The 72,089-nt window shown below is 42.3% G+C and overlaps 1 protein-coding gene across 1 annotated transcript; it reads right to left on the bottom strand.

The window, feature by feature from the left end:
• Positions 1 to 14,901: 14,901 nt before the first annotated feature.
• EGLN3 (egl-9 family hypoxia inducible factor 3) lies at positions 14,902 to 44,581 on the bottom strand. The gene is made up of 5 exons (XM_005898561.3): positions 43,914 to 44,581; positions 21,749 to 21,868; positions 19,744 to 19,880; positions 17,525 to 17,598; positions 14,902 to 16,590 (listed from the first exon to the last, which is right to left on the bottom strand). The coding sequence occupies exons 1-5, from the start codon at positions 44,268 to 44,270 to the stop codon at positions 16,559 to 16,561; spliced, it is 720 nt and encodes a 239-aa protein (XP_005898623.1). The 5' UTR covers positions 44,271 to 44,581; the 3' UTR covers positions 14,902 to 16,558.
• Between the last annotated feature and the right edge of the window lie 27,508 nt (positions 44,582 to 72,089).

Consider the following 72,089-nt stretch of genomic DNA (forward strand, 5'->3'; position numbering starts at 1 on the left):
TAAATTCATATTTAACTGAACTGAAACATGTATAAAAGAATAAATAAATCCCCTGTGAGCTGATATAGGGTGATTTTCAGGATATAATTCTTAAATGAAAAAGCAAGATGCAAAAATTATATGTCACTTTTTGTATGAGAAGGAAAAAAGGAATATACATACTTATTTTTGCAAAATTAATCAAAAAGAACTAAAATCAATGGCTTACGGGGTGGCAAGCCTGGTATCTGCGGGATGGAAGGGATAGAGAAGGGAATGAGACTTAAGCAGACTTTTAATAGAATTTTGCCTTGAACCATGTCTATTTTTTATACATTCAAAAAATAGATTGAAACAAGAATGGGGAAAACTTTAACACTGAATTCAGACACAAACAAAACCATATATCACATTAATATATAATTACCCAGAAGAAGAAAAAAAAAAATTCTGAACGCAGTACACTAACAGTACACCCTCAAAGGAAAAGTTCAGTCTTAGGACAAAAACAAATCTTAAACTAGCCAAAGTAAGTTTTCTGTTGATGAAGTAATTATGAAATATTTTTAGTTTCCTGCAGGACTGAACAAACATACTGTTGGAAACCCAAGTTCTCATTGAGGGAGCAAAGAGGTACAAATAGCCAATGTAGGCAGAACAGAAAACACCCCCATGGAGTTAGGATGAAGTTGGAGGCACTGTCAGTAGAAACTGGAGACTTCTTAGCTCTTTCCACAGGAAGGGCCTGGAAGCAATCGCATCTCTGCAGCAAGGAGCACACCTAGCTGTCGGATCTTCGTTTTGAATACTATTCCCCACTACAGAGGAACAGCAGGCTGGCTCAGAGAAATGCCTGCTCTCAGGAAAGTGAAAAGGAAGCCCGGAAACTTTTCTGGTACCAAAGAACTTACAAGTGCTCAAAACTGATGGAATCCAGGGTCTTAAAGGAGGTCACTATGATCAAATCTGGGAGAATCTAAACTTCAAAACCATTAGTGACAGGACTAGATTATACCTCTGAATAAACAAAATAATTCATAAATCCACTGATTCTAAAATTGCCTTTAAAATTTTAGATGGGGCAAAGAGGAGTGAAAGGGAAGTTTTCCATAGAGTAGGTGCCAACGAACAGGTGTAGGAAGAATGACAGAAATAGAAAAACCATTATTTTACATGAGTAGAATCACCAATGAATGATAAAATATGGGGTAAGAGATAGTTGGGGGGCAGAATGTGGAGAAATTGACAGACATCCACCTTAACCTACTTAGCATCAGTAATAATGGGACGAACTGCACTGTGCACCCCCTCCCACATCACACTTAGGGGAACACCGCAGGGAACACCTCTGACAAAAATGTTTACCTGGCCCTGATCATGAACATCGAGTCAGACAAACGCAAATATACAGAGGGATGTCCTGCAAAATAAGTGAGGTAGACCCTTTAAAAAGGAGAAAAGAGAGAGGAAAAGGGAAAAGGAAAAAAAGAGAGAGGAAAAGAAAAAAGAAAAACAACAAGAGCAAAAGGCTGGGGAACTGGTCTACCTATAGAGGAAACTAAACGTGGTTCTTGATCCTTAATTCGGTCCTGGATGGGAGAAAAACATCTGAAGACTTTATTGGGACAACTGGGCTTATCTGAATGCTGCTGCTGCTAAGTCGCTTCAGTCGTGTCCGACTCTGTGCAACCCATAGACGGTAGCCCACCAGGCTTCCGGTCCCTGGGATTCTCTCTCCAGGCAAGAACACTGGAGTGGGTTGCCATTTCCTTCTCCAGGGGATCTTCCCAAACCAGGACTGTATATTAAATGATAATATTGTATAAATGTTAAAGTTTTAGAGGATAATTATCTTATGGTAGGACAATGTCCATATTCTTAAGAGATAAAGGCTCAGTTCTCATCCACTTCAAAGAAACACATATGTGTCTGTATAAGAATATGAACATTGTCCTACCATAAGATAATTATCCTCTAAAACTTTAACATTTATACTCTTGATGAAAGTGAAAGAGGAGAGTGAAAAAGTTGGCTTAAAGCTCAACATTCAGAAAACTAAGATCATGGCATCTGGTCCCATCACTTCATGGGAAATAGATGGGGAAACAGTGGAAACACTGTCAGACTTTATTTTGGGGGGCTCCAAAATCACTGCAGATGGTGACTGCAGCCATGACTCCTTGGAAGGAAAGTTATGACCAACCTAGACAGGATATTAAAAAGCAGAGACATGACTTTGCCAACAAAGGTTCATCTAGTCAAGGCCATGGTTTTTCCAGTGGTCATGTATGGATGCGAGAGTTGGACCGTGAAGAAAGCTGAGCCCCGAAGAATTGGTGCTTTTGAACTGTGGGTGTCGGAGAAGACTCTTGAGAGTTCCTTGGACTGCAAGGAGATCCAACCAGTCCATCCCAAAGGAGATCAGTCCTGGGTGTTCTTTGGAAAGACTGATGCTAAAGCTGAAACTCCAATACTTTGGCCACCTCATACGAAGAGTTGACTCATTGGAAAAGACTCTGATGCTGGGAGGGATTGGGGGCAGGAGGAGAAGGGGACGACAGGATGAGATGGTTGGATGGTATTACCAACTTGACGGACTTGAGTTTGAGTGAACTTCAGGAGTTGGTGATGGACAGGGAGGCCTGGTGTGCTGCAGTTCATGGGGTCGCAAAGAGTCAGACACGACTGGGCGACGGAACTGAATATATATAAATAAATACACATAAAAATTATATACATATTCATTTGTATTACACATATTCACAGAGTGCAGCAAAGTGTTAATAACTGGTGAATCAAATTGATGTTTATTACTCTTGTGAATGTTCTGCTGACTTAAAGTTTTGAAAAATAAAAGATTGGGGAAATTTTAAGTAAGGTTTATTCATTGAAAAGACAAATATTGGTATACTAGGTAAAGGGAGAAAATCCAGATAGATATGCAGTGCATAAAAGCTACCTTTAAACCAAAGGATATTAAAAGATTGAAAATAAAGAAGATTAAAAAAAGAAAGCTCAGATGGCTCCATCAGACATGACCAATTTTAAACATGAAGCATTAGCAGAAAGAAGAGTTGTCTCAATAATTTTTCAAAAAGTTCAATTTACAAAGATGAGATTAAAAAATACTCAAAATGTTTATGTGAAATAAGAGGGCTTCAATATATAAACCAAAACTGATACAACTACAAGAAGATATAGAAAAATCTATATTCATAGTGAAAGATTTTAACCTATATCTCTGTTATTGATAGACCAAGCAGCCAAAATAACATTCAAATGAGAGGAGGAAGAAATTGAGATATTCAAGGACCCAAAGTTTAGCAGCCACAAACATCTCCTAAAATACTAAAGGATAACTCTTACTAAAGAAAAAAAAAAAGAATCCAAAAGAGAGACAGAGTACAAAAAAACAATGGCAATCAAGAAAGCAATTAAAAAACAAAACAGAAAAAAATCTCTAAAAGGTCTTTATTACAGGGAAAAATAATAATCCTAGAAATAATACCTGAGATTAGGAAGGAGGGGGTGAAAGCAGGCAAACATTATTTTGTACAAGAGGAAGTGACAGATTCTGGCTAGAGCATAGAATATTTAGATACACATCAAAAATTTAAGGTTATCTAGTAGAAAAACAGTTTGTTTCTGAACCACTAGAGTAAAAAACAAGAACAAAAGCAAACACGCAGGAAATTGATCAAAAACAGGAAAGGAACAAACAAGAAAACAAGAAGCATGGTAAAACATAACATGTCAATCCAACACGTGACAGTAACAGATGGCTTGTGTGAGGGGAAGCAAAGCTACGAGCTATTTACAAGAGACACTCCTAGAACAACAGCAAAAAAAAAAAATGGACATAAAAGGATGGAAAAAACATCAGAAAATGCTAACTAAAAGAAGATGGGTAGGATAATATTAATCTCTGACAAAATAGTGTACAATCACTAAGAGAAAACAATGAGGGATGTTCTTATTTTTTAAAAATTACAATCCACAGAAATCCCAAGAGTCACAGTTGTCCATTATCCCCAGAATTTCAAAATACATAAAGCAAAAAATCCTTGTAAAATATTAGAGGAAAATCCATAACCACATTACGTTTAACACCCTTAAAATCCACTCCTAGATATTCTGCAGGTTTCTCCTGATAGATTAGCAAAGTCTTACAGTCTTTTTAGTGTGTAAGTTCGGTCTTCCCAGATGTTAGTATATCCTGTCCCTGGAACAAGCAGAGAATTGACCCTAGTTACAGGCTAATAGTGGGCTTCCCAGGAGGTGTTAGTGGTAAAGAATCCGCCTGCCAATACAGGAGATGCAGGTTCAATTGCTGGGTCGGGAAGATCTCCTGGAGGAGAGCATGGCAATCCTCTCCAATATTCTTGCCTGGAGAATCTCATGGACAGAGGAGCCTGGCAGGCCGCAGTCCATAGGTTCGCAAAAAGTCGGACACGACTGAAGCAACTTGGCAGGCCCAGGCTAATAGTAACAAGGGCTGGTTGTGGTGGGTCTTGAGAAGGAGCATCCTCTTTCAAGACATCTGCCCCAGATGAGGTGAGCATGGAGTTTTTCAGCAAAGGAAAGCTCTTTTCTTCAGATATCAGAGGGCAAGATACTTCTACTGGCAAAGGAATTGGAGTGACTTGCAGTTTCAAGAGTGTTAGTTTTACCAGAATATAACCAGCTGTTCCTATTCCAAGTTCCAGAATCCCATTCTTTCCCAGTCAATGCCCTAATCTGTAACATAAGATACTTGGCATCACTGTGAGTTTAGCAATCATAATTCAACCACCCACACAATTAAATTTTGTATAATCTTTCAGTGATATCAGCCCTCTGGCAACAAGAAATAATTCTTGTAAGGGCTTAATAGAAGCTCTTGACATTCTGTAGTCAGGCCATGACTTAAGAGTTGAAGGAGCTGAGCCTGTCATTTTCTCTCTGTAAACACTCTAGTACCCTCAGCGCAATCCACCCCAAGTCACAATCCTCATCGTGATCATGACTGCCATTAACAGTCCAGCAGTTGTTTGAGATTCCAAGGCATTTGCTTCCATTGACATTGCATCACAGTTAACCACCGATGAGAGCTTAATTAACTGCGATGCCACTAAATTACCAGCATCCCATTTCCCATGGGCAAGGAGCTGAGCACTGCACTCAAGCCCAGACAAATCCCCAAATACCATTTGTGTGTATGGCTGGAGAGGCGAGTGAAAGCGAGTGAAGTCGCTCAGTCGTGTCTGACTCTTTGTGACCCCATGGACAGTAGCCTACCAGGCTCTGCGATCCATGGGATTTTCCAGGCAAGAATACTGGAGTGGGCTGCCATTTCCTTCTCCAGGGGATCTTCCCAACCCAGGGATCGAACCCGTGTCTCCTGCATTGCAGACAGACGCTTTACCGTCTGAACTACTAGGGAAACCCCTAGTGAAGAGGGGATGGGGACATCTGTCTACTGGGACGGCTCCCGGTATCAATTCTATCATAGTCAGACTCCAGGCAGAGACAGAAACTACATGGGAATTTGAACATTTGAAACCATATATAGAGGCTTAACACGAAGAACTATTTACAGGGAGTACACACTAAAAAAGAAAGAATACCCTAGGGCTGAGGAAGAATAGCCAAGCATAGAACAAACTTTCCCAGGCTGAAATTCAGATCTCCTTCCAGAGGACAAGACTGCAGCCCACTGGGTGGCAGAGAAGCTCGAGATGACCGGGAGCAGAGCTGGTCCACGGTGGGTGAGCTGAGGCTGGTGGTCAGGTATCGCAGGCAGAGCACATGGGCCAGGCGCTGGCAATGCCACTGGCTGAGTGTCCTCCACTTAACGCTGGCCACCATGGGGCACCCTGCAAACTGGCAGGCAACCCTTTCCTCCAGCACCTCTACTGACAAATTTAGCATTGTTCCAGACGGCAAGGAGTCTGGCTCCATCATCAAGGCAATGAAGGGCAGGATGGAACACAGCAGTTAATAAGTCACTGTCTAACTTACTCACTGTCCACCGCACCCCCTTTCCCTTCAGCCAGTGCCACAGCTGCAGGGGCCCTTTACCTGGCCCTGAACCCTCATTCTCAATGGGGCTGAGTCCCGGTCGTGCTGCCTGGGATCTGCTGCAGGAGTTGTCTGTCCATCTTCATTATGGGCACAGGAAACCAAGGACACAGCCCAGGGGAAGGCCCAGACATCCGCCATGCACCTGCCTCTGAAACCTCCTCCTGCGGCGTTGACCCTAACCCTCCCTTGAGAGTGTGTCAACCACTCGAGTCCACTCTGGGTTGTGCTGTGGTTCATTTTTGTGGCCCATTTCCCTGGTAGTTACTCCTGAAGGAGTGCCTCCTGGTGGCTCTCTCAACATCCAAATTCAACAGAAATTTCCCTGTGCCTCCTGAAGGAAGCATTTGTCCTCTGGGCACAGAAACCTCTCTGACAGGAAGAGCCCAGCTCCACAGGGACATAAAGCACTGTAGAAGTAAGTTAGAAGGAGTGGAGGTGGGGGTACAGAGGAGGAAACTGAGGCACACGGAGAGTGGATAACTTACTGAGGTTGTACAGGTAGAAACAGCCGAGCTGGGACTCCACACCAGGCCTGACTCCCAGGTCCATGCAGTTTTCACACCATATTGCCCCCGGCTGTCTGCCAGGCTACGGGGAAACACTGGGGATGAATACACGGGCAGACCCCAACCCACCGGTGCTCTCGGCTCCTGAGTCACCTTCAACTCACAGACACACAAGGCCCATGGTTAAGCTGGGGCACTTACAGTACTTGCTGCCCATTTGTGCTGTTTTATCACCCAAAAAGCAGACCCATTTCCCCAAGAATGTCAAAACCAAGAGGCTCACCTTAGGAGCTAGACTCTCCTCTGATCTCAGAGCAGTGTGTTTCCGAGAATGGAAACACTACAGCAAGGACCAGAAATGGGTCCTGACCTTGGGCAGTTAGACGACCACACTTCCTATCCTGTGGGTAGCAGACACTACTGAGTCTGACTCTGTGGTGATGATGGTTTTGCAGGGGGGAAAAAGGCAGAACTGGTGACGAGTGGGGAGAAATCTGAGCTTCTCAGAAAGGATCCGCTGACCTTTCAGGACGCCTCCAAGCCCGAGTTCAGCTGTTTGTTCAGAAAAGGAGCAACAGCTGTGAAGGACTCAGGGCTTACAGGTGGTTAGGGGTTATTCATGCCACTCCTTCTAGAGATGGTGGGTGTGGCTAACACAGCCTCCGAAGACCTGTTGATGATGCCCTCCCGGCAGTGCAAGCTAATGGGAGCAGGAGAAACACGTGGCTGGGACCCACGGTAAAGGCGAAGTGGTTTGTTTGTTTAAGAAGCAGGATCTAATAGGAAAAGAAATGATCGTGCTGTGGCTCTTCTCCTTGAGACTGAAATTTCATTATAATATGACTTTCCTTTGTCTAGGTCACCTCCAAGACCAGGCTCCTTTGTGAGTTTAGAGACATGATCTGATTGTCCAGCTCTATGTGCTAGGGCAGGGTCAGCCCTTACTCATCCCTGCTTCCCTCTTACTGATGAGTCAAGTGAGCTGGGAACTTGGCTCACCTCTGGGAACGTGGTAAAATGAGAAGTACCTTCAGCTGCCCATGCTGCTTCTACACGCCTCCTCCAAGCTCCTGGAGCCTGGCCTCGCCTCTTTCTCCTGTGGTTTCCCCCAACTGATCTTAGTTCTTCCAGCCCCTGCTTTCAGAGCCCGATGAATCTGATTCACAAGTCGGGGCACATGGAAGAGGCCAGTCAACAGCCTACCACAATTGGTATATTTTTTAAAGAGCAGAGCTTTCACCTTTTAGTGTCAATTGGAATTACTTCATTTGTCTTTCACAGAACCCAAAAGGGCCCATATGACTGCTATGTGATCTGGAGGGGCCTGCCCTGTCCACATGCCCTTCTGAGAAGAACAGCTGGAAGCAGCCTGTAGGAACCGAAGGATTCCACCCTGGCTCCCCCAACCATCAGCAATGCTAGTAAACGCCTGCCCCCAGAGCAATCAATCCAGATTGCTGGTCTGGCCCCTCAAGATGAGCTTTGCAAATCATATTCCCTCCTTGGGAACTGGAAAACTGAAAGCAGCTGGAAGGTTCCATAGGTGGGAAGTCATATAGCAGGAAAGCTGTATAGCTAGGGCATCAAGGAGCTCTTTAGCTGAGAGAAAGAGCAGGAGAGAGAGTTTCCTCACTCCTGGCTGCTCCCAAGGCTTCTACGCTAGTCCAGTGAGCCTGCACCATTCGTGACCTGCTCTTGGACACCCATGACATCTCCTCTGGAACTCAGACCCCACCAGAGCGCTACCTGGAGGATGAGCATGTGGGCCCTCAATCAGCAGCAGACCTTGGAACAAAATCCCAGCCTCCAGACCAAAACTGACAGATCTATCCTCAAAAGCACGGGTGGGCCTGAAAATTCTTGCCAGTTATGTGGCTGAGGCCCCACTCGTCAAAAGGGAGGTCTGCCCCATCAGACGCCAGCAGGCATGGGCTGGTTACCAGCTTAGGTCAGGGCAGTTGTGGCAGTTGGAGGAAGGCCATGGAGAATGGCTTCACGCCCTTCCCTAAGTGAAATGATGCCTTCAAAGCTCACTATAAATTATTAGGCTGGCATAGTTTTAAAATTGCTCCCATCCAGACTTGGCTCTGCAAGCCTCACTCCCTGCTCGATGGGCCCGAGAAAAGTTGGGTGTGGCCCTTCAGAAAGACAAGGGAATCGCCCCTGGTCTGGCACGCAAACCAAGTCCGTAGGTGGAGCTAAAGTAGTCTCTTCAAATTTGGGTTGCTCTGCATCAACTTGAGTTAGCATGAGTCAGGATGTAGCCAGCAGAGAAGGAAGAAAATCTCTCTCTGAAGCTCTTGGGGGAGATTCTGTAGGTCCCTGTAAATAAAGAAATACGGTGCTGGTGGCTACCTCCTGACTTGGGCTAATTCACGTTCTCTCCATGGTGGTTCAGAAGGTAGAGTCTGCTTGTAATGCAGGAGACTGGAATTCAAGCCCTAGGTCAGGAAGATTCCCCTGGAGAAGGGAATGGCAACCCACTCCAGTACTCTTGGCTGGAGAATTCCATGGACAGAAGAGCCTGGCAAGCTACAGTCCATGGGGTCTCAAAGAGTAGGATTCAACTTAGCAACTCACACATACAGTGTGGTAGCTGTGGTACTACAGCCTCCAGTAGAGGAAGAGAACCGCTCCCTCCTTCAGCATTCAGGCTCTCTCAGTGATATCCAAACATTTTCCCACACCTTCAGGCAACTTTTGTAAAAATAAGTACCCCCTACATATTTGAAAGTTGATATCTGGTTTTCATCTTAAGCTTAAATCATTGCAAAGAGTAAAACTTCCAGTAAATATTGACATTTTAAGTTAAAACTGTTCCACTACTCTCTTCAATGTAACAATAAAACTAGACTGTGAAATAGCATGACTGGAAGGTGAGGTGGGGGAACACTAGGAGTGGGGATCCTCTTTAGGGAGCCAGGATCTGAATGACCCATCATTATCCAGGCAGATCGGTAGGAGCAGACCACTCTAGGCAGAAGGAACAAGTGCAAAGGCCCTGCGGCAGAGGCAGACTTGACTTGTTTGACAAACAGAAAAGTCCTGGTGTCGTGAGAGATAGGCTACGAGGGGAGATGGGGCTGGACCGTGGAGAACTCTGGATGCTGTCGTGTTGATCTCTTTGTTTTACCCCTCCACACTCTCTAGGTTATGCCCCTCTTTTGAGCCACAGAAGCCTGACCAGACCTGTGGCCTTCTATCAGTGGGCAGTTGACTGGTGACTTATAGATGTGCGTAGCCCAGGGTGCATTTCAGCAACTCTGATGAGGGAAAAGCCAGAGGTGGGGTGTTAACTACCCTGCTCCCTTCTTGCAAGGTCCCATGGGCTGGCTGGGTTCCCTCAGCGAAGGTCCTAGCTCCTGTCAGGAAGCCACTCTATTCCTTCCCTTTCCCGCCTACAAGTCTTGGAGTCTGGAGTGGTACCACCTGCTTTGGAAGGTTGGGTACTGGACTCTCTCTTATGGTTTCCTTACTTGCTCCCCACCTTGGTGAAAAGTCTTTTTATTTAACTCTCCTACAATTACCCTAATTTGTAAGTGTCATCCATTTCCTCCTGGGACCCTGGTTGGTACTCCATGATTAAGTGGTAGTATTTTATTCATTGTTTCTTAAATCCTCTGATAACAGTCTTCTACCCTGTGAAGCTACATCACAGACCTTTTTTTTTTTTTTAAAGATTTGTTTCTAAGCGCCTATTACAGGGTTATAAGAAAGGCATAGGGACTGTATACGCAATGCACGGCAGAGCCAAGAGATGCTTGAGAGACAACCGGTCCATGGAGAACAAACTGCAGTTGGAGGCCATGAAGTTCAAGCCTGGGACAGCATTCCCATGCACAAACCTCTCTGGGGAACACAAACTCCATCGCCCTCCCCAGGTTCAAAACTTCCACTTCCCCCTAGTGTTAGTTGGAAAACTTTTAGCCATAACCATATTTAGTCATATCTGGGGAGGGGTCGGGTCAAAAGTCAAAAAGAAGAAAAAGAATGTATATATGCTTACGTAGCTAAGGTCACAGTTACTGCTAACATACTTGTCTGGGAAAGCCTGGGCCAGAGGGCTCAGGACAGAAAAATAAACCAAGCCAAATAAAACCTTTCCCTTCGGTTGGGTGGATCCTGGCTGCTTTCATTCATCTCAATCCAAGAATCATCCTGTCAAGTCATGACTTTGTCACACTGTGGGAGCCTTAAGTGGCTGCAAGGTCACCGCTGATTGGCGACTCAGTCCATGTTAATCGCTGCAAGTCACAGCTGTCTAGTTTTCTAAAACGTGTTTCCTTCCTCAAGATCACATTAATTTACTGACAGAGGGAAATCTACAGACAGCCCAGAAGGAGGTAAGAGTGAGAACAGGACCTGGTGCAGAGGGAAGCCTCCCTGCTATTAGAAAATAAGCCAGGTGCCCAGCCCCAAGTGGCAGCTCCAGGATGGGATGGGAGAAACCCTGGTGCCCTACATGGTACCCCAATGTTCTGCTGTCCCCTTCTGAGAAAGCCAGAAAAGGCCGAGAAGTGCAGGGGGCCCATGAAAATAATAGTAAGAAAGAATGTAGAAGTTGGTTAAAAATAAAACTTATCAGATGAGAATTAGGTCCTGAGAATGTTATCTCTTCCCCCAGGAGGATGGAGAAAAAAACTGCATGTTAAGGAGAACACAGGCCACAGGATGAATAAGCATAAAAATATGAGGAAATGAGCCAGCAAACGTGCCAGTCCTGCGGGAGGGCTTTCCAGGAGGTGCTGACCTTCCAGGAGAGGCAGTCACCCTCCAGGGATACAGAAGAAACTGGCCAAGGGGCTGATTCTGGTGGCAAGAGACGTTTTTTCCCTCTGTACTTTGTAAAAATGGATTGCTTCCTTTCCCCATCCATGCCCCCGCCCCATATGCATTCGTTACCTTTTCAGAAAAATATCGGTGTTTGGAAAACACTCTAGGGCAATTTCTACTTCTCAGCATTTTTATGGCTGGTAACTCTGTTCTCAGTGAATTTTTCAAAATCTAGGTAGTAAATGCTTAAACTAGGTGAGGATGAAGGAAGCTGGCAGCAAGCAGCCAGGCTTTGGCTGCTAGGAACCCACCCTCCCATGCCGCCCCCAACCCTTCATCCCCCACCCCACCCCCCATCTTCAACAGCTTTTCTGAGATTTGCCATGAAATTGGGCTGCTCCACAGCTCTTTTCAAAACCGGCCTACCACACACCCACTGAAGTCCCATTACAAATAATACATGAAGTCCCGAATCTTCTACCTCTGCGTCCGCCAGGCATTCATCATAAGGGATGTATCGTTCTCGCTCAAGAAATAGGCACAAAACAAAGACTACCTGTGAAATTAATTTTTAATAACCTAGTGCAAATAATGAATTTCATTCCGCAGCTGCTCTTAAAATCTCCATGCAAAACTGTGACAATAAAGCACAACAGCCATTCCCTATCTGAGATGTTCCTCTAACTTTAAAAAAAAGAATCACAAAATGGTCTTTATAAAATTTCTGAAAAATCTCAGCACTCAGGAGCACAAGCAGCAACCTACTTCAAGGAAAGCTTTTCTAAGTACAATACTAAGTTTACCAAAGGTCAAACAAACAGGATTCAAACAGAAATCTGGTGCTTTTTTCAACACTCATAGTCTTTCAGGGTATTTAAATAGGCAAAAGAGCTGTGTTTTAAAGAAATGAAAATGACATCCTTCTACAAGCACCTCAAAAAGATTAGCTAAGAGACTATCCAAGAGCTTCGGAGAATTACAAATGTTTCTGAATTTCCACTCAGTGTCCCTTAGAGGGGATGTTGAGAATTGCCTACAATGACAGAGCCTAGCCTAGCTTCCTCTCTTGATTTCCAGGTATCACATAGAGAACTGCCAGTAACAGAACCATGCTGACATCTCAGTCTTAAGCCTAAACTGGAAAGTTAGGTGTATTTAAAAAAAAGGTTTACTTTCCTCCCCTCAGAGGGCATAAACCTAGGGACATGAGGAGAGCAGCCTGGACATTGTCCAAATGCCCCCATGCCCTGCATGCCCCCCATGCCCTGCATGCCCCCATGCCCTGCTGGGAGGCTTCCAAATTGTACCCGGGAAGTATCAGTCTGTTTTCTCTTCCAGAGAGTCCACACTGCTTAACTCTGCTCTGTGGGGGATGGTATGCCCCACATAGCTCATACCCAGGGTTAGCCTGAGAGACCAATGTTGCCCATATTCCCAACTTCCTTCATGATCCTGGGAGGTGTGCAGTGAAGATCCCATTGCAAAGACAAGGGACAATTCATCTATGCCATTGATGTTTTCTGCTCATGTGGTTTCTTCTGAATAACTGACATTCGTTTAGGATGCTGGGCATGAGAACCTTGTTGATAACCTGAGCCTCATGTGAAGCTAGCAAGCAGCAAACATTTAAGCTTCCTCTCTCCCGACTCCACTCATTCCTTTTCTTTTGTCTGGCATCTCCTCTGCAGGAAGGAGACACCAAAGACAGCAGATCCTGAGGAGCTGGAAGCTTTGGATGCAGTACTCCTTCACCCCATGTCACGTCATACCATGTGTTAGTTGCTCAGTCGTGTCCTACTCTTTGCAACCCTGGACTGCAGCCCCTGACAAACCACCCAACTGCTCTGAGACCGTTTCCTCATCTGAAAAGAGGAAGACCTGACAGAGGCTGCAGAGAATAAACGTGAGAGAGCACGGAGCACAGGCCTGGAACAGAGTTACTGGCATATGTAGAGACATTTACCAGCTGCACTACATCGTGACTTGGACCTCTTTGACCCTGGCCTTGCAAATGTAAGAAAGATAAGCCATAGTAGGTCCAGGATCTCAAAGGACCTAACCTATCAACACAGAGATAGCAATATATTAAAAATCACTTTTGGACAGGAATAGACTGATCTGAAAGCAGATTGGGTCTTAAATATACACTAGCATATATCATTCAAGAGTTCAACTATAACCAGCTTCATCATGAAAAGAGCTATTTCCACTGTTTTGACAATAGTTTCCAACCACCTCACTGCTAATGCTGCTGCTGCTGCTGCTGCTAAGTCGCTTCAGTCATGTCCGGCTCTGTGTGAGCCCGTAGATGGCAGCCCACCAGGCTCCCCCGTCCCTGGGATTTTCCAGGCAAGAACACTGGAGTGGGTTGCCATTTCCTTTTCCACCTCACTAACCAGTACTCTTTTCATGCCTTTCAAAAGATTCAAGACTGAAGCTAAGTCAATTTTGTATTATTTTTATTTAAAATAACTTTACCAAGAGCATTCCTTGGACTTGTCCTCACAGTTGATCAAATATAAAAGTACCTGTTGCGTCCCAACCCCTATTTTATACAAACCGCTGGCTCAGCATGGCACTTCCCATCACTGCTTCCTAAATCACAGGAAATTTCAAGACCGAGGGACCAAAAGCAATTAGGATGACCCAGCCTCTAAAAATCCTGAGTTACGTAAAGAAGAAAAACAAAATCATATCTGAGTAGATAATTCCTGATTCAGACAGCCCAGCAGCTAATTGGTATTAACTACTCTACTGAAGATCTATTTAATGCACTTAGGTAAGACTTTTTATTTCCATGAAATTGGATCTTTGGTCCAAAATTTAATCTCCTGCCAAGGACTCTGTACTACGTAGGTGACGTAACATGTCATTGCCAGGAATATAAAGAAATTGATCCGATTATTTGCTAAATAATGTTTCTTCATCAGGGCTAAGTCCTCCTCTAAGTGGGCTGTCAAAGAGAGGAGCAAAAAGCAGTCAGTATTAGTTGGATCTTCCAGGACTCCAATTCAGCCATGAAAAAAATCAGTGCACTAAAAACTGATTTGGTATATAGATTATTAGGTTATAGGACCTTTGTCTGGAAGGAATAAGCAAGGCCTACGAGGTCTGATCGTTTTGCAAGTAAAAATATTAACTAAAATGAAAGCTATAAGACATAGTATTGGAATGATATGATATTCCTTCAGAATATCATCATTATCATTCTCATGACATTAATAATCATGAAAGAAAACTTACCTACCATTATAGGGAACATAAAATTCCTAATAAACAACTTTGTTTCTTTCTCTCTTGCTGAAGGTTTTCAAAACTGTTCTGAAGGAGGAATGTAGTCTGGCCTGTCTAAAGCTGTTCTTACATTACTCCCATGGTCCCTGGACACAGAAGGGCAGAATCCTCCTCAGTCTTCAGATTCACTTTCACAGATAAGAAAGGACACTATGACCAAAGCTTTCTATAACCTTTAGCCTAAATTTACACGTCAACAACAAGAGAAAGGTATGTGTGCACAAAAATGCTAGTGAGCCCTTCCTGCCCAAGATGGAGGAAATGAATCAAACCATTAAAACGCTAAGGCAGGAGAATGAGTTTATTCAACAAGTATTTACTGAGCCCTTACTATATGCCAAGCACTATTTTATGTGCCAGGAATACATTCCATTGATTAAAAAATACAAAATCCCTGTCTTCATTGTGCTTACACTCTGGAGGAAGGATACCAAACAATGAACATAATAAATAATTTACATAGTAAGTTAGAAGGTAATGAGTACTACAGGGGAAAAAAAAAAAAAATAGAGCAATTGTGAGAATGAAGACAAGTCTTATTTGGAACATTTCCTAAACCGGACACACACAAAAATATGCTTCTTTCTTGGAAAGTCTACGTGTCTGTCAGTGAAAAAAGAAAATATTTCTGGCCCCTTAATGTTCATGGGATTTTCAAGCAAGAAATTATAGGGGTTTTAAAAATATGAAAGTGGAATTGAAAAGTAAGCAGAGTAACTTTCATAAAAGAGGAGCTCCATACAGAATTTGTGAGGCACTGGAATCTGTGTTTACTGCTGGAGAAGTTCCCACAATTCTAGCAAATTCCATGATTCTGGTCACACTGCCAACCACAGTAGATCTGGAGACTCAAGTGTCGAAGAGGCTACCAGGGTCAGAAAATGTGGAAGAACTCAAGTAGCTTTCCAGGATTTTTTGTTTTATTTTCCATTACCTTTTTTAGAATACAGCCTAGTTTTTGTGATTTTCTTGTTTCGTTAGAGTGAGCTCACTAAAAAGGAAAAGTGAAAAACAGGAATGCCTACATTTCCAACTCCATTTCCAATCTCAAATTGTTTAAAATGCACACGTTTATTGTATATCAGCAGACCCAGGTTTTTTGACACTGTTATCAGAGGTTGTTGGCTCTGAACTACCAGGAAGATTTTTTTTCCCCTTTAAATTCAAATTTCATTTCAACAAAGCAACCACAATAATTAATGAATTAGGTTCTCTATGTAAGAAGTGAAAATAGAAAATAAATGGTGTCATCTTTGATCAGAAAGTTGTATTTCAGCAAGATGGGGCAGAGGCAGCAAGTCCAGGTTACAGGACCAGGAAAAGGGAGTGTCCACCACAGGATACTTAGAAATTGATTACTATAACAGCAGCCTGTTCTAGAGGTAATAATGTCATTGGGTTGTGATAATTCTCCAGAAACCCCAATAGCCCAGGATTAGGAACATCTAGGAATTGTTCAGATGACACACATTTGTTTCCTGTGTGAAGGCTTCAGTGATGCCTCTCCGTGGCACCTGTCACCATTTTCTTTCTTTGCAAACCTCCTCCTTTCAAATTAGAAAGTGTACATAAAGTGCAGGTAAGATTCAGTCCCTCGACCGTGCTTTCAGGTTCTTGCTTTGATAGCCAGGATTACCAAATCTAGCAATTAAACCGCTGGCCAACTAGGTTGTCTGCAGGTATTTCTGGAGTTAGCAAATGAGTTCATCTGGCAAAAAGAGTGTCTGAAGGTAGGTGCAGTCTTGGCAGGAAAACACAAAGTACCATACATGAGACAGGGATCTGAGTGATGCGGGGGGTGGGGGTGGGGGGTGGGGGCGGGGGAGGGGGCGGTCCTTGTCACCGAGTCACTGAAGAAGAGGCCTTCTTTGGATCTCAACTCTTAAAGCAAATTCAGAAACTGTTACTAAAAGTGAATGAGGCCAGCGGATTTCAGAGCAGGGTCAGTCCTCAGTAAGGGCAGGTTCAGTCTTCCCTGGGTTGGGAACAGAAAAGAAAACAAAGATCTGGTTAAGGAGCCAGATCTGATGAACTTCATGTCACAAACATCACCCCTAAAACCTCCAGCAAATGCTTCCCATCTCATAGAACAAAGCTGAACAAAGCACCTCCTGATGGGGCTTAGAACAATGTATTTTCTTCGGTATTTGCTAGGGAGACTGTTCAAATAGGTCATAATGTTACATGATCTATTACATGATGTTACATGCAATAGGTGATGTAACATTACATGATATATACGTGTTACACACGTTTACTGTAGGATTTCTTAAGTTAATTTTTCTTGATTAATATGCCCATAAACACAGTGACTCTTCAAGAAAGAGATACTGTATGTAACAATTCCCACATTTGGGGACCAGCAATTTACCTTCTCACAAACTATTCATAACATGTCTTTCAATATAATGTATTTTGGGAAAATATACCTTATAATGCTGGTTGGAGGGGACAGGAAAGACATTAAGTCATATTCAGTTTATATTACATGAGCCTGGTTTTTATACTGAGAGTCACATTCCCATACCAATATAATAATGAACCATGGTAGTTGGGTTCCATTGCATTTCCTTTGTAATGTGCCAAAACCATGGGCAAAATTTCATGTTATATTTGATGGGTGAATATTAATGATCAAAAGTTAACTATATCCCATCTATTACAAACTGTCCCACAGTCAATGGGCATTCACAAGGGACGTTCTTTGCATTTTTTTCTGTTTTTTTCAGCAGAGCTAAGGCCAGCGTTTCAGAACTAAGTCAGTCATGACGTCAATATGTGTGTGTGTGTGTGTATAGATAGACAGATAGCTGAGACTGAACAGAGTACATTAGCATATACATTAAAAACTTAAATAAAAATCATGGATTGACTTGAGCAAAAGTCACAGAAAATTATCAAACACATACTAGTTAAATTCCTGAATTTCTTTTTGGCTTCTGCCCTTTCTTCAGCATCAAAGTACCAAACAGTCATGGCATATCTGTGAAAGATAAGCAGATATTAGAAAAGAGGTTTAAAAATATGACCAAAAAATAAAAATACTATAAATTTCACATAACAGACATTTGTAAAGCCAACATTTAAAAATTTTCCTATTATCAAAAGTCCATCCCAATTTTAATTTAAAATAAACGTCTCTGGTTTCAAGTCTATTTAAATGTAATAAAACATGTAAGGAATTCCAAGTATGCACCACCCATTATCCTGGGCGGTGGGAATTCAAACTGTCCTGTGAATACAGCAGCCTCTTTCTCAAGGAGCTCAGGCTCTAGCAGGGAGGGGAAAGGCAATTGAACAAATAATATAACAGGTCCAGATGAACCACACAAGAAAGGGCTAGAAGCGAATCATTCAGCGAGTCATTCAGCTAAAGCCTGAGGGACCTAAGCTGGTGGGGAGAACACAGAGATGAGGAGTGAAGCTCTGAAGAATAATTTATCGAACAACAGGACGTTAAAATTCTTGACTTTTGTCTTTAGTTTTGGACACTGAGGCAAAGAAGCCATGGGATATTGGTGCCATCAAGTTTTCGACTATGTCCCATTTATGGGCTAGACTATACAGGAATAATTTTATGCATGAGTTTCCAAAAAGTTTTGTTTCATTATTAGTAGTAGTTACTGGAATTTCTATAGGACTTGAATTTTTCCAAAGGCTTTCCGTCAACATGTGGTGTTAAGGAACTGGGGAAGAGCGAGGAAATTCTGCACAAATGACCAGGACCGATTGCTGTACCCCATTAATAAGCCACACACAGGCTTTGGTGGGAGAAGTAGTTATCTGCTCACCTAGGGCACACCCAATTTGACATTTCATAGGCAACTCTGTGTGGGGCCCAGATCTGTCACTTCTGGAGGGGGGCACATAAACCTTAAGCACTTAACACCTGTGATTTTAATTTAATTAGTCTTGTTAAGGTTTACTCATTATCTTTTCTACCCAACCTCTCTCCTCCCTGCCCCAACTGTTATTCCCAATTCAAGCTGCACCCCACAGCACTCCAATACCACATGGATTACAGCTTTGGCCATAAAACAGGCGCAAATGAGATAGAATCTGAAATTAAGATTATATCAAGAGTTTCTGGGCATCCCGGGTGGCATAGCAGTAAAGAATCCGCCTGCCAGTGCAGGAGATGTAAGAGATGCAGGTTCAATCCCTGGGTCGGGAGGATCTCCTGGAGGAGGAAATGGCAACCTACTCCAGTACTCTTGCCTGGAAAATTCCATGGACAGAGGATCCTGGAGGGCTACAGTCCATGAGGTGGCATAGTTGGACATAAATGAGTTGGACATAGTTGGACATAAATGACTAAGCACGCACACACAAGAATTTCTATATTAATAGTAAACAATACTAAATTGTTCCATTACTCTGAAAAATCTTCCCATGCATGATCTAAAGAAAGGAATCTGAAAAATCCAATTGTTGGGACATGTTGGGTACAGCAAACCCAATCCAATTTTAAGCTAAGAAAAGGGGGAAAAGGAAAAGAAGTCAGAACAAATTCCTCTTTCTTTTTTTAAAAATTAATTTATTTTTTAATTGAAGGATAACTGCTTTACAGAATTCTGTTGTTTTCTATCAAACCTCAACATGAATCAGCCATAGGGATAAATACATCCCCTCCCTTTTGAACCTCCTTTTAAATTTTATTAGAGTACAGCTGATTTACAATGTTGTGTTACAAATTCCTCTTTCGATTCTCAAGGTTTTTTCTCTGCTTGCAACTGGCAGCTTGTAAACTCATCCAGAGTTAACCAGATAGGATTTCTGACATGTGGCAGCCAACATTCTCTAGGCATAGTTCAACTTTAGGCTTTTTTTTAAAGGGAGGGTGGTGAGCAAGAAAGGAGAGAAGAGAAAAAAGTGCTCTGGGAAATTTGGAATCTGAGACTCTCACTTAATGGAAAATGACTTGTTAATAGTTGAAACCAACATTAGACTTTATACGTTAAAGAAGCCACAGTTTCTCCTTTAATTTTTATCAACTTTAAACAGGTTTGCTCTCTGCTTAGGGGGATGGTTGGTCCCTTGTCCGTAAACAACACACATTTGAGAATTCTCTAGGAAGTGGGGTTTGTCCAAGAAGCTTCTCAAGAGCAGTCGTGGCCCTGGCTGTTACCTGGTCGCATAGGAGGGCTGGACTTCATGTGGGTTCCTGCGGTCCGACCAGAAGAACAACAGTCTGTCAAAAATGGGCTCCACGTCCGCTATGAATGATTTCCCTTCTGGAAATATCCGCAGGACCCCACCATGTCGCTGAGGGCCACAAAGAAGGTAGATTACTTCCTAGCCTCACACACAGTTCATTAACAATGATACTTCAGTCTCATCTAGAAACAAGGCTATCTTCCAACTGCCACCGCAAGCATATATTATTCCCAAATTTTAACTCCAGTGCCATCCTTTGTATTAAATGTTATCTTAAACTTGACTAGACATACCGAAGTCATACTGAACGAAGTCTTCTCACCCCCACAATATCAAACCCCATGGATACAAAGTGGCATTCTACTAGGTCAGTTATACAGACTTGCCAATATCTGACTGTTTGACCCATAACCTCCTCCCCACCCCAGCCATTTCATGTAATTCAGTCTAATATTAACAGCTCCAGAGGGCCGTGACCACATATAACCTCCCCTTCACTTAGAATTTACAGTTTTCTTTTGAGTTCCCCTATCTCCTATCTGATTTCATCAGTTGGAAGTTACATGCTTTTTTTTTTTCTGAATGCTCAGACCACCTTATCTGTATCTCTCATGACATATATCACTCATTCTCCCCCTACATTTTTTTACATGTACATCCAATCTGTCCTACTAGAATGATCTTGTCAAGGTAGAATTCTGGACTTATATGTTGATGGTTCCCCACAGCATGATGCCTGGCACTAGTAGGCACTCAAAAATTTTTTGAATGATTTCAAACTTTGTGATTTATCATCACTGATCTGACAACTTGACTCTCTTGCCTGTAACATTACCTTTCAAGATTTTAAAGGATAACTAAGGAATATATTTCAGTCATGTTATCAAATAGGGAACTCACACAAACCTTGTCACTAATTCACTGGTTTCCCAGGTTTACTTTTTCTGACCCCAGATAAAATATCCTTGCTTTATGACAGCTAGCATCTGGCCTAATGAATAGGAAATAGAGATGCAGAAGGTTCAAAAGCCAGATAAGCTTGAAAAGTTCTCCAACTTCTCAGACTCCTAAATCATCCTTAACTTTTAAAAAACATCAAATTCCAGACAAATGTCTGTGAGCATGGCACCAGACTTCATATCTCTATCTATATATATGTTCAAAAATACGAAAATAAGCTACAAAACCTTTGGCATTCACAATCATAGTAAACCATGGCAAGAGGCCACCAAGGAGACATTTCACCCAGAGAGAAGACTGTGTGGGAAACGTCACTTGGGGATGTTTTAACATCCTACGGTTCTATTTTTGTGAAATTCTCTCAGTGTTGCTCCTGGCAGGGAAAAGTATATATCTTATTCCACAATGAGAATCAAGAATCCTATCAGCTCTGGATTAGACTAAAAACACTGATCCCCATTTTTAAAATAATAAAGTACCTTCTCCTCATCAATCGTATAACCTAATAATGGCCCTACTCACCCACCTCCATCAAATTAACTTTGCATCTATTATTTTCATCTCATCAACTTTAGTACTAAAACCATAGCAGGAAAAAAGGATAATACGAAATAGAAAAGATTCATCAGTGGGAATTATGAACTCCAAACTCTCCTCTGCTGCTGCTGCTGCTGCTACTAAGTCGCTTCAGTTGTGTCCGACTCTGTGTGACCTCATAGACGGCAGCCCACCAGGCTCCCCTGTCCCTGGGATTCTCCAGGCAAGAACACTGGAGTGGGTTGCCATTTCCTTCTCCAATGCATGAAAGTAAAAAGTGAAAGTGAAGTCGCTCAGTCATGTCCGACTCTTAGCGACCCCATGGACTGCAGCCCACCAGGCTCCTCTGTCCATGGGAGTTTCCAGGCAAGAGTACTGGAGTGGGTTGCCATTGCCTTCTCTGAAACTCTCCTCTAAGTCATCTGAATTCTTTTCCTATGGTTTCTAACCCCTCCCTCTACTCGCATTTTTCCAAGTACCTTGGCATCCCAGTTCTTGTTCAGATAGTAGATGCAGGTGATGCAGCGGCCGTCACCGTTGGGGTTGTCCACATGTCGAACATAACCTGTTCCATTTCCTGGGTAGCAAGCCACCATCGCCTATAGAGAAAGCCAAAGGAAGCTGGTTAACAAAGCTGAGCCAAGCATCTCCCGCCGGTGAACAGCTGAATAACATAGTCTCCTCAGTCGCTATGGGACACAGGTATCTGCTGGCCTCTTCGGTTTATGTACAGTGCATAAATTTGGACTCTTCAGCATATAACATTAACAACCAAGTTATATCTTACGGCTCAGCCCAGTGGAAAGCAGTTCAACAATAATCGCACAATTCTAGAACATTTTAGATAGCATCTATGTTGTCATTAGAATGTCCCACCCCTCTTAAATCTTTCTTTTTGAAAAGGCAGGCTCTGGGTTCCACCCTAGACACACAAGATCAGAATCACTAGGTTTAGAGATTATGCCTTACTAGCCAATGCCCCAGAATCACCGAATCAACCACTATCTTAGACCAATGGCTAAGATACTTGCATTTACAAAGACACGGGAACTAATCACGAAGGAGTTAAAGGTTAGGCTTGCTCAATAAAATGCTTAGGACAAGAAAAAAGAGGGACGGGTCAATGGAAACTGTGGCCCAACTTGCCAGCATGTGAAGTGAAGTGAAGTTGCTCCGTCGTGTCCGACTCTGTGACCACATGGACTGTAGCCTACCAGGCTCCTCAGTCCACGGAATTTTTCAGCCAAGAGTACTGGAGTGGGTTGCCATTTCCTTCTCCAGGGGATCTTCCCAAACCAGGGATCAAACCCGGGTCTCTCACATTGCAGGCAGACGCTTTACCATCTGAGCCATCAGGGAAGCATAAATGACAGTCAAATCCAGTTCAGAGAAAAAAACCCACAGACATCTTAATGCATTTTTCAAAGCTTGTCTTTTTCCTATTGACAATTATCAAATTAAATGATTCTCTTCCTTTTGTCAAAACACTACCTGTATCATTCAAGTGGAGAAATAGAGAAAGAAGCCAAACTAAAAATCCTACTAAAAATTAGTATTAGGGAATTACTACAAAGAAAGTAACAAACCATTAAATGTTCCCTGGAAAATTTATAGGAAGGGATAGGAAAAAATAGACGAAGTGTAAAAAGCCAGTTATTTTCACAGGGCATTGCCTTGTTTTTAAAATATCTTTATAGGGATGAGATACTTGCAGGGAAGATATTGGTAACACAAGATGAGAAAAGGCATATTTTTCCTTTTTGTTTGCTGATGTATTCTTAAGTACCTAGAACAGTTCCTAAAACATGGAACATATCTGTTTAAATTTTACTTTGGAGGGCAGGACGCACACCACAGTGCTTATAGGGTCTTAGTTCCCTGACCAGGGGTTAAACCTGTACCCTCGGCAGTGACAGCTCAGAATCCTAACCACTAGACCATCAGAGAATTCCCTTTTTCTGTTTTGTTTTTGTTTTAAAATTTGATAAGTAAATGAATGATTAGCAGGCAGGTCTTTCCGCTAAAGAGTAAGTTTATTTTCTACCTAGATCAGTAGGGGTTTTGTCATTTTAAAAGCACATCTTCAAACATACATGTAGCAATTCGGTTCACAATTTCCTTCACAAATGGAAAGACTGTTTCTTTGGTGAAATAACCAGTCAAGTAGAGCCCACACTAATGCATTAGTGGCTCAAGAATTAGCTTCAGTGCCGTGAGTGCCAAGTCACTCCCAGTGGTGACATGAAGATGTGAACTAGGCATGTACCTGAAAGGCCTCATACATACTGCATACTAGAACAAAAGTAAGGCTGAAGAGTAGCTCAGTTTTACAATGATCTGAAGGCTTAAATTACCATCTCTCTCAAACTCTATATCCCCATGCAGCTAGCGATCCCCATATCCTGTCTTTGAATGTCAATGCAGTGCCATCTTAAAGCTAAAGTTAAGCTGTTAGCTTGAACATCTTTCAGAGATGGAATTCTGAGGTTACCGCAATTGAGATTTAACAAATGATACCACCAAGCAAAGGATGGCTTGGGGAAAGGTGATTGGTAGCAGATAGAAATGATGGGCCTAGCTAGGGAAGAAGAGATGAATGAAGTTGACTATAATGACTAGGGAATTACCCATCCCTGGAAGCAGCTATTAGGATTATAAGAGCCACCACTGAGCCAATAATGAACGTCACTTAAGCCACAAATAATTAGAGGCTGGATTTCCTACCAACTCAGCCTCTCCCCACTGTGAAGCTCTGAAAAGAAGAAAAAGTACTCCATCAATGCTACATAATCTTATGTTCTTAAACAGCTCTACTCTAAGGAAAATGTCAGTGGTCTGGATGCCTGCCATCTAATTCACCCTGCAACTAATTATGTGATTCCAGGCTTGGTGTCTTTCCTTTAAAGGGCTTAGGTTACCTGGCCTCTATGGTCCAAGAAGGTCTAGCACTCTATCTAGGCATCACCCCTACAAGCAGCAACAGAGTTTTTTGGGACGTTAGGAAGTGCTTATCTGCCTCAGGACTCACCTTAAAAACTGAAAAAAAAAAAAAAAAAAAAAGGTACAAACCCACAAAAGTACCTCCTTTATGAATTGCTGCATCTATAAAACACACCCAGAGTGAAGGAGCTGGCACATTTCTGGGGCCTTATTTTTCGAACAAAACTCCTAATGTCAGCAAAGTATCTGATTGATTAAGGGAGAGAAACAGAATTTTTCTGGCCAGAGTGAATGTTCACCTTCTCTTTTGGTTCCTGAAACCATAGCATCAACTTCAAAACAATAGAAGGAAATCATTGTGAGCCTCAGTGGCCCTGTTGAAACTACACAAGCCAGTTTTATCAGTGTTTTCTGGACAAGAGCCACACGAGATGGGTCTTGGCTTGGGCACATTCCCAATATTTGTTGGGTTTTGACACAGTCCAAAACCACGGAGGCTAAGGATGCATTGAGAAGCAAGGCTCACTTCAATAACAAGTCACACGTTTCTGTGCCAAATCGTGCACGGGGCAGAAACAAACCCCGGAAACTGATCAGGTCAACGGAGTTGCTATCCAAACCTCATCAAGCAGGGAAGGGCTTTAGACTGTACAGAGGAGAATGCTCCAGAACAATAAGAACATCACCAGAGTATTTCAGGATCAAGTAACAATGTGCTGTGCAGTTAACACTGAAACCCATCAGCAGGAAGTCTCACTTATCGCTGACTTTTTACTCATCGAAACTTCCGGACTAGATTAATACTTGAAATTTATAAAAGTTTAATAAGGTGTTACTGTGACCAGCACTACACATACAATGTAGTCCTATAGTTCTAGCCTTAGATGTGCCAATAAATCCACATGTCTCCTTATGCATTCACCATCCCTTCCTCTGGCCCCATTGTGGACTCCTCCACCTGCTCCCTATCCCCATTCCATCCCCAGAAGCCTCTCTATAACTTTAAACAGAAGAAAATGAGTGGAGAGGGGTGAACCCCTCCCAGGCTTCCAGACTGGCTCCAGACCAGAGATAGGTGCTCTGGATACCTAGGCGGCCACATTCTGGCAGGAAATGTGTAAGGATACTTTGAAAATGTACACAGACATAGAACTTTAACAGCCAAACCCAAGTAACAAAATATGCTCCCCAAATGCTGCAGATGGAAAAGAAAACAGGGTTTCTGTTAAGAGTTCTTACTAAGTCGGCTTTGTGAAAAGCCATCTCATCCATCCCAAAAGTAAAGTTGAAAAAGGAAAGCTCAGGATTTCCATCCCAGCGCCTAAACAGAATGCTCTTAATTGAAACCAACCACAGCTCAATCACATGTATACACCACTTCAAAAAACTGGTGTTGGCAACCTCCACTGTCCATCCAGCAATGAGGATCATTTTAGATCCACAGGTGGGAAAAGGATACGTCTGTCCCATCCCCCCCTCCACTCAGACTCACCACTTGGTTAAAAACAGTCAGCAACATAGAATTTCTACAGAAATGTACTGTTCATCATGACTTCAGCATCAGTCACTAGTATGACTTGATCTTAAGGTAGAGAGTGGTGTTTCATAGAAATTTTAACTTAGCACATTAAAACAGTAATCATCTCATTTTATTTTCCAAATTTATAATAAATATAAATTTGCTAAAAAGAGCATAACTTTGAAGCTGCTAGTTTGAGTAACTTTAAACTGGTATTTTGGTCCACTGCCCAATACTAAGCCCCTCCAACTGTGAAACAGAAATACCAGCCAATCTTGGTAAAGATTTGTTTTGAATTACGGAAGGTCCCTAAGCAGAACATACCTTTAATAAAATGCAACCTAAATACAGAATAACCTGTATTTAACCTGTTCACATCTCAGTTTTCTCACCTATAAAATGGGCTTATGAGGATTGAAGGTGATAGTCCAGGTAAAGCACTCAGTGTGAGGCCTGGCACATACCAAACACTGCTTTGTTGCTGTCGTGTCCAGCTCTTTGTGACCCCATGGACTGCAGCATGCCAGGCTTCCCTGTCCTTCACCATCTCCCGGAGTTCGCTCATACTCATGTCCATTGAGTTGGTGATACCATCCAACCATCTCATCCCCTGTCATCGCCTTATCCTTCTGCCTTCAGTCTTTTCCAACATCAGGGTCTTTTCCAATGAGTCGTATCAGGTGGCCAAAGTAATGGAGCTTCAGCTTCAGCATCAGTCCTTCCAATGAATATTCAGGGTTGATTTCCTTTAGGATTGACTGGCTTGATCTCCTTATTGTCCAAGGGACTCTCAAGAGTCTTCTTCAGCACCACAGTTTAAAAGCATCGATTCTTTGGCACTCAGCCTTTTTTTTTTTTTTTTACTGTCCAGCTCTCACATCCATGTGTGACTACTGGAAAAACCATAGCTTTGACTATACGGACCTTTGTAGGCAAAGAAATGTCTCTGTTTTTTTTAATACTCTGTCTAGGTTTGTCATTGCTTTTCTTCCAAGGAGCAAGCATCTTTTAATTTCATGGCTGCAGTCACCATCCACATAATTTTGAAGACCAAGAAAATAAAGTCTGTCACTGCTTAATGTCAGCTATTTTTAAAATATGCACTGACGATGTGCATGTTTGTGTTCCCCTCAACTAGGGCTTCAGAATGTCTCCGCTTAGGGGATCTGATCCTACCTAAGTGTTTTGCAGCCTCAAAAGCAGGGCTGAGAAACTCACATAGCCTGTGGCATTTGCGAGTAACAAAATATTGAGGGGTTCCCTGGTAGCTCAGCTGGTAAAGAGTTTGACTGCAATGCAGGAGACCCCAGTTCGACTCCTGAGTCAGGAAGATACCCTGGAGAAGGGATAGGCTACCCACTCCAGTATTCTTGGGCTTCCCTGGTAGCTTAGATGGTAAAGAATCTGCCTGCAATGTGACAGACCTGGGTTTGATCCCTGGGATGGGAAGATCCTCTGGAGGAGGGCATGGCGACCCACTCTAGTCTTCTTGCCTGGAGAATCCTATGGACAGAGGAGCCTGGCAGGCTATATTCATGGGGTCACAAAGAGTCAAGACACGACTGAGCAACTTTCACTTAGTTAAGATATTGAAGCCGATCAGGTATATATGTGTCAGAACTCTGGAATGTGAGCTATGCTACCTACAACTAGGAAATTTTCTATCCTTGGCAATGAGGGGCAGACATTAAAAATCTTCAGGTTTTAGGACAGTAGCAGGTAACTGAACCAGATTTGTATATAAACTCTCCTGAATATTTTTAACCCTAATTGTTAAATCAGAGCCACAAAAAATGAAACAAAACAAAACATCAGGCTGGATTTTGAGATCACTGTCTATAGCCCAGGAACTGTCTGTGACACTTCCTGAGCTACACAGGGGTCCTTTCCCTGTCTCTCTTTACCAGGCTCAGCTATATCCTTCACTGCCATCCACACTGCACAGGCCTTCACCAAACCTCTCTCCCCTCAAGTCCTTCCCCCACATCTGCTCCGGACACAGCAAAGGGGGCCCAGGATCCTTCCTCACTATACCATAAGACACCAACCACACAGGATGTTAGAAGAGTAAAGACTTGAGAAAAAATACACAAGACCATGAGCCTTGTTCAGCTTGGAGAAACAGCCAAGCAATCAGAGTGGAGAATGTAATAGATGAAGTTTACTGGCCAGAAATGGGTCCATTGTATATTACCTAAATCAGAAAAATATCGTATCACTTATACATGGAATCTTAAAAATAAATGATACAAATGAATTTATTTACTAGACAGAACTCACAGACCTAGAAAACAAACTTATCATTACCAAAAGGGAAGGGAGGGGGATAAATTAGCAGTTTGGGATTAAAATATACACAGTACTACATATAAAATAGATAACCAACAAGGACCTACTTCATAGCACAAGAAACTCTACTCGATATCTTGTAAGAAACTCTAATGGAAAAGAATCTTAAAAAGAATATATGTGTGTGTGTAGACATGCATATATAACTGAATCACGCTGCTGCACACCCAAAATTCACACGATATTGTAAATTAACTATATTTAAAGAACATTAAAACACATATATTACCTAAATCACTTAAAATTTATACAATATTCAAAAGGCATGTTTACAAAATAATTGCAACTACACAAAGTCTTCTGCAAGAGTTTCAAGAAAATGTCAATAAACAGTTCACATTGCTGCCAGTTTTAGAAAAAAGTCAGCTCTCAATGTGTTGCTGAACAGCTCAGAAGCAGAAAAAGTGCTTTAGAGTCTTTATATTCATTCTAACTTCAGAAAAAAGTATACAAACCGTCACTAGTTATCTTGGCATCTTGCTCTTTACCTATCTGGTTAGTTAAGAGCAAGTCTAGCTATTTCCTTCCTCCTACTGCTCACGTTAAAGACTGATGTAAGGGAATGAAGAAGAAATGGGGAATATGCTCTTGGTGGGCAACAACAAGAGCTGGATCCAGCTACCACGTTCCCCTTCCCAGAGTTTCAGCATCTGACCATACAGTTCAGAAGATTCAGAACATCAGGCAGTCAATATCCAAGAGGCAAGTAATCCTTCTAACAAGCCCCAAGTTATTCACGCAAATACCTTCTACTAATTCTATTTCTACGCTGAGAACTTCTGCCTTCCTCACATGCCCTAAATCTGCACTAAAAAATGTTCTCCCTGAACCCACATACGCAGAATTCTGCTACATATAACCTTACCTCCAATTTAGAACAATAATTGCTATGCCCCATACCTAAATTTTGTTGAAATGCAGGAGCTTCAGTAATTCTGAAAATGAAAAATCAGAAGTTATAAGCCACTCTCAGTGGCTCTGGTGAAGAGGGCCTGCTGGTTCCTTCCTATCAGGCAAGAGCAGTCTGCCTAGAAAGGCAGGGAATTTACCATATTCACTTGAAAACCTGTTCTCAGGTAGACCTTTTTCATCAGCATCCCTCTTTATTACGAACTTGGTCCTAACTTTGGGATCATTCAACAAATCATCAGCAACTATCAAGACTCTGAAACCTTCTACTCAGTTCTCTTAGCTCAGTGATAATAGCTCCTTCAGATTCTTACATTCAAGAGCTGGCTCCCACCCCACCCTCAGAAATATGCATATATATACACACACACAGAAGCATGCCTAAGATTACAGAGGAGTCACAGGCCTGTAAGGTCTGACTGAACTAGATCAAAATTCTCTTGAGGGGATCCTGCACTTCGTGCATGAACCTGAGTGAATCACCCTGAACTTGAGGTAATCACCCTTCCCCCAGAAGCCACTGAAACTCTCAGAGGCCAGGAATTTAAGAGACTATTGTCACTCCATTTTGAATTGTGCTTAATTCCTCTCCTTGGAGGGGATTCAAGCAGAGTCCTGCAATTAAGCACAGTAAACAGGCCCGGAACATCGGCACAGCAATACAGGCTGTTTGGGTTTGGGAAGGCAGCCCTTCCCGTGGAGGCCTGGCTCCGGGCCAGCAGGGTGACGGCTGAGTGACAGGGCTACGTGCGCTGCGTGAGGGTGGCAGCCAGCCCACACCCGAGCACATAACCGGCACGGGAGCGCCCTCCCCCATCCCCACCCGAGTCACCAGAGAAATGTTCTCAGTAAAGGCTTCCTTGCAATTATGAAATCCCCGAAAGTCAGCCAGGCCCTGGGTTAAGGCCATTTAACCCTCTCCATTCTGAGACCTTTCCCCAAAATCCTAACAACTGTTATTTCCTGAAGACCCATGTAGCCAAGGAGCACTTGAGTGTGACAATTTACATACATTCTCTCATTTAATCTCCAGGTTAAGGGGAAGGTGAACTAGTGGCCATCTGTCCTGAGTCACCCTGCCCACAAGTTTTCAGTAGAAGTTGTTAACCCTGGAAGCTATCATAGCGATCTAGAAGTTATCCCAGTCCTACAGAAAAACAAATTCATGAGTAATCCTTAAGGCAGTATGGGTGTAGGAACTCCCCCATTTAACTTCCTTTGATGTGAGAAACAGACTTATCAGTAAATAAAACTTTACATGTGGCTTTCTAAAGACTTTGAGCTGAAGAGGAAAAAAAAAAAAAAGAATGTTTATGACCACAGGATTGTCAGAGAATTAAGTATGGTTGGCTTTAACTTTTCATCTGGAATGAATCCTAAAACACTTGAGGGAATCCATGATAACTTAAATACAGTTGGTAAAACAAGATTTTATTGAGTAATATACAAAAATATATAGTTACCAATCAAAACATGTCAAGAAAAATGCCTTGAAGCAATGTTCTTAAGAAAAACAGGAAACACTTTATTTGCAATTCCCAGTGAATTTGAAGAGACTTGGGACAGTGTAACTATGTTGGAAAAAGTAAAGTTAAAGAACTTTCTAGGAAACCAGATCTTATATTCACATTTGAATTTCAGCACTTGGAAATAGATCTGCTGAATGAAAGGAATGGCACTCAGCAAGTCAGAACCAGAATTCATGTAACTCAGGAGGCACATTTATTTACTGAGCAAACATTTGTACGTGCCTGACACTGTTCTATGTGCTTCACAAATACTACCTCATTCGCTATTCATAATAACTCCATAAGGTGGGGACCATTATCACCTCCGTTTTACAGATCAGGAACTGAGGCACAAGGAGTTTAAGTAACCGGCTTTTCGGAACCCAGTTAGAGAATGACGTCATGCTTTACCAGCGCAGCTTATCTAATGTCTGATATTAATCAATTCACCTCCTTTTTGAGAGAACTAAGATCCTCAGTTCTTCTTGAGGTGTCTACTTACTCTCACCCTTGCCTGTCACCATTTGCCTAATGATAGAAAATCATAAAATGCGAAAAAAAGAAAAAGGAGTGTGCTCAGTGTTGAGTCTGTGAACTAAAAGCTCCAGGGCAGAGGTGAGAAAGCCGGGGCTGGGGATTTTGGGGTGGGGGCGCTGTATTTCAACAAAAGCAAAGAGCAAAGGAAACACTCAATCCTGCAGCAAAACAGTAGTGGTCTTTGATGGGTTATTCACACTGCAGAGCTCAATCCCGCTCTAAACTGTGGCCCCATATCTGCTTGGGATGCAGGTGGTCAATCATCAGTCTCATCCCCAGGTCCCACCCCAAGGTCTGCGGGAGGAAGTCAGCCTCTCCAGGATCTTGCTTTTTTTTTTTTAGCTCAGGTCAACACCAGCTAAGGTCTTCAGACTATTTCAAAGTCAGAAGGTAAATGACCAATCAAGAAAAAACTTTAAAGGAAATACAAAGTGTATTTCCCTTGGGAAGACAAAGGGCAACACTTAGTCAACTCCCAGGAATCCAAGGGATGAGACAAAATTTCCTTCCTGGGGTGTAAAGCTTATTCAGGAGAGGCTTGACTACCACTACACAATTAATTAGAATTCACCAAGTACAGAACTTTTTAATATCATATTAATTAGAACACACTGGATATAGACCCACTGTGGCTTTCAACAGGGGTGAGATCCAGAGGACCACTCAGATGGGTGGAAAATAAAAGGCTCTTCTGAGAGAAATGTATAAAGTACCCTGGTGAGCATCAAGGGGACTAGAAATAAAGGAATGCCTGACTCTGAGTCTAGGGGGCAGTGATGGTTAATTTAATTGTCCCCAAGTCCATTCACATGCTGTAGTCTATGGGGTCGCCAAGAGTCAGACACGACTTAGCAGCTGAACAACAGCAGCAATGTCCCTTCAAGATGGGGCTTCAAAAAGAAGCTCCATTTCACAAATGTGGAAACTGAGAGAGGCAAAAAGCAACTTGCGGGACATTATAGAACCAAACATGGTCTTTCCACCACTAAACCGTGCTTCAGAAATATCAGGAAAAGGCTGATCACTGAAAACATGTGCAATTATTTCCAGAGTGACCATGAGTGAAATTGTCTTCCTTCAATTCCAAGATAACACAACAAAGGATTCTCAGAGGATACTCGTGACTTACCAAATATGGGCTCACACTGCATTACTGAGAACTCAAAGTCCTGCATGCAAAAAAGGCAAGTGCCAGCTACTCTCAGATTTCTAATGAGTCAGACCTTTGATTCTGATCAAGTTGGATCCCTTTTCAGGTTTCCCCTCCCTTAGAATCCCACACCTCAGCCATCTTACCCCAGAGGGTCAGACGGTCAGACCTTAGGCTTCTGTGTGGTGTTCAGTTTGCGCATAATAGATGCTCCATACAGAGAGAATCATCTGCTCTTCTCCAGTTTGTTCCCAAATTATTACGGTTCTTTCTTGTTCTCCTTCATGCCTTCAGCTCACACTTCTTGCTGGGCTGCAGAATACAGATAGGGGAGCAGTACTGTGCACATACTGATATTAACGAAGACTGCTCCCCTTCATTCAACATAACAGGAGAGACTTGGCTCCAAATTCCACTCCAATCCTGGTTTTGAAAACTTAACTTTATTGGAATAAATAACAGATAAATCATGGAGGGTGTGTGTGTGTGTGTGTGTGTGTGTGTGTGTGTACTTAACATGTTAAAGTGCTCTTCTCAAAAATTTCCCAAATGAACCAAAAACACTTGTACTTTTTAGTTTTCACTGTGAATAAGTTCAGATTGAATCAACTGATGGAACTGATTTTCTCACCGATGGAGAAACTAGAGAAAAATAGAATAACATCCCCATTTAGCCTCCTCATATTTTTTCACTCAGTGGTTCTCCAGCTTCAGCCTGTAAGAGAAATGCCTGGAGGATTGTGAGTTTCTGGTTCACTAGGTTTAGGGAGAAGCTCAAGACTATGCATTTCCAATAGGTTTCTGGGAAACTGCTGCTGCTGCTGCTGCTGCTCCAACCACCACACTTTGAGAAATCATGGCTATTTTGTGACAAACCAAAAGTTTCTGTGCAATGCCTCAGCCTAAATGATAAAAAGTCAAGGGGAATTAGAATTAGTCATCTGCACTAGTTAACTCACAAGCTGAAATCAAGATTGTTGGGAGAAATATGAACAACCTCAGATATGCTGATGATACCACTCTAAGGGCAGAAAGTGAAGAGGAACTAAAGAGGCTCTTGATGAAGGTAAAAGAGGAGAGTGGGAAAGCTGGCTTAAAACTTAACATTCAAAAAACTAAGATTATGGTATCCAGTCCCATCACTTTACGGCAAATAGATGGGGGAAAAGTAGAAATAGTGTCAGATTTCATTTTCTTGGGCTCCAAAATCACCGTGGACAGTGATTAAAAGACGCTTGCTCCTTGGAAGAAAAGCTATACCAAATCTAGACACTGTATTTAAAAAGCAGAGACATCACTTTACCAAGAAAGGTCTATATAGTCAAAGCTATGGTTTTTCCAGTAGTCGTGTATGGATGTGAGAGTTGGACCATAAAGAAGACTGAGCACCAAAGAATTGATGCTTTCGAACTGTGGTGTTGGAGAAGACTCTTGAGAGTCCCTTGGACTGAAAGGAGATCAAACTAGTCAATCCTAAAGGACATCAGCCCTGAATATTCATTGGAAGGACTGATGCTGAAGCTGAAGCTCCATTACTTTGGCCACCTGATGTGAAGAGCTGACTAACTGGAAAAGACCTTGATGCTGGGAGAGGAGAAGGGAGTGACAGAGAATGAGATGGTCAGATGGCTTCATTGACTCAATGGACATCAGTGTGAGCAAACTCGGGGAGATAGTAAAGGACAGGGAAGCCAGGCGTGCTGCAGTTCATGGGGTTGCAAAGAGTGGGACACGACTTAGCTGAACAATAAATAACAATTAGTTAACTCAGAGAACAGGAGGTGATGGGTAGAGCAGGAAGTCAGAGGAATTTCTACAGGGCAGCTTCTGGCACAGGCTTTGCAGCATGATTCTTGAAATTAGCAGGAAACATTCCAACTGCAACTCTGTAGCATTGCTGAGGATTACTGTCACGTCAGCATTGAGGTATGACTGCTGATAGAGTCAGATCTCTTTTCCAGAATGTAATCAGAGGCACTGAAAATACTTATCTGCTCTCTCAAATGAAATCTTAGTCTCAGTTTTCATTTAATTCCTTATCATCTGGATGTAGATATTTATTATTGTACCCGTGTTATAGATGAGGAAAGTGAGGCTCAGAGAACTGAACACAGTGAGACAAAATAAAATATAAAATGTCCATCCCAGTGCTTAGTAAGGTGCTGACTAAAGTTCAAATATAAAAATAAAAATTGACTTCCTTCCTAGAGAAGTGGAAATTGAGGTCCTGAGATGCTACTTGTAAGGGACCGAGTGAGGACCAGAAACCGGGGTCCTCGTCTCGTGGTCCCAGGCTTCTCTGAGTCTGACCACTAAGTACAAGCTGCCAGAATCTGAGGGCGACTTGGTACTTTCTAGGGCAAAGCATAGACTTTCAAAACTGAGAAAAAAAACTTACAAAGCCAAAGTCTCTCCTATCAGCTGGTCCCTCACAGCCTGTTAATGTAATAAAATAGTTAAACCCTTTAGTATCAAATTAGGGGCCAAGTTGAAAATCTTTCTTTTTGGCCTAACAAAATATTTATAACTTTTCTTTTTGATACTCTGACATCCTTAAAATCGAAATTCCTTTTAAAGATGAAATTAAGTCAACAGTAGAGGACTGTGGGGAGGCACTAAAAGCATATATCAAGCTTAAAAGTCTCTGCCGTCAAAGAATTTATAAGTAAATGAGGGGCAGGGTAAGCAGCCAAAGAAATAAGCCTACTGGGGCGGCCCAGGTTGAGCCACCCACAGAGTTCTAGGGAGCAGGAGGGAACTTCATGGAAAGGCACTAAGATGGATTTTGAGGACAAGACAATGGGGACGCCTGGTTTGCCTGGCAAATCAGATTCTAGCACTTCAGGGATCCGGAGGGAAGGAAGGCTGTCAGTGGGAGATTAAATGTAGAAAGGTCAGATGGGGTCAGAAGCGGAGAAACTTAAATAGCACGCTAAGTTCACAGCATAAAGGGCAGACAATGGGGAGAAAGCACTCTTGGGTTTTTTGATTTTTTTTTGTTGAGCATGGAGACTGCATGATTAGCGTTCGGTTGTACATTACTTACCACTCTAGCAAAACACTTTAAAATGGATCACAAGGAGGACAAGAACCAAAGGCAGGTGATTTCGTATCTTTAAAAGACTTCCCTCCTCAAGGATTTCTACAATACTACACAAGACAAAATTTAGTTTTTTGTTTTTTTTTTTTTAAAGACAAAACTTAAGTATCCACCGTGAGCCTTCAAAAGCTAAAACAGCACAAAATAGCCAGATTTTAACCAAGACTACTACATGTTCCTTACTGAACCTTCAATGTTTAAAACAGTTTTATCTACTCCAAAACAATCAAATTAACCAGCAAAACAATATCAATAGGAAAGTCATCCAAAAAAAAAAAAGAAAGACTGCCAACTTTGTGTTGGGTATTGAGATTTCTGAGTAATAGTCCCTCAGGTTTGACTAGACAGATGAGTAGAACTGGGAGGGGACATGGAGGGAACGTGGAGGGAGGGGCAAGGTAAGAATGTTCTCTGTGTCTTGAGAACACAAGCAAGCTCCCCGAAAATGTCCAGACTGTTTCAAACAGTACAGTGTATCTTTACTATTTCCAAGCAATGCTCAAAAAGAAGAGTATTATCTTGAATACTTCAAAACAATTTCAATTTGCCCTAAAAAAACTAAAAATAAATGTCACTGACACCTGGAATCAAATTTTTCAATTTGTCTTCTTCCCACTGGCAAATAATCAAGACTGCTCTCATATTCCTTGAATCTTTGTATCTGGGGATTATTTCTATATGGTAATAGCATTTGAGTTTCATTTTGGAAACAAAAATAAGAGTTGAAATGAGATAGGTACATTTACTCCAGAATTTGAGAAACTGTGATCATTGCATCCTCTAAAGAATGAAAAATTGATTTGACTAAAAATAAAACTACCGTATGAGTCCCTTGGACTGCAAGGAGATCCAACCAGTCCATTCTAAAGGAGATCAGTCCCTGGGTGTTCTTTGGAAGGAATGATGCTAAAGCTGAAACTCCAGTACTTTGGCCACCTCATGCGAAGAGTTGACTCATTGGAAAAGACTCTGATGCTGGGAGGGATTGGGGGCAGCAGGAGAAGGGGACGACAGAGGATGAGATGGCTGGATGGCATCACCGACTCGATGGACGTGAGTTTGGGTGAACTCCGGGAGCTGGTGATGGACAGGGAGGCCTGGCGTGCTGCAGTTCATGGGGTCGCAAAGAGTCGGACACGACTGAGCGACTGAACTGAACTGAACTGATGACCCAGCAATTCCCATCCTGGGTATATGTCCAAAGAAAATGAAAACGCTAATTTAAAAAGATACATTAACCTCAATGTGTATAGCAGCATTATTTACAACAGCCAAAATATGGAAGCAACCCAAGTGTCTATGGACAAATGGATAAAGAAGATGCGGTACGTATATACAACGGAATACCACTCAGCAATAAAACAGAATGAAATTCTGCCACTTGCAGCAACATGGATGGACTTGGAGGGTATTGTGCTAAGTGAGATAAATCAGATGGAAAAAGACAAACACTGTATGATATCGCTTGTATGTGGGATCTGAAAAGTACAACAAATGAAGAAATATAACAAAAAAGAAGTAGATTTACGAGCCCAAACTGCTCGTGAGACCAAAACTCACTAGTCGTCACTAGTGAGGAGGAAGGGGAGACAACATCCAGGTGAGAGAGTGGGAGCTACAAGCTACTGGTTGTAAGACAGGCTCAAGGATGTATTGTACAACAAAGGGAATGTAGCCAATATTTTGTAGTAACTGTAAATGGAAAGTAACCTTTAAAAATCTTATAAAAAGTTAAAATTAAATTGGTTTGACTTAAGGAGGTATTAACATTGTTCTGAACCTCGAGGACACTCAGTAAGTAGGAACAAAATGAATCCAGAACAAGATCTGAAAGCTTGCAATCAACAACTGCAAACTCATGTATCTGTAAGGCTGGGGTTGGGTGGGGCAGGGGGTAAAAAATATGACACTCCATCACTACCAGTTCACCAAAAACAAGAATAGGAACTTGCTCACAAATCAATATCAAAAGATGATACAAATTGAGGTAAGAGCCACATTGGTTTAAGATCAAAATAATCAAGGGAAAGAAGGTACAAATTCTATGTATAATGAACCAAGCTAACTAATCTTGCTTGGCAAACAGACACATAGCTCTGAATCTGAGCCAAAATAACGGCTCCTGGCAATCTACCAAAGTTGAATTCGTTAGTCTGGCATCATAAAATGATTTGTCTGTCGAATTTACAATTCTAGTGTCTCTGGATTCAGCTACCCACTGGGCACCCCCGGCAGTTGTCCAGCAGAATACATCTGAACTATCATTACTGTCAGAACATGCACATTTGACAAACACTAGAGAAAAATGACACTCGTTTCTTAGAGCAATATTAGTTAACAGCCACAAAGTACAATGGCACCCCATTCCAGTACTCCTGCCTGGAAAATCCCATGGATGGAGGAGCCTGGAAGGCTGCAGTCCATGGGGTCGTGAAGAGTTGGACATGACTGAGTGACTTCACTTTCACTTTTCATTTTCATGCATTGGAGAAGGAAATGACAACCCACTCCAGTGTTCCTGCCTGGAGAATCCCAGGGACGGGGGAGCCTGGTGGGCTGCCGTCTATGGGGTTGCACAGAGTCGGACACGACTGAAGCGACTTAGCAGCAGCAGCACAACGTACTGCTATAAAGGAATTATCAAGTCTAGACCTATAATTAATGAAGAATTAATAACCTTCTGTGTTGTGCTAACCTGCAAGCTGCTCCTTGGTGTTCAATAGACACAGGTCAAACTGTCATTTAATTTATTGGAGGCCACAAAGGTGAGTCAAAAGCAGAGGTCTTGCCAAACTGAGCAAACATGGGCCACAGGTGAGGTGTTCTCTGACCTTTAACCTCCAATGCCAGGATGCTGGGGTGCTTGGAGATGCTTCTCCAATGTGCTCTGCTCCTTATGGGTTAAACTCCATCCCCAGTTTTAAGCTCATCAGAGAAGTCTCCCAGACATGGAGCATTTTCAGGATAGAGTTGTAATAATATGCATCTGAATAATATCTGAAATTCTTCTAGCCAGGGTCTAGAATCAGGAAGGAAGTTAAGTCACTCAGTCGTGTCCGCCTCTTTGTGACCCCATGGACTGTAGTCTGTCAGCTTCCTCTGTCCATGGGATTTTGCAGGCAAGAATCCTGGAGTGGGTTGCCATTTCCTTCACCAGGGGATGTTCCTGACCTAAGGATTGAACCTGGGTCTCCCGCACTGCAGGCAGATTCTTTACCGTCTGAGCTACCAGGGAAGCCCAGAATCAGGAAAGAATTTACAAATTTTGCTTGAGCTGAGTAAGGTCAGAAAGGGAAATAGTTCATGACATCCAAAAGTTGAATGCACAGACAGGCTACGTAATTCCCACCTAACTGTTATTCGCTCAGTCATGTCCAACTCTTTGCAACCCCATGGACTGTAGCCCACCAGGCTCCTCTGTGCATGAAATTTCCCAGGCAAGAATACTGGAGTGGATTGCCATTTCCTCCTCCAGGGGATCTTCCCAGATCAGGAATAAAACCCATATCTTCTGCATTGGCAGGTCGGTTCTTTACCACTGAGCCAGCTGGGCTCCTTCTGATACCTCCCTAGGTGCAAAAAACTTTATCATTAAAATCCTAATAGTTTTAGTCACTTCACGTTTAGTAAATAGAGAAACTGGAGAAAGGTCAAAGAAGAGAAACAAAAATGACCCATCAGTGTAAAAGTGGCCTGTTAAACCAGAAAAAGAGACAGCAAAGTTGGTAACAACTATTTTATGCCACTCCACTTTCAGCTTACTTCTTTAGGTGCTTTTATCATCCCTTTCCATCTCCTTTCTCCCATCCACATACAGATGGACTGCAGTGTAAGATATTTAATGATTTGTGAATGAATAAATTAAATTGATACCTCCTGATTTCCCGCTTCACTGCAAGCAGACAAGGCTGCAGTGGCCAGTGGCCCAAAATTGAACAATAGAAATGATAAAGGAAACATACACACACACCTTTTCTGTGTTCCTAAGTGTCATTCAATGAAATACACAAAGAACTCTATGAAAACTCACCCTGTGGAGAAACTTGCTTCACTAAGGTTGTATTCTGTAAATTATTTTCTTCCTCCAAGAGCTAAGTGACTTTCAAATAGAAAACCTTTTATAAGAATCCTCACATCCTTATAGAAAGATGTTCCCATGCTTTAAAATTTACTGCCTCCTTCCCCTGAAATACCTCATTGACAGATAAATTTTTAAGATTTTAGTTGCAGAGACACCAAGTATGATGTCTAGGCCCCAAACCCTGTACTCTAAGAACTGCACCTCTTACAGGCCCTGGTAACGTGTATTTGTTATGTATGATTCCACATGCCCCCCTCAACCATCCCCACCCAAGGCTGATGGATCCTCTGAGCCACAGTGAGCCCATAATACTTTCTCTCAGGAAATGAAAAAGGGTTCCTAGAATGTTAGTCAGGTCTCTGTTGAAATCAAACTGAGGCTGAAATGAGCATTCTAAGGCAGCCATCTTGAGCCAACTGCATAGGAAATCAGAGATGGCAAGAAATAGCGTGCAAGCAGAGAAGCAAATAGGAAGGCCATAGAGTGCCAGAAACAAGAACTAATACACCTGCTTTCCAGTACATTAAGGACTTTCTGGTTCACAGTTCATGGCTCCAGGCTTCTGTGAACCCCAACAGCATTTCCTGCACTTGGGTCCTGAGAGAGATTCTATTCTTTGAAATTCATTATCCCAGGTTTGCTTAAGGCAGTTTGCAACCACGATGAGCTCCATCAAGTCATGAATATTCCTGACATCACAGAAGGAAGAGCCAAAACTGTCACTGCTCTAGCAGTGAAGGAACAAACCCACCATTTGTGATATATTTTTTGTTATCCACAACTTATGGTTGTTTCATCATTTCTCTGTACAGTTTCCAGAGGAGGACTGACCTGTTGATTCACAATACAAATCCCATAACCCCATCATCCAGAGCTACTCCAGTTGGGGACCCTAACAACCAACTTTGTTAATAAATGCGTTTCCTGCAAATAACAGTAGGAAAACATTAGCACAGCATTCCATTCTCTTCTTCAAATGTACTTAACAGACCCACTTCAATATTTGGGGTTTGTTTTTTTTTTTAAACTGGAGAATTGATCAAGTGTAAGCCAGAGGGTCCTACAACTCAAAAGTACAAGTGAGTGTAAGCTCTTTGTCTCCCTACCCCAGCAAAATTCCCCATGCTGAGGGAATGAAAGGAGGGAATGTAGACTCTTAGGAGCCTAAGAGTCAAAAGCAAACTCTAGGCTCAAACAGAACCGGGTCAGAATCCCAAATCTCCTCTTTTAACATTTATGAAGGCTCAGAATTCTGATAAGAATTTTATGTTCATTATCTTATTTCATGCTTCTTCACCAATCCCCCCACCCCTCAAACTGTAAGGTAGTATCTTTCACTTTGCGCTTGGTGAAAACTGAAACTTACCTACGGCTACAAGGTTAGTCAAGGTTAAGTCCAAATCCCTAACCCCTGTGACCAACTGCATTCACTGCTGACTTCATCACCTTGGGCAGATGATTTAATCACTCAGTTTGCCAAAGATTATGGTTCTGAAGACTAAGTCAGACAGATAGTGTCTGAAGAGTGCTTAGCACAGTGCCAGATGGAACCAACTGCTCATTAAAAGGTAGCTATTATTATTAGAGTTATTAACTAGTGAGTCTACAGTGAGATACTTCAAACAGAAGGACTCTGGGTTCTATAAACTACAGGTCCTCTGGAAGACAGCCACTTCCAACATCTAGGCAGCTAAAGCAAGAGAAGCAAAGTAGAACCAATATTTATCTTGGATATGGTCAAAATTACCCAAAAGGGAGTAAGAGATAAGAAATCTTTTCATAGCCTGAGAGCAATGATAGTACTTGAAGTTAGGGGGCACCATACTGCTGTGTATCATGGAATCGTCTTCCCTGGAGAGTCTTTAGCACCCCTGGATTTTTTTCTAACAAAGCGGAGGTAGATAAATTTTGATCAGTAACAACTTTTGTCGCAGGGAGGGGAAGGAACCCTTTAATATTTCTTTCCATACGCTTCTACAATTTCAATTTTAGGACTAGTATATATTCCTATTCTATTCCCAATGCCTCTAGTAATTCTTTCATCGAGATAAAAAGCATTATTACACTGTTCAATGACCTTTCAAAGTTCAGGGGAAAAAGTGCTTAATCAGGATTGATTAAGCCTAACACAAATAAATTTCAAGTACCTAAAAAACAACTGGTCTAAAATACATAAATGTATCTATTGGCAATTGTTGAAAATGGATGATGGGAGCTCATTACACTAGCCTCTCTACACATATATGTTTGAAAATTTCTGTAAAAAAAGTTACAAATAAATGTTTAAAATAAATGTACAAATTCTTCCTTTAAAAAACTTAGTTTTTACTGAAAACCTGCTTTAAGGATGGAGCAGAAACTGGGTCTGTATCACTCCCTAGGAAGCAGTAGAGTAAGGCATTCAGTTGAGGGAAGAGAAGTAAATAAGGTTAAATTAAGGTAGAACTATTATAAATCATGTAAAAATGAAATGTGTTTCTATAATGCTTCAATAATGAACTTCAAGTAAGAGACTGAGGGGCCACAAGACATTACTAAGGAGACTTCTTTATACAAACCAACCAAACTTTTTTTTTTTTTTAGTATAATAATGGTTTGCTCAAGCTTGGTCTACATTTGGTTCTAGCTGGCCAGGGAATATCCCAGTTTACAGGTGATTATCTAAAGAGCAGAAATAAAGAGCTTTGTGCCAAACAGCTAAAGGAAAGCTGAAAATCAAAGTATGGATAGAGGTCTCTTCATTGGCCAAAAGATGAATTTTCTCTTTACAATTCAGTCACCTTCTGAAAGGGTTAACTGAAGTTTTGTTATACCCAGATGATAATCCATAATTGAAGAATCATATGTAGAGATCTTTTTTTTTTCCCCTTTACTCAGAGGTACACAATGCTTTTCATTCAATTTGTGGAGTTAAATTCTAGCTTAAAACCCTACAACTGTCTGTTAAGTCAAATCTACAATAAAAATAAAAACAAAAACAAAAAAATTAACTTTTAAATATGTTAGTGGCCTCTTTCTATCAATTAATTCTGATCTCTTGCTGAGCAAATTCCATTTCTATAATGCTGGGAGTGAATTTCATAACAACATTTGAAAGAAACTTTGAAAAACTGAAGAGAAGCCATCTGCTGTTTCAGGTTGAAGCCACAAGCACCTCTACAGCCCTGAGGCTAGCCAGACCCCTCCCCCATCCGAAAGGCCCAGTCATTTACAAAACAAGTGCAGAAACAAATCTAATCAAGACAAACGGTTCTCTAGCCCAGCACCAAAATGATGGGACAGGAGTAAAGAGACACTTTACCATAAATATTCTACAGAGACCAGCTAACTGAGCTTTCCCTCAATCAAATGTTAGGAAGCAGCATTTCCTTCTAAGATTTACTTTATTTGCATTCTATTAAAAATAGTGTTTTCAGATAGTCTAACCACGTCCTCCTGGCTGGAAAGGTAACTGCAATCTCTCCCCTGTTGTACTTGATCAATCCAACCCCTTCCTTTCTATGCACTTCCAGTCTCCACCATTTGTCCTTTATAAAAATTGTTCCTTTCAGCTTATGGGACAAATGAGACAACAATGGTGTGTTTTATTAATATCGCAGGAGCAATCTTAAATTGAAGAATACTACACACAGTGTCACAGAGTGCTACATAGGTGAATGCTCACCTTCCTTCTCACACTAGTATTTTTGCCTCACTGTGTTAAAGTAAAACTTCTCTACAGCTGTAAGTGCCCCTTGATGGGGTCTACAATAAAAGGAGTATAAATCACTCAGAACTACCCTGGAAAACTGGCTGGATTATCATTTGTAGAGAACACTTGAGTAGCTGGACTTCCCAGCATAATGTACATGCACCGACATTATGGTACTCCACGTTCCCACAGTTCTGCCAATCTACCTGTAAACGTTTCCAAGAAAAATTACCACCTAAGGAGTGACTGCTGGGATGTGAACAAAAACATGGTTTCTTTCCAGAGGTACTTGACACCCTCTCCTGATCACTCAACTGGTTGTTCTGAGTGGATTTCCCCAGTAATTGACAGGAAAGGTAAGTGGTGGCTGGGGCTCAAAACCAGGAGAGAATTTTCACATCAACTGGATGATCAAACAATGTCCTGGATGCAACAAGCCAAGGGCAGCACTCAAAAGTGAGGATGAGCCTTACTCTTTTACAGATCAAATTCTCCTCACACCTGCCAGACTCCACAAACCAAATGCCACACTGTGAAATCACACTGTCTCTAGAATTCTCTAAAAGCGCTTTTGTTGTAATCCCCTCTGAACACAATGAAGGTCTGAAGGGCACTATTAAATAAGTGACTTGAAAGCAGACATTTAAGATCATGAGTTCCAGTGTGTCTCAAATCATACATAACGTTTCTAATAACCTATGGAAACGTGAGGGGCGGAGGTAGGGGGCAGGCGGACTTCTTGCTTCTTGTTTAAAAACTAAAGTTCGATTGCAGCCCTGCCAAGGCGACACACAACGGACTCCGAACGTCCCCCGTCTCCGCGGGCTGCAACAGCGGCTGGGCGCCCGCGCGCGTCCTACCTTGGACCTTTCCTTGACGTAGTATTTGCCCAGCCGGCTCCCGCAGTACAAGACCAGCCTATCGATGAGGGACAGGAGGTAATTGATGGCCTCACAGCCTTCCTCGTTGCCCCCGATCCACGTGATCTGATCACCCCGCAGGTGCCGCTTGGAGACGCCGGCGCGGGGCCCGGCCAGCTGGCCGTCCCGCAGGGCCCCGTTGCAGTGCAGCTGCTTCACGCGCTCCAGGACGCAGTCGCCCACCACCTCGCCCAGGAAGTTATCCAGGTAGCAGAAGCCGACCTCGTGCAGACAGGGCACGATGTACTCCAGGGCGATTTTCTCTAGATCCAGCCTCATGATATGTCCTAGGGGCATCCCGCCCGCAAAGCCGAGCTTGGGGACCCCCAGCGTGCAGAGAGCGACCTGCGTGTGCGCTCAGCCGAGACGCGGGGAGCGTGGCCCGGAGTTCAGCTACCTGCGGCGGCCACGGTCCCCAAGCCACCGCGGCGCCAGGGAGAGGGGAAAGTTGCCCGCAACTCTGGGGAGGAGGGATCCCGTTTAGAGACCAGCGGAAGTTGTGCGGCGCTCCGCGACTCAGCGCCAGACTGGCCCAGTGAAGAGTCGGAGGGCCCCTTTTGGAAATGTGGAGCCACCACTGGTGCTGCGGCGGCGGCCCCAGGCGGGGAGAAGCTGAGGTCCAGCCCCTGAGCCGGCCGACTCCACGCGTCACGGGCCCCGCCCAGGCTCCGCCCCGGGACCGCCCCCGGGACAGCCCTTCTCCCGAGTCCCTCACCCGGCCGGGTTTACCCCTCGCTCTAGGAGCCGGGCGAGCCCAGCGCCAGCCTCGCTTGTTTGTGACCAGGAGGGGAGCTGGAGAACAGACGGCATTTTTAGAATGCTATCGATTTGCCCAGTTTTGCATAAAGTCCCATAACAAACTTGAAAACCTGGATCCCAACTCTGAAAATGTAAATGGGATTAACAGCAGTTTGCTGCCACATTCTAGACCGGTCACTTCCTAGACTTTTGAATAAAATAATAAACCCAGAAACAAATATTTTAGCAATGATCTTGTTCTAGCTTTTCTTGGTACTTTATTCTCCTTTCCTCAGCTGTTTGACCCAGGCCGGGAGGTTCAAGACTTTAAGAGACTGGGAGGAATCCAATTTTAATTAAAATTAACAAGCATCTCCCAGACTGCTACTATGTTCAAGGCCCAGGCGCTCAATGAAAGGAGGGTGTGAACAATGAAATACTGGGTCATATTTTATACCGAAAATAATGTATTTTGCTTTGCTGAATGTTTTGATCAATGTATCTTTCAAGCTTCTTACTAAAATATGATGTTCTGAAAGTCTGCCTTCAGAATTCACCACATGCTCATTCATGTAACAGCCAACATAGGTATGTCCTTTAAGACTTTTTAGTTATCCAAAGGCAAGCTGATTACTTCGGAGAAGGCAATCACACCCCACTCCAGTACTCTTGCCTGGAAAATCCCATGGACAGAGGAACCTGGTAGGCTGCAGTCCATGAGGTCGCTAAGAGTCAGACACAACTGAGAGACTTCACTTTCACTTTTCACTTTCACGCATTGGAGAAGGAAATGGCAACCCACTCCAGTGTTCTTGCCTGGAGAATCCCAGGGATGGGGGAGCCTGGTAGGAGGCCGTCTATGGGGCCGCACAGAGTCGGACATGACTGAAGCGACTTAGCAGCAGCAGCAAGCTAATTACTTAATAGAAAATTCTCTTTCCTACTGAACATCAAAGAACAGACTCAAGATAAGATTCATAAATTGCATGCAAAGCCATTTCTATATTTTAAATTTTACATCAGTTTGCACTTGGGTTCTTCATTGAAATTGAACAAAAGAATGTACAGTTCTCACATTAAGTTGCAAGTTACAATAAATTTGTTGTTGTTTAGTCACTAAGTCACATCCGACTCTGCAACCCCGTGGACTGTAGCCCACCAGGCTCTTCTGTCCATGGGATTTCCCAGGCAAGAACACTGGAGTGGATTGCCATTTCCTTCTCCAGGGCATCTTCCCAATCTAGGAATTGAGCACCAGCCCACCCTCCCTTACCACTGAGCCACCAGGGAAGTCCTACAATACCTGTAAAACCTGTACATTCTTCTCTCTCTCTCTCTTTTTTCTTTCCACAAATGTTAACTGCATTTTTATCTTTTATTCAGTTTATTTAAACTGAAAAAGAAAAAAACAGTTCACTCATAAAAATAAAGTACAATTAACATTTGTGAAAAGAAAAAAAGTATACAGGTTTTACAGGTATTGTTTATTTTGTATACAATCTCATATAGATTTTACACTTTTATTCTCTTGCCCACAGCCCTCTCTTTTCTTCATCTGAGAGGAGAAATGGAGCGAAGTCTGGGCCAGGAATAAAGAGCAGAATAGGAAAGGGATGCTGCTGCTACTGATGGAAAGCAACAGACAGAAATACATGGTCAAGTAAGAACTGAAGAATGTTCAAGAGGAGCGGTCAGTGAGAACCCCAGTGAAACTCCTACTTATACAGGGAGGAGGATCTCTGCCAGGGCAGCACTAAGTTGGCACTGTTGGTATGACCTTCCAGCAGGAGGTGCACCAACTAAGGTAATGGCTTGATTGGCCAGCCTCAAGGAGCAGTTCCTGGATGACGAGCCCGTCCTGAATCATGAGCCCATCATTCTTGGACCTCCAGCACCTAGCACATAGTAGGGGCCTAACAATTAGGTATTGGGAAACTGGTGTCTCACCCTGAGCCATGGCAACCTCCACGTGGGGTTTGGGCAAGTCTGGGCTGGTTGTAAACTGGCCTTATTTGCATGAAGAACAGAGATGCCTCCCCAGAGAGAAATCACTAGGAGAGTATCAGGCAGAGCAGCCTGGCCCAGAGCAAAACCCCAGGGGCCCAGTGAAGGGCAGTTAGGCATTCTGCAGGATACCTGTCTCCTGGCTTCACCTCTCTATCCAGCCATGGAGGACGTTCAGTTCTGGGAGCAGGAGACCTAAAGAGAAACCTGGGGCTACTCATTTGCAGCAGTGACTAACATGAAGATGCAATACCAAAAGAGAGGAAGGCCCTTTCCTCCAGTGTGCTTAAACCCTGCCTAACCAGGATACCTGGGGCCCTCCAGTGAGCTCCTTCAGGGGCATTATGGATAACAAGTGATCAAGAGTGGTCTGAGGCTGTCCGAACATGGGCCCTGGTAAGCAGTGGCTGGAAGTTTTTGCAGCTTTGGGGATTGTTGTAGCCTCAGAAGTAGGTATATCTGAATTTGAAGAATGGGGGTTGGGGGGGGAGGGGAGGGGAATGACAGATCTGGTAGCTGGCTGAAAATTTGCTACCTGAAATTTCTTTGAAGATATACCTGACACTTATAGGAATAATTATGGAATTTACAGAGGACCAGAAATCAGAAGTAGAGGTAGAGGACATGGTGGTCAGTGAAATACAGAAAAATACATCCGTACCTCCCAGAATCAACTTGTTGACCCGGGGCTTTAAATCCTGGCACTGGTTAAGTTCAGCTCGCTATTCAAACCAAATTCAAAGTTAGAATAAATTTGTAACTAGTCCAGCTGTAACCAAAACAGCCCACGAGCAAGTTCTAGTGACTAAAATCTTTAAGTTGTTCTAGATCACTTAGGTTGCAAACCATAGGCAGTTTAGAAAGGTACTCAATCCCTTGCCCCCATTCCTACTTGGCAAGGGCACCTATCAATCAATCAAAGGCCTCCTAATCAACTTGGGGCTGCCGGCACTGCATTTGGCAGAGGAGCCTGAGATACTGTGACTGACAAAAAGCAAGTGTGTGATTACAATGAGGGGTGCAGACAGGCTGGAGCCATGCGTGAGCTCAGAGGAGTCTGAACATCAGAGTGGCAAACACCAAGATAATGGCTAAAGTGCATTCGTTTTACTTATTCACCCATTAATCTGTGTCATTATCATCATAAATATTAAAATACTTTTCCTATTAATAACTAAAACAAATTAATTTCCCTGTAATTTAATTTCAACAACGTGGTCTTCCAGTATATATTTGCAGTAAAGAGGCAGGTATTTTTCAAGCATGTAGATGAGAGAGGGTAAAAGAAGGAAGTTGAATTTCTTGGCTTTGGAATTTGAACTTCCAAGTGGTCCAACTTCATTTTCCAATCAAAGTAGAAACCAGGGTCCAGAGTGCCTGGACATTAAGGGACTCTCCTAAGGAAGGAATCTCTGGTCAGTGGAAGAGGAAGCCTCAACTGTTTCTGTGTTCTCAACTACAAGAGAGCACTCTCTCTTATTCTATTTATGTATGTATGTGGGATTTGTTTTTTTGCAGAGGAGAGGGGATTAGGTAAAATTCACCAAAAATAGTGTACAATTCATTGGCATTTAGTATATTCACAATATTATGCAATCACCACCTCTCTAATTCCAAAACTTTCAGCACTGCAAAAGAAAACCTTGTATCCATTAAGCAATTACTCCCTGATTCCCTAGTGCCTGACAACCACCAATCTGCTTTTAGAATTTCTATAAATTCACCTTTTCTGGATATTCCCTACAAGTGGAATCACAAGATATGTGGCCTTGTATGTCTGGCTGCTTTCACTTAATATGTTTTCCAAATCCGTCTACGTTGTACCATGGATCATTCCATTGTATGAATATATAACAGTTATCTATCATAAACTGATGGGCATTGGGGTTGTTTTCACCTTTTGGTTATTGTGAGCAATGCTGTTATAAACATGTATGTGTAAGTATCTGAGTACTTGCTTTCAATTTTTTGGGGCATACACCTAGGAGTGGAATTGCTGGGTCATATGGGGCTTTCCTGGACAGGAAAGAATCTGCCTGCAATGCAGAAGACCTGGGTTCTATCCCTGAGTCGGGAAGATTTCCTGGAGAAGGGAATGGTTACCCATTCTAGTATTCTTGCCAGGAGAATCCCATGGACAGAGGAGTCTGGCGGGCTACAGTTCAAGGGGTGGCAAAGAATTGGATATGACTGAGCGACTAACACTTTTTTTCCCCCAATTTCATGATAATTCTACATTTAACTGTTTTGTGGAACTGCCATACTGTTTTTCACAGCAGCTGTGCCATTTTACATTTCTGCTGATAATTTGGGAGGGTTCCATCACATCCTTTTTTATTTCTGATGAAAACTATCTACATTTCTTTCACTCCTTCAATGTCTTCCTGTGCCAGAGTTTCCCTCCCTCCAAGATGATATCTGAATATTCCTTTCCGCGTTTTGCCATGCCATATCATCAAGAGGTTTATCTTGATTAAACTGAATGGATTTAATGTGGGCAAGGATGATTTTATTTATTGATTTATCAAACAAACACTTTTTTAACACCATACTCCAGGCACTTTACTAAAAGTGTTACAAATATTATTTCTATCAATTCTTCTAACACTGCCAAGGAATTATTATTTTTGCCACTGTGAAGATGACAAAAATGAGGCATAGAGAGGCTAAGGAGCTTGTCCAAGACCACACAATGAGATATATAATAATGCCAGACAAAACCTAAGTGATTCCAAGTGTGATAAGATCAGGGGTGGGGTGGGGGGTGGTTATTTTGAGCCACTCGCTTGACATAGCAATGCTTTTGTCCTTTGTTATTCAGTTGCTAGGTCATGTCCAACTCTTTCATGACCCCTTGGACTGTAGCATGCCAGGCTCTTCTATAAGTACTTTTTTGTTGTAAGTCTTAATTATAGCATTTTCACCTGCAATGACAAATTTAACTCTTGGTTTCCTTACGGATACTTGGTGTAGAGGAAGATAAGCAAAAATCTTACCATGAATTATTTAGCCGACTACAATTGAGAGGAATCTTCCAAGCTACAAATTAGGATTTGCTCCTTGCATGAGTGCTAAGTCACTTTAGTCATGTCCAACTCTGTGCAACCCTATGGACTGTAGCCTGCCAGGCTCCTCTGTCCATGGGATTCTCCAGATAAGAATGATGGAGTCGGTTGCCTTGCCCTCCTCCAGGGGATCTTCCCGACCCAGGGATCGAACCTATGTCTCTTACATCTAACCTGCGTTGGCAGGTGGGTTCTTTCCAACTAGCACCACTTGGGAAGCCCTTGTTCCATTCCAATTATAGCCCAGTGTTTCCAAGAATCCCATACAAATTCAGTGATGTACAGTCTGCTGAGAGTAGTCGTGGGAAATGAGCCACACCTCAGTCCACTGGGTTGTGTGACTCGACCCTCAGGACACAGGATGTACATTTCATTTAAATGGAGCTGGTGAAATAAGAAGAGAGCGCCTGAAGGGAACATGTGCTTGAACTCACTGCTATGAACTGGGTTGAGAAAGAGGTGTATCTGATTATGTCCCATTCCCTGTGGAGTCCAGCCATCCTACTCCTTTCCAGGTCTAAGGGGATGGCAAAGAAAGCAACTTTCTATATTGCTTCTTAATAATTTTTAAGCATATGGACAAGTTTAAGCCTCTCTCATTTGCTCTTTGATAATTCTGCTGTGTGCAGATTCTGGGAAGTACAATGTATTTGGAATATTCATTAGTATTTTCCAATTCAACTCTTGTTTAAGTTAAAAATGTCTAAAAAGCATTTGCTCTGGTTAAAAACATGGCATCAATACAGCAGTGTGAAATTTATATTAGCATGGAATATTTTAAAGAATTTAACTTTACTTAATTTTATAAAGCTTTTCCAAAGGTTCTTCCATTCATTAGAATTTCACATCTTAATATGTTGTATTTAAAATAAACTTATTTTAGAATGGGCTTCCCTGGTGGCCCAGAGGTAAAGATCTGCCTACCAATGCAAGAGACATGTGTTCGATTCCTCTGTCAGGAAGATCCTTGGAGAAGGGAAGGGCAACCCACTCCAGTATTCTTGCCTGAAGGATTTCATGGACAGAGGAGCCTGGTGGGCTACAGTCCATGGGGCCACATAGAGAAGAGTTTTAGATTCACAGGCAAGTTGTGAAGATTTACACAGTTCCCATAGGCTCACACCCAGTTTCCCCACTGACATCAGATAGTAATATGGTACATTTGTCACAATTTATGAATCTATATTGAGACATTGTTATTAACCAAAATACTTATCATGTTCAGATTTCTTCTGTTTTTACCACATGGCCTTTTTCTTTTCCAGGATGCTGCTGAAATTATACAGTAGTTGAAACTAGTTCAGAGTGATTTCAGGAAAGTATATATGCCAGATTTGTCTTCTCAGTTCTTTAGCACCTGCAGAAACTTCCAGTTTCCCCAGGGTAGGAAGGAATGGGCACCTACAGAAGATGCATTCCTCCCATCTTGGGTTGGCCCACTGTCAAGCCCGTTGCAGTGGCTGAGGTTTGGTGGCACAATTGGGAGACCTCCCTGTACAGAGGGAGTTCAGGGGGCTAATCCCTGAACTGGGGGTTCAGGAGGCTAATCCCCTGCCCTGTTCTGACCTGGCAGTGGGAGGAGGGAGCATTAAAAGGCTCAGTGTCCTGGGGTTCACTGGTAAAACATATTTACCCTCCCCAGCTTCAGAGGCAAGCCTGATTGATCTAAGGCAGGTCTCAGACATAAGTAATCCACCAGAACCAGCAACAAACTTGTTAAAACACAAACTTTTGGCCCTCTAGAGTTTCAAATTCAGTAGGCATGAGTGAGGCCCAAGAATCTGTGTCTCTGACAGGTCCCAGGAGCTGTTTCTGCCAGTTGGTCGGGGTGAGAGTGTATGCATCACACTTTGAGGCCCTTTCCTAAGCCATGGCATTCCTAAGTTCTTGGCATTACCCTGGTGACTGCTAGTCTAGGGCTGGGCAGGTGACCTAACCCAGTGGTTCTCTGCTCTGGCTGTCCATTAGAATCAGCTGGGAGCTTCCAAAAATGACCTCCAGCTGGGCCCCACCCCCGACTAATAAACATTTCTAGTGAAAAGGCCTAGGTATTGCAGTTTCAACAATAAAATAGCAAATAAATAATATATCATCATCAATTAATAAATAAGTGACACAGCACTCTTGGAGATTTTAACTTGCAGCAGTACTGAGAACCACTGATCTGCTTGAAAGCAATTCATATTCCTTTCAGAGAATATGAAGGGAGGGATCTCATTTTCTTGCTGAACATGGGAAAGGAAACAGGCAGCTCTGTGGCCTCTGACAGCCGTCTCGTCACCATGAAGGGAGCCAGGCTCAGGAGGAAGCCAACACAGGGGAAGGCAGAATACAGTGTGGAAAGAACCTGGGACCTTGGTGACATCCCAGAGCAGTTTATCTTACTATTCTGGGAGTCTGTCCTACCTCTGGACTTCCAGTTATTTGAGATAATGCATTTCCTCATTTCTAAAGCCAACTTAATGTCATGGTTTTCAGCTATTCGCTGTCAAAAAGATACCACCAGAGAAATGGTCACCAGTAGCCATAATAAATAGTGCACACTTTTTTTTTTTTTTACTTAATTTAGGTGCTAGGTCTTCATTGTTGGATGGGCTTTTGTCTAGTGGCGCTGAGCAGAGGCTACTCTCTAGCTGCAGTGTGTGGGCTTCTCATTGCAGAGCACGGGCTCTATGGCACTCCGGCTTCAGCAGTTGCAGCTCCTGGGGTGTAGAGTACAGACTCAGCCGTTGCGGCACACAGGCTTAGTTGTTCTGTGGCATGTAGGATCTTCCCAGAGCTGGGATCGAATGTACTAGTTCCCTGACTAGGGATTGAACCTGGGCCCCCTGTGTTAGGAGGGTTGAGAGCGCTAAGTCTTAGCCACTGGACCACCAGGGAAGTCCTAAAATATATATATATTTTTAAAAATATATTGTTTTTCCTACTTAAATCTTTAGTTCTTCCATGTGCTGGTCATTGGCTTGTTGGTGTTAAGTACAGTCCCTGCCATCCTGTGTGCTGGTCAGTTGGAGGTGGCTGGGATCCTGTGAATTGCATCTCCCACACTCCCTTGCCAGCTGGCCCAGTTAAATGCTGCCAGTGGGAAACACTAGTGGGAAAACAGATGAAATGAGGGAAGGAGAGACCCTCCATTTTTAAAAAAGCTTCTGACAGTGGCTGGCAGTGGCCTTCAGTAGTTCCAGCAATAGCATCCCTGGCTGGGACAGTGGCCAGTGCCAACAGCATCAGCAGCTTTCTGCAGTGTTAGATGCCAGATACTCCTGGGCTCTGAAAACATTGCCATCTCTCTGCTTCATCTTCAGCCTTTGGAGTGGTCCAAGACTTCTCTCAGATGCTTGTCTCTAGGTTATCACATCTTCCCCTTTTGGTTGCTCCAACCTTTCCACACTTTTGTAACTCATTCCTTAGGTTAAATTCCTCCACATGAAATACCTAGAATGGTTTCTGTTTTCCCAGCTGGACATTGACCGATACGTGTAATCTCAGTTCCCACACTGGATTCACAACCACGCCTCTTAATTTGACTGCCAAGTTGTAACTCCAAAAAAAAAAAAACCCGCCACAACTGCTCCAGACTGCCATCATTTCCCAACTGGATTACTGCAACAGCCTTCTCTTGGGGCTTCCACTTGCCCCACATCAATCCATCCTCTCCACAGAAGCTGGAGCAATTTTCCTTCCTAAATAAGGTGGCATCACTCTGCTTTGTAAAATCTCTGCACTTAAAATCCAAACTCATTAACGTGGCCCAGGAACCAGTTCATTGTTCCTCATCTTCACCCACCGTGATCCAGTCACACAACTTTTTTTTGCTGTTCTTGAAACAAGCCAAGCTCTCTTTTCTACCTTAGTAATGCTGCATATGCAGTATCTTCACCTTGGAATACACTTTTCCCTACCCTCCAGAAAGGAAGCTTCTCATCACTTCCTCCATGTTATTTCTTCCAAAAGGCCTTCTTTATCACCCAAACAAGAGGAGGCATCACCCATCTCAGCTTCCTGTTTATTTCCTTTTTGGTGCCTATCAAAACTAGACTTTTTTTGGTTTGAATCTGTTTTACTCTATTCCTCCCAGGAGTCTGAGGGCAGGAATGGATTCACCACAGCAACTCTAAGTGCCAAAAACAATGCCTGACACAAGTCAGATGTTCACCATACCCTGAATGAATGCACTGCATACTTAACTGTTTCTATATTCATGCACAGAACTCAAGGAAATCTGATTTTCTCAATATATGTATATACATATATAGCCACATATATTTAAACCTAACTTCATTGCTTGATTTATGTGATTGGAATCTTTCCTGTCAGGCTGGTTTACTCCCCACCTTCCTCAAACTTTCTCCAAACTCCCCCAGCAGCAGCAGGTGTTTGACATCTGGCAAAAAGGAGACAAACTGAAAGTGCATACGCAGGCAATTTATAGAGGATAAGAACTGTTCAGAGGCTTCTTGCCTCTAGAACACTGATAGGCTTCGAGAATGATCCGGGAATTCCTGGTGGCATATTGCCATCTTCCCACTAAACATGAGGTGAATAGTAGCTGTGTGGCATGTCACATCAGAGGCCAGAAGAGCCAGGGAGAGGAAACAACTCTGGAGTTAGGATGGCTGGTCCCAGCATCCGAGGGGTGCCTCAAGGGCCGAGGTAACTAGACGGACGAGGACAGGGAAATGGACGAGATGGATGGAGGCACCTGGACATTAGCTGCAGGGATCAGCCTTCAACTGATGGTGTGAGTGGTTCTGAAGTCATAAGGAGTTCGGGCATATGTGGGAAGGGTTGTATAGCACTGGGGACTTGCAGGCGAACCCAGAGTAGTAGTGAATCTCAAAGGAGTGAGCGTATCAGAATTTGCTGGGGAACTTTTGTTCATTGAAATATACTTGATTTACAATGCTGCTTTAGTTGTTGGTGTACAGCAAAGTGACTCAGACATATATCTATTCTTTTTCAGATTCTTTGCATTATACATTATTACAAAATATTGAATATATTTCCCCTGTGCTATACAGTAGATCCTTGTTATTTATTTTTTATATAGTAGACACCTGTGGAATTTTCCACACTCTCAACCTTGATCCATGCCCATATTATTGAAACATATTAATGTTGGTTGCTCAGTCATGTCTGACTCTGTGCAACCCCTGTGGACTGTACCCCGTCAGGCTCCTCTGAGCCTGGAATTCTCTAGGCAAGAATACTGGAGTGGGTAGCCATTCCCTTCTCCAGGCAATCTTCCCGATCCAGGAATCAAACCTGGGTCTCCTGCAATGCAGACAGATTCCCCACTGAACCCTAAATCCCTCCATATCCCTCTCCCGCTCGCATCACCATGGAGCAAACCTCTGTCACTGCAGGAGTGTGTCTTGTCTCCTCAGTGAGTTTCAGGGGGAATACCCTGGTTTTGTTAGGCCTGAAGCTGATACAATTTTAAGGGCCCTCTTTAAGAACAAATAAACTAAAAGTATCTGCAAGCCAATACAAAATACACTCAATGCGCCCCAGTGCCACAGACCTGCCTCTTTCTTGTTAATAACCACGTATTATTTCCACTGTATGAATGCACTGTAATTGATTTATCCGTTTCCCAACTGACTGAGCCACAGGTATGTCCAGCCTCTTGCTATTACATGCAGCACTGTCATGAGTACCTTTGTACCCAAATCTATTCCCACACTCAGGAGCATATCTGTGGAGCAAATTACTAGGAGTAAAAATCACTGGGTGAAAGGTTTGCACACGTGTAATTTTTATAAATACTATCAAGTTACCCTCTATAAAAATTGTTCCAGTTTACACTCTTACCAGCAGGATATGAGGGTTACTGTTTACATAATTGCAAATATTATTTTTGTTTAATCTGATAGATACAAAAGTATCTCTTTCACTCTTTTTTTTTTTTTTAACCAAAGGGGAGTTTGAGTACTTTTTTACATGTTTGAGCAACACATGTGGGTGGCTTGCTTGGTGAACTGTTCCTATCTTTTGCCCATTTTTTTTTTTTTTTTTTTTCACATTAGACCGATAGTCCCGTTGATTTTTTTAGGAAAAGCCTTTATATTTTCAGGAAATCAGTCATGTCATAGCTAATATGCAAATACTTTCCCAGGTTTTCTTCTACTTTTGACTTGGCTTATGGGTGCTTTGTCATCAGAGGTGTTTTTTTTTTTTTTTCAGTGTCATCAAATTTAACCTCCCAAGAGGGAGCTATTTTAGCTATTCTGGTAGGGAAGGCTACTCTAGCAAGGTGGCACTTGAGCTGAAACCTAAATTTCATGCAGAGAGCAGGAGACAGAGCCCTGGTCAGAAGGCTCTCAGGCAGGAACGTGCTTGGTGTATTAGCAATGAAAGGAGTCCCAGCAAACTGAACTGAAGGAGGAAAGAGCACACAGTGAAGTTCAAGAACAAGACAGGCCCAGACAGTGATGGCTGTGAAGGCCAGGGAAGGAAGTGTGGCTCAGCTTTAGGGCCCAGAAGGGAAAACCAATAGACAAAATGATAGGAAGGCAATTTTAAATTCTACATTATTAGATGAACATTCTAATAATTATCACTGTCCACTGTGGAATCGGCTCCAGGAATATTTATGGGTGAGTTTCCTGTCCCCGAATTTTTCAGACATAAGTGTAACACACCTAGATGCAAACACTATAGAGCAAATTTAAGTATTAGATGGGAGTTTGACTAGGTGACATTCATTGTATAGACCCTTGCTTTGTTTTTTTTAATTATTTATTTTAATTGGAGGCTAATCTCTTTACAATATTGTAGTGGCTTTTATCATACATTGACATGAATCAGCCCCGGGTATATGTGGTCCCCCATCCCAAACCCCCCTCCCACCTCCCTCCCCATCCCATCCCTCTGGGTTGTCCCAGTGCACGGGCTTTGAGTGCCCTGTTTCACACATCGAACCTGGACTGGTGATCTGTTTCACATATGGTAATATACATGTTTCAGTGCTATTCTCTCAAATCATCCCACCCTCGCCTTCTCCCATGGAGTCCAAAAGTCTGTTCTTTATATCTGTGTCTCTTTTGCTGTCTCGCATATAGGGTCATCATTACCATCTTTCCAAACTCCATATATATGCGTTAATATACTGTATTGGTGTTTTTCTTTCTGACTTCTTTTGACTTTTCTCATGACTTCTCTCTCTTCCTGTTTTCTTAAATCCTCCTTCCTTCCTTCTTTCCTCCCTTTTTCTTTCTTCCTTCCTTTCTCTTTCTCCTTTTCTTCTTTCCTTCCTTTCTCTTCTACTTCCTTTCCTTCCTCCCTTCTTTCTTTCCATTATCTTCTCCCAGGTGACAGTACTGCCAATGGTTTATTCTTGGCTCCACTGGTAGCATTAAAGGCCACACTGACAAATCACTTTCTATTTCCAGTGACACCTGTTTACAGTTATGCCTCATATGCACCTACTGGAACTCTCTTTGACCCAGGAGCCCCTGAGGACAAGAAACACATCTTTTCCCTCCTGTGCAGAGACATGGACCTGCTCAGTGCTCAGTAAACGGGATATTACTAGGCCTTCATAGGCTATGTCTGCAAAATGACTAAGTGCAGATTGTATACTTTCCTCCTGATGGTTGAGATCTGCGAACAAGGAGGACAAAGATAGGCTTGAGAAGTCAAGGCATGAAACAGATTTGAGAGCCTTCCCTATAAACGAGGTAAAGCCACAATTATGGATGGGATCACTAAGTCAGAATGCCAGAAGGTATGGAAGGGTAAGAAAAGAGAGAAGACACCCCTGAGATTTCTAGCCTAGGAACACCTTCAAAGTTTTAGGCAGACGATGTCACATAACACCAGATTTGGAGAGAGGCCAGGATAGGAGGTAACACTGGGATGAGAAGGAATAAAGGTAAAAGAGGGTGGAGAAGGCTGCTCTCAGAACCTGGCACCAGAACTGAGGCACCCCCGTGGCGGCCATAGAGGAAGAGGGCTCAGAGGCGTTTACACTAGGCCAGTGCCTCCGCTCAGAAGACCAGAAACCACTAAGGCCTTTACATATTTTGCTTAGTTTAATTTCACAGCAGCTCTGCAAATTAAAAATTATTATTCCTGTTTTATAGTTGGGGAAACTGAGGTTCAGAAAAGTGACTTCCCCAAAGTCACACAGTTGGTGAGTGATGGAGCTGGGATTTATGCCCAGTTTGATTACCAGACCTCACTCCTTCCAAACCATCCAAATAGAAGGGAGTTTCCTCTACTACTGCAAGCCATTGTCTAGACAGCCCAAGAAGAGTCCAGGAGGTCTCCAAGTGAGGGTAGGAGGTGCCCTCCACCAGGGGAAGCTGGGCTGGCAGATGTGCTCTGCTCTCGGCAAAAAGAAAAGAAGAATGCAGTTTCCACCATGTTCTCAGCTTCTCTCTACAACCAGGTCAACAATATGTTCATTCTAGAGCTGTGTTTAATCCAAATAAAGCTTAGTGTTTCCTCAAAGGAAGATAGAAACATGCTTCATTTAGAGTCACTGCTTTCTTTCCAATTTCTTATTCCCCTGGCATCACATTTTCGCGAAACATCTCTCATCCATACACAGCAACCAATGCAAATTTGGAATTGGGATCCTACACAGAGGGAGAACACCCACTAGGAAAATAACCCCCCAAATCCTTTTTTATTACATGGATTTAGTTGGAGATGGGAGTGGTCCTGCTTCCAAGACCCTGCAGTACAATTAGGCACACTGGCATAAAGCATCCTAAATTATATGATTTACTAGTAACTTACTTTATAAAATCTAGTTTAGCCTGGTCATAAGACAATTGCCTCATGTATAAAATTACCTAGAATCTAGTACATTTTTTGAGTTGCTCCAATTTTTTTAGCTCACAATTATTATTATCTGTCCTTTGACACTGATTTTAATAATAGACAGTTCACTGAACCCAGGGATTTGGAACTTTGGTGGCACAGGTCCTTTCAATGAGCCTTGATACTTGGTTAAGGAATGTGTGATATCTCATGCAAGCAGGTTTCCTTAAGACAAACCACTGTTGAAAACAAGTTAGAAGTTTTTGTCTTTAATTTCTGTTTTAGACATGTTATAAACATGCAAATTTATTTCCCAGTTGATTCAATCTGCCATCTCTAAATCTTTAGGGAGAATTACAGAAATGGAGATAAAGTCTTGGTAATTTATTCAATTTTATCACTTCTACTGATCCCATAAAAAGACTCCATCTGTCAAATTATACTTTAAAAAAAAACACACACACAAAAATCCTTTTATAATTTTCTTTATATGGGTATGTTGAAAACGAGTAGTTTAAGTATCTGTGTCATGAAAACTATTGACGTTCCAATAAAATCTGTTCTTTCTAAATTATCTGTTCTTTAGCCTGTTTTGAGAGGAAACTTCAGCTTCTATCATTTGTTTATAATTTGCTTGTGCAGCTTTGGATTTATTGCTTCGGGTGAATATATTATGGCATGTTTGGGAAGCATAGAATAAAATATTCTTATGTTAACACATTCTGTGATTTGGATGCCAATCTATAATCAGTACATCTTTCTTTTTAAAATTTCTGCTGCCTTGGTTTTATTGAAAGCACAAATAGTGAGCATTAAAAAAGAGAGAGAGAAACCTAGCTGAATCCCATCTTTTACCATATATTTTAAACCTTGTTTCTGTAATCACAGGCTGTGTGCATACCAATGTACCTGAACATCTGAGCCCCATTAGAAACACCCCAACCCCACTAGCAGGAATTTTCTGATTTCTAATCTCAATTGGACCTTCCTTGTATTAATCTTTGGTCAGCTTTCTCATCTTCTCAATGACTGTTTCAGAACTTCACTTTTCTCTTAAGGCCCCACCTAGGACTGTAAGACAAAATACAGAATACCCAATTAAAATGGAATTCCAAATTCTCTTCCTCCTCCTCGTAGCCAACTCTGTCTCATGGTAAATCTGAAGTCATTAGCAGGAACTCCCTCAACTTCCTGTCATCTCCTCTTTGGACTTACCTACTTTAAGACACACCTTCACCTCTCTCTCTCCCACCCCAGTGAATTGCTAGTCAAGATCACCCTCCTGGGAATTCCCTGGTGGTCCAGTGGTTTAGGACTCAGTGCGTCTATTTCTGGGGGTCCAGGTTCGATCCCTGGTTGTGGAACTAAGACCCTGCAAGCTGCACAACACAAACAACAACAACAAAAATGACCACTCTCCTTCCCCAACCATCTCCCATGTCCCCATCTCCAATGTGAGGGGTCCTGACCCTAAAGAGCTGAGCCAGCAGCTGTCCTACAGGACGAAGGCATCTTACAGAGCCCAGCACCGGATGTCTGTGTTTAATGGAGAAGCAGGTTAGAAACTCTGAGGGCCAGAAGCTAGTCTGGCTGAACTGTATTTACAGCTCATATAGAAAAGAAATCTGATGGTTTCTCTAGGTTCAACATCAACCTTAAACACTTACATGGCATTATCAATAATGTTTGTGATGCTGGAAAAAAACTTTCTGAACTATCAATTTTTGAAAGTTTAAACTATACTAGTAGAGAAGGCAATGGCACCCCACTCCAGTACTCTTGCCTGGAAAATCCCATGAGTGGAGGAGCCTGGTGGGCTGCAGTCCATGGGGTCACGAAGAGTCGGACACGACTGAGCGACTTGACTTTCACTTTTCACTTTCAAGCATTGGAGAAGGAAATGGCAACCCACTCCAGTGTTCTTGTCTGGAGAATCTTAGGGATGGGGGAGCCTGGTTGGCTGCCGTCTATGGGGTCGCACAGAGTCAGACATGACTGAAGCGACTTAGCAGCAGCAGCAGAGGAAAGAGTGAATTACCTTTCTATTTATTCTATGGAAAATGATTATTACAAAAACATTGTCACATTCAGTTCAGTCACTCAGTCATGTCCGACTCTTTGTGATCCCACAGACTGCAGCACGCCAGGCCTCCCTGTCCATCACCAACTCCCAGAGTGTACTCAAAGTCATGTCCATTGAGTCGGTGATGCCATCCAACCTTCTCATCCTCTGTCGTCCCCTTTTCCTCCTGCCTTCAATCTTTCCCAGCATCAGGATCTTTTCCAGTGAGTTAGTTCTTTGCATCAGGTGGCCAAAGTACTGGAGTTTCAACTTCAACATCAATCCTTCCAATGAATATTCAGTAGTGATCAAAATCTATCATATCAAAAATTTAGAGGAAACGTATTCTAGAGGCATTTAAAAGAATTTTTTAAATTATATGACCTTCTAGATTTTGTGATATCTGTGGTAGTTAACCTAAAAATATTGTAATTGTCAATTCTTTTCTCATTCTAAATAAATATTTGTTCTTGTAACTTATTTTGTATTTATAACTTCATACTTCCTACGAAATTTATGATTTTGTAAAGATGGTCCCCACTATTCTGTGGACTTCAAGGTTCCATCTAAACCTGGATCCATCCTTGTGTGGAGGAGCCCCAGATGAGGAAGTGTAACTGAGTCATCATCAATCAAGGTGAAAAATTCACAGAGCCCACAGGTGGGAAGGGGAACAGACAAAAGATCTAGAAAATCCCTTGAGAGAAACAAGCAGCAAATCTGATGAATTCCAAAAAGGAAAGGCAGCCAGAAACTGCCTTTGCCAGTTCTTGACACATTCCTGGAGTTCTCCCTGACACGTCAGGGTCAGTTTGAGAGAAATGGCTCCTCTTCCTTGACTCAGGCTTCAAGTCACATTCTTCAGAATTCCTTCCCTCCTTGCCTGGTCTCATCTATTCCCACGTGTCTAATCAGCATCTAGAATCTAATGGCTGTCAGCTTTCTGTCTCTCAGTCTCGCCTCTCTCAAGCTTCACTCTCACAAGGAACTCGTCTGAGCATGTTCCCAGCTCACAGAGGCCCCTTGAGCTCCCATTTTGAGAGTGCGTTCCTGATTTCTGGCCATAGTCAGTTGGGTCATGACAGTCATCTGACCCATGCTGGGCCAGTCAGAATCTCCTTTTCTAACAATTGGGAGAAAGACAGCAAAAGAGTCATTGACTTTCCTTCTCCAGAGAGCTGGTGAAAAGGGTAGGGGCAAGCCTCTCCCATAGCAGAGGACCAAGAGACCAGCACGCAGGGAAAGAAAGAGCTGATGCTCAAGAAGAAGCAGGGAGCATCCCTAGTGAGAGCGGTTGCCCAGCTTTCTAGGTCTTTGTGTCAAGAACCCCAGGACGCCATTGACAAGACACCTCCGTATTCCCATAACACATTTCCCATTTTAGCTTCAGAGTGTGAACTGATTTCTGATACTTTAACAAGAAAGCTATTTATAACTAGCTGTTACGTTAGAGCTGTTACAGCCTCTAGGTCATTCCACGAACTCAGATTAATCAACTCAAATGCATTAACAAAGAGAATTCTCCTTTCCAAACAGAGGAAATCTTGTAGGACTCATTTCAGGACACTTGCAAATTTTTTTTCTAGGTAGAATTTTTGAAGATAATATGATTTGAGAAAACTTTATTGTTAAATATCATATCAGCTTTACTACAGTCATTTGGATCACAGGCCAGCTGTTTCCTTGTAGACATATGCTGCTGCTGCTGCTAAGTCACTTCAGTCATGTCCGACTCTGTGCGACCCCATAGACAGCAGCCCACCAGGCTGTGCCATCCCTGGGATTCTCCAGGCAAGAACATTGGAGTGGGTTGCCATTTCCTTCTCCAATGCATGAAAGTGGAAAGTGAAAGTGAAGTTGCTCAGTCGCGACCCCATGGACTGCAGCCCACCAGGCTCCTCCATCCATGGGATTTTCCAGGCAAGAGTACTGGAGTGGGGTGCCATTGCCTTCTTCCAAAACACAGTACATCTTAAAAAACTTAAGAATGTGCAGGAAAACAGACTTCCATAAGTGTAAAATGTGTAGTAAAATTGTTACTCTCAAAAATTTTCAGGGATGAGAAACATTTAAAATATTTGTTACAAGATGTCTATGCTAGAATAGTTAATTGCAGCATTGTCTACAAACTGGAAACAATCTCAATGTCCAAAAACGGGATGTTGGTTAAGTTATAGGATTCTATGTAGCTATTAAAAATGATGATGCAGGTTTATAATTGTAACAGAAGGGACAAGTGCCAGTTAGATGGAACCACATCTCTGGTGTAAATGTGTCAGCCAGGAGGTACCACTGCACCAAGTTCATAAATTGGCTGAAGAGTCTTTCAGATGTTCCTGACTTTCCAAGCCCTTTGGTTCTCAGGCATCTGCCCCAATTATTGTTTGAGTCAGTTTTCTGTTTATGTAGGCACGTTCTGAAGTTTAAATGCATTTTTTTTTACTCTTGGCCAAAAATTTAGAAGATGCCATGAACTCATTTTAAACTTGTATAAATATATGAAAGAGAAAAAAAAGGAAGATTTTTTTCTAATCTCACTTTTTAAAAAATTGAAGTATAGTTGATTTACAATATTGTGTTAGTTTCTGGCACAAAGTGTCAATCCCATGTTTGTAACATAAGTATGAAAATAAATAAATTCTGTGTGAATCTGAAAATTCAAATGATGATTGTCAAAATATAAATGGCAATGCTTTTCTTTGGGTGATGGGTGAATTATTTGAATTTCTATACTTTTGTATTATCTCACTTCGTCTTGTTTTTCACAATGCATACATGTTATCTTCATATTTAGAACCAATAGTAGTAGTGTTCATTTTGAAAAATCTCTTTACATCTGAATGGTAGAATCAAAGGAGTTTGACGTAGAAGGGACAGTAGAGGCTTCCCTAGTCTAACTCTCACTGGTACCCACTCCTACCACCAGTGCTGGGATCTTTTCTGGAGGTTTCTAACAGCCAATGATCCATTTCCTCTGTTTAGAAAGGGAATAGAATTTAGAGAAAGATGGACCCCTTTGGGCACTAGGGTACGGTGAGATTCGAAGAACATGGCTGTATCCTCATGCTAAAGTGCTCTATGTGAGGCAGGGAGAGTACCACGAGTTCTCCCTAAAAGGAGTAGGGAGAAGTTCACAGAGAAAGGTGAGGAGAGAGGGCACTTGCAAGATGGAGAGAGGTGGGGCCACCACCCCCACCTTGAGGGGCTGACTGGAGGTCCTTGCACCTAGTACACCACGGGACCCTTTATTGGGTCATTCTCCTGTGATGTCAACAGCTCCTTCCTTGTCTCTTGTGTTTTGCCTTCTCTCACTCTAATTTGTTTTGAAAATCAAAGAGTGAGTTATGCATCTGAATTCACATGCTGCAAAACAGACAGCAGAACTTTCAGTTCTGCTGACTCAGCAGGCACAGAGAGTCAGCAATAACCATGAGAAAGGAACTCAGTGAACTCTTGGGCACACCTTGGGACATGAACCTGGTGGGAATGGAGAGACGAGGACAAGTCAACCTCACTCCACAGGCAGAGCCTCTGAGACATCTGGGTCACATGAGGCATGATTTCTCAGCTCTCTTTTTGCCTCCTAGGAACTCAAAATCTGCTCCTGTATGTCACATTCCTTTGATCCTACTCTGTACCAAGGCAGAGTCAGTTTGATCTGTGTTCCAAATGAAAAATAAAGGAAAGATAATACCCTTGAAATATCAAACCAAAGTAATTTTCATTTCTCATAAGTGATGTTGTCCTACAACCCCTCACTCATTGAAATCAATGGGTTTGAGTACTTCTGGGAAAGGCTGAATATTCAACTAGAACAAAGTCATTACTCAGCTTAGACTGTCAAACCAAACTTGTTAAGTGCACAGCAAGATAATTCCAGGTTTTATTAAGAGGAAAAATGATCTTACCTAAATTCTAAAACTTTCCTTTTTCAACACCCATGTAAGAGCAAAGCTGGGGGTCTGAGCACAGAGCTTTACTGGTAAGCTGTAGTCTTTACATTGGCCTGTGTGCACCCCTGGAGTGGGGGGCCATGGAGACTAAGTGAAGAATTTTAAGGGAACAGTTTTGGGAACTGTCAACTTCCAAGTGACTTCTTTCCTAAAATGAACCTGCCTTTAGAATTGGCAGATTAACCTGCCTTTTCAAATTGTTCTCCTCCTTTACAAAAGAAAATCATACCTTTCACCATCTAGAATCCTAAAATAGTTTATTGCCTCAGGATGCAAAACTCTCTAGGTCACCAAATGACTGGACAGTTGGAGAATGCATGCCCCAAAGGAGAGTTCTTTGAGAGTAGCGTCAGGTGAATTCACAGTAAAATCCTGAGGGTCACTGAGTCTTATTTCATCCAGACTGTAGAGTTACAGACAGCTCACTGCCTCATCTATTTGCATCTATGTATTAGAATTCAGAAGTGATATGGTTGCCATGAGGATGTATACTGAAATACTGACTTAAATTGAGAAATAAAATCAAGACTTGTTCTGACAGAAAGTATGGATGATCTGGCTTATTGGCTAGACAACAAAAACTGATTTTGCCAGTTAGGTTCTCCATGAATGTCTTCCAGATAGTAAATGAGCAAAATCTAATGTTCTAAGGTTTTGACATAAAAGTACATTTTAGAGTATGTAAGTAAAATACACCAGAGATTACATCTTTTGCTATTATCAAACTTACAATAAAAGAAATTTAGATATCAAGCTAAAAATGTTCAAGTTTCTCAGAACTCTTTTGAAAGTATTAGAGGAAAAAGTTTGCTAAAAGCCAGTGTAGAGAGGCAGGATAGGATGGACAGGCACTTTGGGTTAGACAAAAAGGTAAAGGAAGGAAAGAAGTGGTGAAGTCAGGAGGTCAGATGTTAAAGTGATGTAAAGGGTAAGAGGTCAGCTGTGAATGTGGGAGGTCCCCTCCACCCCTACCCAGGGGCAGACATACAGATCCAAGAGCCAATGGGTATAGGAAGAACTAGGAGTTAAGCAGATAAATTTGGGAGAATCCAGTGTTCTCCAGAAAATAGTAGGTCAGGAAGTCATCAAGCATCTTAGCCCCACAATAACATGAAATAACCACAGGGTTGTGAAAATGGTGGCAAAATACTGTTAGGTTGAGATCTTTCTGAAAGACAACCAATCTGGACTCACTGCAGTGGCTGTGTGGTGTGGAAGAAACTCCCACAGTTCCACACAACCCGTGACGGATGTACAAGGACTGTGTGTGCTTAGTCACTCTGTCGTGTCCAACTCTTTTCAACTCCATGAACTGTATGTAGCCTGTCAGGCTCCTCTGTCCATGGGGCTTCTCCAAGCAAGAACTATTGGAGTGGGCTGCCATGCCCTTACCAGGGTATCTTCCCAACCCGGGATCCAACTCAGGTCTCCTGCATTGTAGGCAGATTCTTTATCCACTGAGCTACCAGGGAACTGGGGGTCAGGAATGGCCTGGTCTTCAGGGGAAGATGGCAGAAGTCCCCAGGTACAGTCCTCCTCTCTTCCTCTAGCCCCTTACTGATGTCATCTAGGGAGAAGGAAGGAGACCCATACTGAAGGAAACCCTGCAGGGGGGTGGTTTTAAACCAGTCATGGGACATGCATCCTGCATTTATGAGTCAATAATTCAGACAAGCAATAGTTTTTTCATCAGAGTAATACACAGAGTCATCGAGTCTAGAGCCTGATGGAGCTTAAAAAGACTGCTTGGCCCTCTGCTCTCATTTGATAATAGGGAAGCTGCAGCCCAGGGTGATGAAGGGAGCTATGTCTGGGAGTCCACATCAGAAGTGGTGGTTCTCATGGTTCACCTTAAGACAGGGTCTTTGTAGTTGATTTTTTGGTACTAGCCTTCTAACACTTTTGGAACATGGATTCTCCCCATTGGGTTTTGGTTCTCTGCAATGTGTCCAGAAGACCTTTAGGTTGACCCCTTGGGGATATCCAGGAACACTTGACATTTTATACTAGTTAACCACACAGGAAGAGAACAACAGTGAAACAAACTTCAGAAGGATTGGTGTCAGGACTTATGAAAACACTTTACAACAGCCCAGTGGAAGCTTTGGCAACACTGGAAATGTTCTACCAGCACCACCCAGTACTATGGCCACTGGCTCTGAGGCTACTGAGCGCCAGAAATGTGGCTAGTGAGAGTGGGGAACTATATTTTAAATTGTATTTAATCTTAATTACTCTTAATTTATATTTAAGTAATCACAAGTGGCTAGTGGATACAGGACTAGACAGCACAGCTCTCTAACACTCATAAAAATAAGGTACCTTTTCTTTGTCATCACAATTATCAGGAAATTGGTTGAAACTAGTCATTTTTGGTCTATATAACAATGTTTTCTTCAGATCTATTATCCCCAATTCATGAAAAGATAGTCCTATACATTGTGCCAAAACAGTAGTCATTCTCTGGAAGACCAAGCACAGTCCTCTGAATCCTTAAGGGTAAGAATTCATCTTAGTCTCTGGACCAACACTTACTGGTATTTTTATTTCTTTAGTTTTTCTTTACTTGGTGCATCTGTGAGTAAATGAATAACTTCAAACTTTCAAAGTTACAGTTTCATAGTCACATTGTCAACTTTACTAGCTTTAACTTCTCAGTAATTGGCCCCTAATTTTCCTTCCTTTTCAAATGACACCAGGTCTTTGAAAGTGTTAGTCACTCAGTCATGTCCGATCCTTTGCGACCCCGTGGACTCTAGCCTGCCTCTGTCCATGGGATTCTCCAGGCAAGAATATTGGAATGGGTTGCCATCCCCTTCTCCAGACGATCTTCCCGACCCAGGGATCAAACCTGGGTCTCCTGCATTGCAGGCAGATTCTTTTACCTTTTGAGCCACCAGCTCTATTATCTATCTCTGTGTAACAAATTATTCTAGCACTTAGCAGCTTTAAATATCAACATTTTCATTACTACACAGTTTCTAGAGGTTGAGAACCAGGACACAGCTTAGTGGTGTCCCCTGGCTCAGAGTGTCTCATGAAGATGCAATCGAGGTGTGAACTGGGACTCTAGACACCTCAAGGCTCAAATGGGAGAGGATCTGCTTCCAGGCTCTCTCCTATGGAGCCCGACAGGCCTCAGATCCCACTGATGGTTGACTAGAGGTATCAGTTCTTTGTCATGTAGGCCTTTTTATGGAGCCACTCAGAAGCTGGCATCTGCCTGGTGGCTGCCCTTGGTTCCTTACCACATGGGGCTGCTTCACAGAGCCTCTCCCAACATGACACCTTGCTTCATCAGACAGAAAGCAAGGAAAGCCAGAGCAAGCAATCAGTCTTTAGTAATCTAATCTAAGAAATGACATCCCTTCACTGCTGCTGTATTTTTTTTTTTTTTTCTTTTTTGCTAGAAGCAAGTCCTTAGGTGCAGGGGAGGGGATTAGACAAGGGGTATATACCAGAAGGTAGAAATTATTGAGAATCATTTGAGAAGCTGCTCTCCACAACTGCTTTAAAGAGAGCTCTTTTCCTAGCTAGTCTAATCTATCTTGTATCTTAGCTTCAAAGTCAGCTCTACCCAGGGTAAGAATGTAGGTGAGTCCAATGTCACCCAACTAGAAAGTAGAAGAACTAGAATCCATGTCTCCTAAGTTTCTGATTCATCTTCTGTTTTCCTTTGTAGATAATACTTAGTTAGGACTCCAGCAAACACACATAGATGCCAAGCAAAATCATTTTGACTTTAAAAAACAGGTAATAGCAAGAGAGTGCTATGACAGAGGTGATTTTAAAGAAAGATTAGTGAGAAGAGCCAAAAGAATCTTGAAAAGGAAGAATAAAGCTGGAGGGCTCACGTTGCCTGATTTCATGTTATATTTTTAATACAAAGTTGTAGTAAGCAAAACACAACAGACACAAAGATACTAGGTACTAGCGCAATAGGTACTAGCCTAATAACAGACACGTAGATCAGTGGAGGTGGCTCAGACAGTAAAGAATCTGCCTGCAAAGCAGGAGAACCAGGTCAATGGAACAAATTTGGGAGCCCAGATATTAACCCCCCCCACATATGGACAATTAATCTATGACAAAGGAGTAAAGGATATACAGTGGAGAAAGGACAATTTCTTCAATAAATGGTGTTGGGAAAACTGGACAGCTACATGTAAAAGAACAAACATTTAACTCGTAATGGATTAAAGATTTGAATGTAGCTTTTATGAAAGACATAAAATTCCTAGAAGAAAACATGGGCAATAAGAAAATGTCAGCCTTAGTGATGTTTCTGTGGATCTGATTCCCAAGGCAAGGGAAACAAAAGCAAAAATAAACAGATTAAATTACATCAAACTAAAAAGTCTCTCTACACAGTGAAAACAATCACCAAAAGGAAAAGATAACCTACTGAATGGAAGAAGATATTTACAAATCATGTATTCATTGAGGGGTTAATATCCAATATATATAAAGAGCTCATACAACTCAATAACAAAAACCAAACAACTCAATTAAAAAACAGGCAGAGACTCTGAATAGACATTTTTCCAAAAAAGACATACAGATGCCCAACAGACACATGGAAAGAGCCTCAATATCATTGGTCAACAGGAAAATGATCATTTCCGTTGGTTATTTGCATCAAACCACAATGAGATACCACTTCACACCTGTCAGAATGGCTATTATAAAAAGGACAGCAAATAACAAGTATTGGCATGGATGTGCACTGTTGGTGGGAAGGTGAATTGGTATAGCCACCATGGAGAACTGTATGGATGTTCCTCAAAAAATTAAAAATAGAACTACCATATGATCCAGCAGCTTTCCTCCTGCGTATTTATCTGAAGAAAAGGAAAACACTAATTTGAAAAGACATGCACACCCTGATGTTCACGGCCACATTATTTACAATAGCCAAGATATTAAAACAACCTAAATACCCACTGATAGATGAATGGATAAAGAAGATAAATAGAAAAGAAAAGAATATTACTCAGTCATAAAAAAAAGGGACATCTTGCCATTTGTGACAATATAGATGGATTTTGATGGTATTATGGTAAGTGAAATAAGTCAAACAGAGAATGACAAATACTGTATGAGTTCACTTATATGGGAATGTAAAAAAATAAAGTAAATGAACAAACATAACTAAACAGATACAGAGTCATAGATATAGAGAACAAACAGGTGGTTGCCCTAGGGTGGGAAGAGGAGAAAAACAGGTGGAGAGATTAAGAGACAAATTTTCAGTTATAAGTCACAGAAATATATTATATAGCTTAAGGGATATGGCCATTAATGCCATAATAATTTTTTATGAGGACAGATGGTTACCAGACAATGTGGTGATCATTTCACAGTGTATTTAAATGTGGAATCACTATGTTGTACACCTGAAACTAATATAATAATGTACATAAGGTATTTTTCAATAAAAAAGGAAAGATTAGCATGATGAGTGTAAAATAGATTGCAGAAAAAAAGACTGCAAATTACAATAAATTACTATTTATTTACAATTAGTGATGTTAATGGTTTTATACTTTGTTATTGTGAAAACACTTCATGTGTTTTCATAAGTCCTAATAAGATTGTCTTTGAAAGAATTATTTAGGCTAAAAATATATCAAGTAAAATACTACATTAGAAGGTCTATCACCAAATTTTATAACAAATGTTTTCACATGTGTACATTGTTATTTCCAGTGAATTTTCTGAGATAATATTTTCTAAGAGAGGAAACTCCTGGGAAAGTCAGGACTTGAAAACTGAGAAGAAATTGTAGTCAATAAAAAGCACTGCTCTGTTAAGCCTCCACCTCCAGCCATGACAACATACACATTTGCATTTAAATGAGTAGTATGGGGTGGCAAAGTCCATCAATATCCATCAATATTCCCTCTTGCCGCCTTCTTTCAGTAGTCAATTTTGTGCTGGGCACACAGCCTAGTGAAGACTAATTTCAGCCTCTGGAACAGTCAGATGCACCATTAAGACTAAGTTCGCCCAATGGGATACGAGTGGTAATGACGTAAGTCATTCCTAGTTGTGTCCTTAAAGGGAAAGGTATGTGCTCCCCTCCCTCCACTGTATTCCTCCCCTTCCGAGTATTTGGTATGCAGATGTGATGACAGGAGCTGGGAGTAGTCAGAGATGAACACTCCCATAACAGCCTTGGATCATCTACCTTCGGAAATTTCCATGATCAAGTTCTTTCTTGCGTAAGCCACTAAGCTTTGAAGTCCCTGTATTAGAACAGTTTATACTATAACTTAGCCACTGCAAGAACATTCTCATCTTTCCTTTAACTTGGTTCTCTACCCAAAGAAATAACAGACAGGTGCCTAGGCAATAGTGATAAGGAAAAGGGATGTTATCAGTCCATACTAAATTCTTTTCATCATCTCCTATTACCTGTGAAGCTGCCAGAATCCAAATGACAGCAAACCCCAAATTTTTATGTACCTTAACTCGCCCTCCTTATTTGCCAGGAGTTAGACAAACAATAGTATATAAGCTCAGCTTTGCTAATGAACCAAGGGTGATTTTAAGTTTCCCTCTTTCAAGTTTGACCAGGTTCAGGGACTAAAGACCCATTCAGCTTTGTGCTGATAAATTTAACCACAAACTCTATAGGGGATAACAAGCCATGATTAATAAGGTTTAGCGATTTCCATGGTATAAATACTCCCACCATGGCTGACTTCAAGCTAGCAATATGACGTCACTAAATGTAAAGTCCAGAGGAAAAGTTGACACATTGCACAGTTGAACCTTGCAAGCTAATACTAGCCAGTTTCAGAACTTTGGGATCTATCCATCTATGACCCCAGCCTGAGACTGCTTCTGATTTCCTTTCCTGGTTACACTCTGAAGAAGGATGCTACATTTACAGTGATGTGCAGCGGAAACAGTAAAAACAGTGTCGGGGTGGCTCTGAGGATCTCTGAACTGCAGCTGGGGCTTCTCCTTCATCGGATCTATGATGCTCCTGCAGTAACACTTCATCCTTTTGGTTCAAGGCAGTGGTTGGCAAACATGAGTTCACACTGGAAACCCGGGAGTTCTAGAAACTAGCAATGCCTGGCTTCCAGCCTCAGAGATTCTGATTCAACTGATCTGGATTGGGAACATTAAAAGCAGATGATTTTAACCAGCGACCAAAGTTGAGAACCACTGGTTTAAAGTAACTGACCTCTTATGTACGTGACAAAGGGTTAGTAATATTTTTACTTTTCACATAAAGAGGAAAAGTCAACTTACATGACTCACAAAAAGGGAAGAAGTCAAAGGTGAGGCCAGGGCCATGTCCTTAGTGAAGGAAAGGCTGAGAAGAGGTCTGTGTTCTGCCTCCTAGTAGGTCCTGGAAAGAACCTTAAATACTACTTTTCTGAACCCTTAAAAAAAAGCACTAGTGAGCCTTCCTTTTTAGTTAGGAATTTAAGTAAGCACAGGAAATGCTGAAATCCTAGGAAATTGTCATAAATCATTTAATCAACTCTTCTGTGTTTTGAATCTA

The sequence above is a fragment of the Bos mutus genome, chromosome 21 (assembly GCF_027580195.1).
Source record: "Bos mutus isolate GX-2022 chromosome 21, NWIPB_WYAK_1.1, whole genome shotgun sequence".
Classification (NCBI taxonomy): Eukaryota; Metazoa; Chordata; class Mammalia; order Artiodactyla; family Bovidae; genus Bos; species Bos mutus.

Bases quoted from the DNA above. Each gene is read 5' to 3' on its own strand.
- EGLN3 (XM_005898561.3), bottom strand. From the start codon at position 44,270: ATGCCCCTAGGACATATCATGAGGCTGGATCTAGAGAAAATCGCCCTG. The intron at 21,869-43,913 runs GTAGGACGCGCG...CTTTCTCTATAG, and splicing joins ACGTCAAGGAAAGGTCCAAG to GCGATGGTGGCTTGCTACCC. The intron at 17,599-19,743 runs GTAACAGCCAGG...TATCTTTCACAG, and splicing joins CAGCCCTCCTATGCGACCAG to ATATGCCATGACTGTTTGGT.